At 41.9% G+C, this 72,089-nt stretch overlaps 1 protein-coding gene across 1 annotated transcript; it reads left to right on the top strand.

Annotated features, from left to right (window-relative positions):
• Window positions 1–21,437: 21,437 nt before the first annotated feature.
• LOC126249620 (uncharacterized) lies at window positions 21,438–59,473 on the top strand. Its single transcript, XM_049951290.1, has 4 exons — window positions 21,438–21,519; window positions 32,145–32,205; window positions 44,470–44,616; window positions 58,548–59,473. Exons 1-4 carry the CDS (start codon window positions 21,514–21,516, stop codon window positions 58,694–58,696), a joined length of 363 nt encoding a protein of 120 aa, XP_049807247.1. The 5' UTR covers window positions 21,438–21,513; the 3' UTR covers window positions 58,697–59,473.
• Window positions 59,474–72,089: the final 12,616 nt, after the last annotated feature.

The raw sequence follows: 72,089 nt of genomic DNA, 5'->3' as shown, positions 1-72,089 counted from the left end.
TAGACATTGCCTTACCTCGAGTCAGTTCCAGTGAGACGATGAACTTTATGAGCAAGTTGATGGTGTAACGATGAGTAACCCATTAGGTCCTGTGATCGCTAATTTCTATGTGGGGAAATTCGAACAATCGGCTCTGGGAAAAGCAAATAAAAAACCATCTCGGTGGTATCGGTTTGTAGATGACACATTTGTGGTTTATTCCCATGGTAGAAAGGCTTTGGACGAAACTTTGATCATCTAAATAAAATTAATAAAAAAATCCAGTTCATCATGGAAATGGAAAATGATAACAGAATATCTTTCTTGGATGTTTTAGTTATGAGACAGTCCGATGGAAGTTTGAAACATAAAGTTTTTCGGAAAGTAACACATACCGACAGATATTTGCATTAAAACTCCAGTCACCATCCACAACAAAAGAGAGGTGTTATTAAAAGTCTTGTCGATAGAGCCGAATGGATATGCACATCGGAACACCTGGATGCCGAAATAAAACATCTGAAGCAGGCCTTCGAGAAACATGGCTACTCTGGGAAAGATGTAAAGAGAATTTTGCGACCAAGGAACAGAAGACCGAAGGACAAGGATCAACCACAATGTCGAAAAAATACAATTTCTCTCTCTTTTATTAAAAAAGTAACGGATCAGGACAGTAAGACTTTACACAAACATGACATCTGACCGGTCTTTAGTCCAACAGAGAAAGTAAGTGAAGTACTCTGATTTGTGAAGGATAAACGCCCTCCTCTGTCAACTTGTGGTGCATACAAAATTCCGTGTACGTGTGGTAAATTTTATATTGGAACTACCAAGAAGAGCGTAAATACACGGCTAAAAGAGCACGAAAGTCTGTGCCCACTAGAAAAATAGAGAAATCAGCTGTAGCACAGCGTGCTCTTCAGTCAGGAAACCGTGAAGTGAAGTTTTCTGAAACAAAAATTTTATCTACAACGTCAAATTATTATCCACGACTATGTAGAGAAGCCATTGAAATTTATAAGCGTCAGGATAATTTTAATAGGACAGAGGAGACAATGAAACTTAGCGACATATGGACAGTAGCTCTGCAGAATCGCTAGATAATTTTATCTTTGACAAGACGACAATCGATAGTTAAGTTTTATCTTTGACAAGGATTATCTCTTCTCATCACGTGTTACCTTGACCACGCCCCCTTTCCTACAGTATATTTGTCGCTCTTGGACGTCCGAGCGGTCAGTCGTCAAGACCCAGCGGAGGAGCGCCTCTGATAATATCCAGCGCAGTCCTGGACGAAACGTCAGGAACAGAAGAGTTTCTTGGACCATGACCTCACGTCCTGAAAGGTTTACCAGCAGCTCTGCTAGACGGTACTTCTCCAAATGCAGCATCTCCACAATAGAGGGGACAACAGACTTTAGTGGCTGGTGTCACGACTGGGTGGCTATGACTTCATTTGTTCTGATTTTCTTGTTTAGTCGGATAATGCAGGAGCCTAGCCGGATTTACTATATTGCCCAGCTTCACCTTTCAGGTGCGTCCACTTCGTCAGCGTCCTGAATAAGCACTCTTCCGTTCTGATTGTACCTTCCTGTGAACTGGTGTTTGGACATCAGGCTGCCGGTCACTTCCCTCTGTATCAGAAAATTTTGCTGAGTGTTGCAGGAACGGTTCATTGCTTTCGAGTGAGTTGTGGTACAATATAATATTAAACATTTAGATGTGACCACACCATTACTTTTGTCACCCACTCACTATAATCTCCCATCCCTCCCCCTCCCCCCCCCCCCGCCCCCCCAATACAGTCAATTCGCTTTACCGACTACCGCCTTCTCCCAATTGTTCTCCGATAATCAGTGTTTTTTGTCCTTCCTGATCCCCCTCAACCCCCAATTCTAATCAGCCCTCTATTGTCCCTTGCCCCACTCCACTCACATGTCAGCTGAACATCTATGAACATCTAGCGCATCTTCCTTAATCCACACACATACACACACACACACACACACACACACACACACTTTAAAAAGTGAAATGGAAAAATTAATATCAGTGCGTTCATGAAGTTGGCTATACTCGCCCTTCACAGAAAACAACTGATAAAAATAAACACTGTGCTTAATGCAGGACACATGAAACATGTAGTACTGCTTCTTTTGCGAAGTTTTCCAAATTTATGTGAAGTGAAATAATTACAAATACAGTGTAAGAAGAAGCGGGTTCATGAAAGGCGAAACTTTGTGGACGTGAATGTGCAGTCAAGTTTCTTTTCCGCTTGCAACTTCCGCTAGCAGTGAGACTTCAGAACGTGTAACCAGAGGTAAAAACACTGTAAGTAAATTGTGCGCCAATTTTGCACAGAAATACTTTTAGTAATCCATAAATATCAAAATTTGAAGACAAGTTATGTACACAGCGCCATATTTTCAGAATTACCACAGGAGATGCCTTATTAATGAAATCGTAATGCATGTGGTGAAAAATACTCTTTAACTGCTGTAAGCTTGAGACAGAAAAACCAATTATAATTATTATATTATTCTTTCTATTTATGTGCGGTTTCTCCAGGTCGAGTGCAGAAGGTATATACATTATGTGATCAAAAGTATCCGGAAATCTGGCTGAAGACGAATTACAAGTTCTTGGCGCCCTCCACCGGTACTGCTGGAATTCAATCAGGTGCTGGAAGGTTTAAGGTTTCATAGGGAATGGCAGCCTATTCTTCACGGAGTGCTGCCCTGAGGAGAGGTATCGAAGTCGGTCGGTGAGGCCTGGCACGAAGTCGGCGTTCGTAAACATCCCAAAGGTGTTCTATAGGAATCAGGTCAGGACTCTGTGCAGGCCAGTCCATTACAGGGATGTTATTGGCTTGTAACCACTCCACAACAGACCGTGCATTATGAACAGGTGCTCGATCGTGTTGAAAGATTCAGTTGCCATCCTCGAATTGCTGTTCAACAGGGGGAAGAAAGAAGATGCTTAAAACATCAGCGTAGGCCTGTGATGTGATAGTGCCACGCAAAACGACAAGGGGTGCAAGCCCCCTCCATGAAAAACACTACCACACCATAACGCCACTGCCTCCAAATTTTACTGTTGGCACTACACATGCTGGCAGATGATGTTCACCGGGCATTCGCCATACCCACACTCTGCCATCGGATCGCCACATTGTGTACCGTGATTCGCCGCTCCACACAACGTTTTTCTACCGTTCAGTCGTCCAATATTTACGCTTCTTACACCAAGCGAGAGGTCGTTTGGCATTTACGGGCGTGATGTGTGACTTATGAGCAGCCGCTAGACCATGAAATCCAAGTTTTCTCACCTCCCGCCTAGCTGCCATAGTACTTGCAGTGGATGCTGATGCAGTTTGGAATTCCTATGTGATGGTCTGGATAGATGTGTGCACATCACGACCCTCTTCAACTGTCAGCGGTCTCTGTCATTCAATAGACGTGGTCGGCCTGTACGCTTTTGTGCTGTACGTGTCCCTTCACGTTTCCAGTTACTATCACATCGGAAACAGTGGACCTAGGGATGTTTGGGAGTGTGGAAATCTCGCGTACAGACGTATGACACAAGTGACCACTTTCGAAGTGTGTGAGTTCCGCGGAGCGCTCCATTCTGTTCTCTCACGATGTCTAAATTCTACTGAGGTCGCTGATATGGAGTACCTGGCAGTAGGTGGCATCAAAATGCACCTAATATGAAAAACGTATGCTTTAGGGGGTGTCCGGATACGTTTGATCGTATATTGTAGCTTATCTGGCTGTACTTGGATGCCTAAGCTTGCATCTCGTCAGGAGTCTCAACGGTTTATTGCTGTCAAGACGCTGAACGGTATGGTGGCCTGACAAATAACCCTCTGACTTCCGGAAATCGATCAGTATGGTGAGAGCTTCTTCTTCAGCAACGAAATAGTTTCTCTCTCGAGTGGTGAGAGATTGGCTAGTGGAAAATCTCAACTCTGTTACCTTGACCGCTAGCATTAGTAAACATGAAGAATGGTTTAGAAAATTTGGTATGGTTTGCAATTCAGCCTTCTGCATCTGTAAAACTGTTTTGCACTCCTCTGTACATTTCTGCATTACACTTTTCTTCGATAACTGCTTCAAGCAAGAAACATGAACGCCTGGGAAGATGCAAGGCTCAGGTAAAAACTGAAATGCTGGAACGTGGCCGTAGACTGCTTTTTCGTCGTGATATCAAGGAAGTTCTTTATCACATTTAAGATTCTACACACTTCAATTATTCTTGTCTCACTGATCACATGAATGAGGAATGTCAACTCCTTCCTGCAAAACCCTCTCTTATTAAGTTTCAACTTCATTCCTCCATTGTGTGTCACTATAACACTCGATCTTGCAGCTGACAATTTTCATCCCAGCTGGGCATAGCTATAAGAACATAATCAATATACACAATCAAATTTTCCATACGTTCTGGCCTCATGCATAGGCCGTATAAAAGCACATACTGCGATATTTAACCCACTGGATACTACAAAAAATCGGTAACACAGCGCATGATGCGGGAAAGTCGTATAATTCTCTGTTTTGGGAGTTAACTATAGGATCCCGTAAGTATACGTTAAGTCCAGTGATGTCAGATATTCAGTACCATGGAATTTATGAAGAAGTTCATAAATGTTACTAGGACAAGTGCTTTCTTTTTATTACCTCATTTAACTTCTTTGCATCTAACACTAAACGAATGTTCCCATCGTCTCACGTACAGCAACCAAACGGTTAACATACTCACTCCTGACGTTCGCAATTGTACACAATTGTACCATTTCTGTATTTCTTTTCTTAAAGTTTCCTCTCTTGAAAAAGGTGAAAGGTTAAAATTTCGCCAAAACTTTTTTTTCGAGCTTAATTATCAAGGCACTGGAAATACATAACTGCTTTGTAATCTTTAAATCTTCCTCCATTTGCACTGATAAAAGGTCGATTGATTTTACTTGGTTGAATATTTCTTCCTTTATGTGGCCCTGCACAGCACCAGGACCCTTTCTGTTCTGGGTTTGGTCATCCTTTTATGGTCTGTATATTATAGTCTATAAACACCTGATGTAAAAACCCATCTTTCATTTTTTTATTTCTCTTCAGTTGTCTGAAACTCTGTCCTCTGAGAATATCAGAACGTCATGTGCTTTTGAAAGAAAAGGTACTGTCAACTAAATCTCTTTTATCCTATTTTTAGTCTGTGCATTACAAAATTCAGCTCACATTTGCATTTTTTCAAAAAATGAGAATCATCATGTTCACACTGAGGTTAGGAAGGATGAGGAACTCGCAGTCTGTTTCAATGGTTTCGATCATAATAGAGAGCATAAGTTTGTACTTTAGTGTTTTAAATAACTTTCTCTTTGTGTGAATATGTTTAAACCAGGCACTGGCATTGTTATCACGTTCTCTTTACTTGGAAATGATTGGTAGTAGCTTTGGTTTATAGTGGGAATTGTGAAACACTATCAGTTAATAACTCAGCTTTAATACTTTCTACACATACATTCATCACAGGTTTGAAGGACTCTGAGATGGAAATACTGCTGTTCTGACTTAGTGCCTTAAACTGTCATTACAGGGGGCACCTACATTTTTGACTTCACTGGAGTTACGCATTGGTATTCATGCCATAATACGTCGTGAAGTGACAAGTCACATCTTAGTAGCTGGTGCCACTCCCTGCGTGTGCTTCGCTGTTCTTTCCTGAGACAACCTCCACGGCTGTATGCATTTAGATTTACCTTCAAGTAAGTACCTAAAATCGATGTCCTCTATTTTACTGGACATTTCTACCTCACAGAACTCTTACATATTAATTTCCAAACTGTTTTATTCTCTGGAGTGAGCTCGATCAGACCCAGATGACTACTGTTATTTTCTGATGATCGTAATTGCCAAACGCACCACCACAGATTTGTCCAGTATTTCCCCGCTTTTTATTCTCCTGAATTTTATTGCCAAAATTAAATAAACTACCAGAATAAGTTCAGTATTCAAAACGTGGTACAAATATTTCACTGTACCCTTCCGTGGAGACATCATGAACTTCAACGGCCTTGCCATCTTGGCCTCATTCACTTACTTTATCTTCAAATACACACTAAGACAAAAAATGAATTTATCTGAATGTGACGGAAATCAGTAGATCTGATATAGATGTACAGAAACAAAAATGATTACAATTTCAGATAAACTGGATGCTTTATTCAAGAGAGAGAGAGCTTCACAAATTGAGCAAATCAGTAATGTGTTGGTCCACCTCTGGCCCATATGAAAGCAGTTATTCGGTTTGGCATTGATTTTTAGACTTGTCGCATGTCCTCCTGAGGGATATCATGCCAAATGTTGCCCAACTGGCGCGTCAGATCGTCAGAATTCTGAGATGGTTCGAGGGCCTTGCCCATAATGCTCCATGGGTTCTCAATATGGGAGAGATCCAGCGACCTTGCTCGCCAAAGCACGGTCTGGAAAGCACGGAGACAAGGAGTAAAATCTCTCGCCGGATGCATGTGGGCATTATCTTGCTGAAATTTAAGCCCAGAATGGCTTGCCATGAAGGGCAACAAAATTCGGAGCTGAATGTTTTCCATGTGCTTACCAATCCCTACCTTGGCTAGCAATGTCATCATATCTCCCCAACTGACAATTTTGGAACAGGACCCTCCAACCAACCTGGGACTATCCAATGGGCCAATTGGACATAATTTGGCATGATGTTTCTCAGGAGGACATTCAACAAATCTGACAAACAGTTTCAAGCCAAATAATTGCTTGTATAAGGGCCAGAGGTTGACCAAGGCGTTATTGACTTGCTCAATTTTTGAAGCTCTCTCTCATTTAGTTTTTGTGAAACAGTAATCATTTTTTCTGCAAATCACATCTACCGATATTTCTTAGTGGTGCATACAGCTTTTCTTTTTTTTGTGTATTGAATTTCGATTAACCTTTGCTATAGAGTTGGGCTTCTGAAGATTCCGTATCTGTAGCCGATACCTAATTAAGGCATTTCTTAGTTCAATGGCCGAGCGGTTCTAGGCGCTATAGTCTGGAACCGCGCGACCGCTACGGTCGCAGGTCCGAATCCTGCCTCGGGCATGGGTGTGTGTGATGTCCTTAGGTTAGTTAGGTTTAAGTAGTTCTAAGTTCTATGGGATTGATGACCTCAGAAGTTAACTCCCATAGTGCTCAGAGCCATTTGAACCAGACCAATGACATCTATTAGTTTATTTTGCTACATGGACTAGTCTTTATATCTGTAATTCTGGTTAGCAACATGTCCACTATGTTCACGACCTTGACCTTGACGCACACCCACTCCACATTCTCTATCTGCACATTAAGTTAATGAGGCATGTCTCATCTTGCAGAAGCTTACTTTCCCGTCTGACGCCGTCTTCGCTCTACAAGTTTTTGATATGCTCTAGAAATTTTATGTGGTGGCCGTTATTAATCCTGGGGTGCGACGTGTCTGTAGTTGCAATATTTGTTCTGCGCTGGATGAAAATTTCCGTGTCCGTACTTGCGTTTAAATACTTGATACACATCTAGTAATATTCATCAAAGCTATTCATGGAACTGCAATCTCATTGATACTTATCCCCCCTCCTGAAATCAGCTAATAAAAATAGCTGAATTTATTTTGACCAATAATTGGCCAAGAAAAACCTTTTATGTTAAATCCGGCATAGTTGTCGAATATGGGGTGTCTAGAAAACCTGCTTTCTCGGATCGCTAGACAACATTCATACAAATCGTATTAATGAGTTTTATTACAAAAGAAAAGGATTACAGTACTTAACTTTGTCAATTACACAGACGTGTTGCGACATGGAAAAAAAGCAATGTTCTTCAGTATTAACAATTCTTAGTCGCTGCTATACAAATCACCAGTATTGAAGCTACTATTTAACTGGGTCGCAACCAGTCGGGCGCGGCGCTTATGTCCTCTTCGTATAGGGGCCACTACTGCTGTCGCGTTGTCATCCTGAAGAGGGATCGGTCAGCGTGCGATTGGCTGACGTCTTCTCACCGCCATCTCTTCTCTATAGTCCCCGACTGGCGTGCAGGCGCTTGACTTAACGCCGTAACATTTTAAATTCGTTGTTTCACACAAATTTCCACAATCATCAATACAGTAAGTGGCAAACAGTTAATGAGACCGGGTTTAACCAATCCCTGATGTTATTCACTCTGTACAGTGAGCAAGCAGTAAAGAAAGCCAAAGAAAATTTGGGAGAAGGGCTTGATGTTCACAGAGAATAAATAAAAAGTTTGAAGTTAGGCGATGACAGTCCGCTCGTAAGTCTGTCAGAGACAGCAAAGGACTTGGAAGAGGAGTTGTTTGGGATGGACAATATCTTGAGAGAAGGAGACAACATTAGTATCAACAAAAGCGAAACAAGGGTAATAGAAAGTAGTCGAATTAAATCAGGCGATGCTGAGGGAATTACATTATAAAATGAGACATTAAAAGGGAAAACATGAGTTTTGCTGTTTGGGCAGCAAAATAATTGATGATGGCTGTAGTAGAGATGATATAAAACGTACATTGGCAGTGGCAAGAAAAGTGTTTCTGAAGACGAGAAATTTGTTAACACTGAATATAGATTTAAATGTTAGAAAGTATTTTCTGAAGGTATTTGTCTGGAGTGTAGCCTTGTGTGGAACTGAAATGTGTACGACAAACAGTTCAGACAAGAAGAGAATAGAAGCTTTTAAAAACGTGGTGCTACAGAAGAATACCGACGATTACATGGGTGGATCGTGTAACTAATGAGGGGATACTGAATAGAATTGGGTAGAAAACAAATTTGTGGCACAACTGAAGAATCAAGGAATAACAAATTTAATATTGGAGGTAAGTGTTGGGTTTAAAAATTGTAGATAGAGGCCAAGAGATGAATACAGTAAGGTGGCTCAAGTGGATGTCGGTAGTAGTAGCTATTCGGAGATGAAGAGGCTTGCACAGGAACGAGTAGCGTCGAGAACTGTATGAAACCCGTCTTCAGACTGAAGACCATAACAACAACAACAACAACAGCATCGTAAACCCTGCTTCACCTGTGACAACATACAGCTACTGAGAAACATTTCTTGAGGGCTCAGTTGAGGACTACTGATAGTAGACAAATTACTCATGAGTGTGTCTACGTTATTATTAAAGCCACAACAAACCACGCACTTGTCTTTCTGCATCAAGCGTTCTATTTTCAGATAGATAGATTTTCATACTACCAATCAATGAAAATCTCAAAGCATTTTACCCATCACTGTCTTTTTTAATGGAGAAAATTTTTCCCTTTCTCGCTTCAGACGTGACGAGAGTATCATCAAAAGTTACAAAACACTTAATCACTCACTTCAATTTCTACATGCCGAGGTAGCATATGTTCTACTATTCAACACTATGCACTAAATTTGATTCCATCCCGTCGCTCATAGCCGGCCGCGGTGGTCTAGCGGTTCTAGGCGCTCAGTCCGGAGCCGCGCGACCGCTACGGTCGCAGGTTTGAAACCTGCCTCGGGCATGGATGTGTGTGATGTCCTTAGGTTAGTTAGGTTTAAGTAGTTCTAAGTTCTAGGGGACTAATGACCACAGATGTTAAGTCCCATAGTGCTCAGAGCCATTTGAACCATTTTGAACCGTCGCTCATTATGCTACTCGGAGCCAAGTGACGAGTGAATTCTTCAGATCTAAAAACATCAACATGAGGTACAGAAGTTTCTGTACATAAATGACCTGAAATGTACCTGACATATGGTGTCAAGAGATTAGCATGTCCGCTCTTACCGTCTATAGTGCTCTGGAATTTCGCAATTGCGCCTAGTAGCCGCAATAATATATACTGACCAATCACTCCTAGAACTGCACGACGCGCTGAGCTGCGATGCGTCGCGGGCTGTGTTTAAGCCCGCATCTCGTGGTCGTGCGGTAGCGCTCTCGCTTCCCACGCCCGGGTTCCCGGGTTCGATTCCCGGCGGGGTCAGGGATTTTCTCTGCCTCGTGATGGCTGGGTGTTGTGTGCTGTCCTTAGGTTAGTTAGGTTTAAGTAGTTCTAAGTTCTAGGGAACTTATGACCACAGCAGTTGAGTCACATAGTGCTCAGAGCCATTTGAACCATTTTGCTGTGTTTAAAAGGCGTGATATATCGTCGTGTCGAATTCTGAGATACTCACCTGCATCCAAAGTTTCTCCCAAACCGGTAAAGGAATGCGGATGCACTCTGCAAGCTGTAAAATCTTGTTTGCGTGGCCTTCAACTGTCTGCGTTTTCTGGCTGCCTTTTTTTTTCCTGTCATGATAGGCGGTTTTCAGTTTTTGCTGCTCCTAACTTTTATACCCTGCAAACAGACCTATTGCCCAACTGACGAAGCGTTTCCCAAAAACAAATTACTGTCCTTGAAATGCACATTAATTCCTGTTGCAGTTACATTAACACTATGGGAGGTATTTTAGCGTGTGCGACTCAACTCTCAACACAAGTTTTTACGCTTGTAAACAGAGTGTGGTATTCCAACCATTCGAAATGGTTATGACTACATTATTCAACCGTTTCCCAGTCGATGCATCATTTTCCACCTTCTCTCGACACTTAACTGTGATAATGAATACTAAATACAGTCTATCTGGTAGCCTGAGGTCGCGTTGGCGCTTGAGATTAGGTTCAGGAACGAAATAAGCTTGCTTAGGCGTCCGCAAAGGTGGGCAATAAAGCGCATTTGCACCCCCTCTCCCGTCCTCCGGGAATCTGGAGTACCGAGTTTTTATTCATTAACGAAATGAATGTTGTAGATTTTATTAAAACTTTTATTTGTCCAAGATCGCAATGTAGAAAACAGTGATAACTGGTTCAAACGGTCATCCTCAGATCAGGATACAAACATGCGATGTCCAAGTAAAGAGAATAAAGTATAAGACACTTAGCCATTACTGTGTTAATGTTGCGATCTTGCCAAATTAAGTTTTTGATGAAATCCACAACTTTTGACTTAAAGATCGCTGTTTCCACGTTCACTACGTCACGTAATTACACACCGACGGAAAAAATCGCAACAGCAAGGAGTTGTGCGACATAAACGAAAGCTGATAGGTGAGTTTCTACATCTGAAAGATGGTGTCTATTAAAAATTCATTCCAGTCACATAAGAGTGGCGCTAGTTGCGCCACTATGAGGATACAAATCAGGTTTGCTTTAAATACACACTGTAACGGTCGTGAGCGTTAGTTATCTTTGAGACTGGACGTGGTGAGTTGACGTTAGTGAAGAATGCCTATAAGGCGATAAAGATGCCATTATCAACACATCACTGCGTTTGAACGAGATCGTGTTATAAGGACTACGAGAAGCTGAATGCTCTTCCTGCAATATTGCAGAAAGACTTGGCACGAATGTAGCCACTGTACGTGATTGCAGGCTGCGGCGGTCACTAGAATGCGCAGTCGCAAGAATAAAGGGTATCGGCGACCACATGGCTGTACCGAGAGGGAAGACCATCGTGTTAGGTACATGGATCTGGCGCATCGTACTGCATCTGCAGCTGCAATCTGAGCGGCAGTTGGCACCAACGTGACACAACGAACTGCTATAAATCGGTTACTTCAAGGACAGATCTGAGCCAGACGCCTTGTAGCGTGCATTTCACTGAGCTCAAACCACCGTCATCTGCGACTTCATTGGCATCAAGTGAGACCTTATTAGAGGGCATGGTGGAGGTTTGTTGTGTTTCCTGATGAAACATGGTCCTGCCTCGGTGCCATTGAAGGCCGTGTGTTCGTTAGAAGGACTGCAGATTTGAAAATCAATCGGTGATTCGACCTGCTGTGCAGCCATTCATGAACAGCAGTCCCAGGGGTGTTTACCAACAGGTTACCGCTCACCCATATACCGCTGCAGCAACCCAAGAAGCGCGACGGAGGGTCGGCGTGTTGCCTTGGCCTGCTCGATCACAAGATCTGTCTCCAATCGAGCACATATGGGACATCATCGGACAACAACTCCAGGATCTTCCAGAAACAGCGTTATCTGTCCCAATATCAACTTAGCAAGTGCAACAGGCGTGGGACGCCAGCCCACAAACTGACATCCAGCCCCTGTACAACACAATTCATGCACGTTTTCATACTTGCATTCAACATTCTGGCAGCTACAGTGGTTATAAATGTGCCAGCATTTCACATTGAGAGTGGCTTATCTCTCTCTTACATAAGCCTGTGATCTTCAAATGTTAATCACTTAAATATGGTACCTAGACAAATGTATCCCCGAAATTTCATTAACCTACATTAATTATTTTTTGGTGTTGCGATTTTTTTCGTCATTGTATTACAGAATTCTCGTACTCTTCTAGAAGTGATTTCACTAAACATCACGTTTAGCGGATTGTGCATGAAGCATAGCATTTAGTTTTTCTGGCACGTCTCGTCCTGAAACCACCAACTCGTTTATATTAAAAAATTACAATTTTAGAGTTTTCTGCGGACGCCGATGTCCCATTTTACAGTAACTCGAGTTAATATTACAGCTGGTGGTCATAGTTCTGCAGTCAGATTGCCTACAAACCTACATGCTTACGTTATTAGAGGAACATTCCAAGGCAATCCACTCTCTGCTTGACAGAATAGCATTACGTCGAAGTGTTAAAGAAAACTTGATCCCGGGAAGGTGGTTGTTCAGCCAACCAGCAAGAACACCACCAAATATGGCTTAAGACGATGTACTACGGAGACTCAGTGTCCTCCAAAATTTGTGTTTGACAAATGATATTACCACGTCGACGTAACCTTTGCCTGGCACCATGGCGCACAGAATCAAACACGGAAAACCGCACAATCAGAACATACATTTAGTTCGTATTCGACAATAAATTATGGACCCACGGAAACTTTATTTTTAGAGAAAAGGATAGCTTGAACTTACTTCTAATGGTAACACCGTGTAAATATATTTTCTCTGCCACGCGAGTCTTGAAATGTATTCATCTGAACACCTCACCTACCACTAACGTGTTCTATGCGCAACTTCACAGTATGTGAATAGTATTACGCTTTCACAGGTCGCACCGTACCGTCATGCTTCTAACATCTTCCTGAGACGTCAGACATTCCTATAAACATTCATATAAAGTTATCACAAGGTTTATTCTGATTTCAGCTATCGATAAAGCTATAATTTTCTTCTGCACTTTTTTCCTTCCACACCGTCCCATGTCGCACTTGAAAAAAGGGATCTTTTTTTAAAAAAACATTTAATCAGTTAATTGATTGTTCAAAAAATGGTTCAAATGGCTCTGAGCACTATGGGACTTATCATCTGTGGTCATCAGTCCCCGAGAACTTAGAACTACTTAAACCTAAGTAACCTAAGGACATCACACACATCCATCCCCGAGGCAGGATTCGAATCTGCGACCGTAGTGGTCACGCGGTTCCAGACTGAAGCGCCTAGAACCGCACGGCCACACCGGCCGGCTAATTGCTTGTTCCATGGGTCATGTCCCCGATAAACATTTCGATGGCACTGTGTCAGCAGAATAAATACTGAATATACAGGATGCTGATAACTAAACTTTCGCTACTTGAGAGGGTCCCAGTCAAAAACGAGTGACTGTAGAACAATGAAACTTTGTTGAAACATTTGTAAGGAAATATGGTGGAGAAATGTCGAATAAATCACTGAAAGAAACACGTTCTGATTTCCACACGAGAGCGTAAAATTTGTGAATTGTGTAACATGTTTACGTTAAACGTTGCAAACTTTGCTCATTCTGACGACCATTTACATCCACGACAGTCTGGATACCATTTCACAATTGTTCGCAACACTTTTCGATCGGTGGACCGTGCAATGTTCAGCTGTCGTGATACAGCTCGTGTATTGCTTCAAGATCGCACACTGCGTCCAGCATTCTCAGCCATGGAACAGTAACTTCTTTAACAATTTGGGGTGCAATTGGCCGTTGGTCTCTCCCAGGAGCAATTACCAAATCGCCAGTTAATTCAAACTTCCGAATAATGTTTTTGAGCCCTTGTGCGAAAAGAAGACCTCTTCGTATTTCTTTAATGCTTCGATATTCGCAGAGCAGCAGCACTACTGCTGTTGTTTTGATAAAACAGCTTTACGAGTAAGGCTCTGCTCTGACGATATGTTTGAAACCTACGTCCTCATACCAATACCGGCTCATAACGGCTAGTCATGACAATAACACTACTAACAACACAAATCGAAACATAATTTCTATAAAGTCGAGTAGCCACACAGTAAATAGTATTCCGTCTACACTGGTTCAAGTAGCGAAAGTTTAATTATAACCACCCTATACAAATACTGAATTCTATGTCCCCAATGTTAACAGATTCTTATGGCAATAGTAGCTGAACCTAAATGTTGTCAACACGCACGCTATATCGTTTTACCTGTTTAAGTTTTCATCAATATGACCACCTAAGAACTGAATTTTCTGCACTGTTCATTATTTCTTGTTGGTATACTAGGTTAATAAGATGTAGGTTATTTTTGACAGTGCAGAACTGAATGAACTGCTTTTTTATGAGTTTAAGCCTAGTACATTTGTACAAAACTAGTCAGAAACTTGCACTTTAACATCCTTTACTCTTATCTCTGTTAATGCTTCTTCGCTTGGTTTCACAAGAATGGTTGTACCGTCTGCAAACCGGACTAATGCTGCTTCCTGTCTCAAACAAATGACAGATCATTAACGTAGAGCAAGACTAGGAGAGGGCCAGTGATCGAAACCTGTGGGGCTTGCATTATAATTTCTCCACATACAGATAATGAAAAAAAAAATGGTTCAAATGGGTCTAAGCACTATGGGACTTAACATCTGAGGTCATCAGTCCCTTAGACTTAGAACTACTTAAACCTAACTAACCTAAGGACATCACACACATCCATGCCCGAGGCAGGATTCGGACCTGTGACCGTAGCAGCAGCGCGGTTCTGGACTGAAGCGCCTAGAATCGCTCGGCCATAGCGGCTGACGTTCAGATAACGTGACATCCCTCTTTGTAATAGTCAAACAGTCTAGAGTAACTTTCTACATACTCTTTCTTGAATAAGAACTACATCAGGGACGTACTGAACTACGCATTCCATGAGAACTTAACTTCTGTAATGAAATATTATGAATAACACGATATCTTACCATTTACAGATTTTGTTATGTGGACAGTAAATACGTAAACAACTGGCTAAGTAGAGTGGTTCTTTTGAAATTGAAACGGTGAACGGCTAAATATCCCATTACTAAACAGGTGGTTGACAACCCTTTTTTTCTACAGTACATTTTGAAGAATCTTAAAAACTTATGCAAAGCGTGACACTTGGCGGCAGTTGTTGACATCTGCAGCGTCACCTCCCTTGTAGAGAGATCTAACATTGGCATAGTCTAGTCTGTCTGGGAAACAACACGAATTAGTGGTCGATCACATAAGTGACTAAGAACATTACATATCATGAAGCCACACTATTTAGCGTCTTGTTGGAAATATTACTCACCCCGCATAAACCTTTACTTTTGAAGTCGTGATGATCTTCCTGATTTCGGGTGATAAAATAAGATCAATTTTTATTCCACTGCGTGCCCTCTTAATTACTTCCAGAGAGTAGTGTTTTGCTTTCTAGTAAATTTTTAAAAGTAATTATTTAAAATATCTGCTACACATGAACATTTATTTAACTGAAATAATATAGTCTTCCGTGGTTTCTTTTCATGTATCTCTTTCAACAATATTCCATATTGATTTGATTTTTAGGGTTCCGTACCACATTCGGTAAAAACGAAACCCATTGCATCACTTTGTTGTCCGTCTATCTGTTGTCTGTCTGTCTGACTGACTTTTAAGACCTCTTTTTCTCAGAAAGAGGTAGCCGCATCAAGTTGAAATTTATGTCACACACTAAGTTCTGTGACCCCTTCCCGATGTAAAACATTTAAACTTCTTAGCCAATGCAATAAAAAGGCACGGCTATTTAAGTCACACACTCTGATACTCGCAAACTCTCACATCAAAACCTGTAGTATACATCCCGTTGACGTAGAATCTTGAGATTTGGCAAGAAGAAAGGTTTCACAGTAAAAATAAAGGTAAAAATCGGAAAACTGTTAATGTGTCTTTATATTACACGAAAAAAAATTGTTTTGGTCATTTGTTATCCGTCTGTCTTCCTGTCTTTCCGTCTGTTAAGACCCCTTTTTCTCAGGAACAGGTAGACTTATAAAGTTCAGATCTATTTCACGTAGTAGGGTCTATAGTCCATTGGCGGTGCATAAATTAAGCTTCTAAGTGTCGGCAAACAAAAAACGACCATTTATGTCACATATTTTGATATTTGCCAACTCACTCATCAAAGACTATAGGGTACTTTCCGTTAATGTAGAATCTTGAAATTTGGCAGGAAGCAGGGTTTCACAGTAAAACTAAAGGAAAACATCCGAAAATTGTTAATTTGTCATTGTATCACATGAAAAATATTGTGTTGGTCATTTGTTACCCGTCTGTCTGTCCGACTGTTAAGACCCTTGTTTCTCAGGAACAGGTAGACGTATCAAGTTCAAATCTGTGTCACGTGTTAAGGTTACAGTCGCTTGGCGGAGTATAAACTTTAAGCTTCTAAATCAATACAAACAAAAGATACGGCCATTTATGTCACATGTGTTGATACTCGCAAAGTCACTCGTCAGAACCTATAGGGTACTTCGCGTTGACCTAGAATCATGGAATTCGGCAACATGGGAGGTTTCACAGAAGAAGCAAGAGAAAAATCGTAAAATTTTTAATTTATTATTATATCACACGAAAAAGTATTTTTTGGTCATTTGTTGTCCGTTTGTTAAGACCCCTTTTTCTCAGGAATTACAACAGAAAAAGCGAAATTAACACAAAAATTTAAACTTAAAATTAAAATATTCTCGAAAGTCTTAGAATTGCTGGAACTGATATCTTGCCGGTATAGATATTGATAACAGGCAAAAATCGTCGAGATTCTCTATTCCCGTGATGGATGAACTATTTATATACATAACTAAGTTTGTACAGAACTCTCTGAGAGCGAACTCTACTGGCACTTGTCATTTTATAGTCCGATCTGTCAGTGTCAAACATAATGTACACATTCCCGGATATTTTGCAACTTTTCTTAGTATGTTACAGTAATGAAACGAAGCTAAATGATTTTTTTGTTTATTTATTTTCAATATGCTCCACTACAGTATTTGTAATACTACATGTGTGTGTGTGTGTGTGTGTGTGTGTGTGTGTGTGTGTGTGTCTATGTCGAGTGTAATGTAATATTTGTGTTACATGATAATAAAAATGATGATGATGATGAGAGAAGGGAGAGGGTGAAACCCGGCGCCGGCACATAGCCTACCCTTCACGAATAGGACCAAGGCCGCCAAGCTCAACGTCCCCCCATCCGACGGACGGATCACCATCACGAGACACTGCGGAAAGGTTTGATTTTTAAATCACGACATTGGCGCAAAGTCTGGTGATCAGGAACTCTACACCACCACTGTTCCGTCCCTTGCCTGCCAAATACTGGCACTAAAACATTTTTGCCACCAGGATTCGGATCGGCTTACCCCCTATCTAGCCCGACTGCACAAGCGTGCGTTGAAGCTAAATGGTTATCAGCTCCACAATATATGCTTCAAGAAGGACAATAGCAAGGAACCTTCCAAGGTTCCCTGAGCCCATAGAAAGATTTCCATCAGAAATTTGTTTAAAAAACTAATTCAGTTTCATAGAATGAAGGCTTTGATGACCGGATGACATAGCTGCTGGTAAACCTTTCGGGGTATGAGCTCGCGGTCGAAGACCAACAAAGAAAATAAGTCAAGTACTCCTATAAGTGAAGGATAAACGCCCTCCTCTGTCGGTATGTGGTGTACACAAAATTCCATTTAAGTATGGTAAAGTTTATATTGGGTCTACCAAGAGGAGCGTAAAAACACGGCTAAAACAGCACAAATGTCTTTGCCCACTAGCAAAAACAGAGAAATCAGCTGTAGCTGAGCATGCTTTTCAGTCAGGAAACCACGAAGTGAAGTTTTCTGAAACAGAAATGTTATCTACAACGTCAAATTATTATCCACGACTATGTAGAGAAGCCATTGAAATTTATAAGCCTCAGGATAATTTTAACAGGAAAGAGGAGGCAATGAAACTTAGCGACATATGGACAGCAGCTCTGCAGAATTACTAGACAGTTTTATCTTTGGCTAGACAACAATCGATAGTTAAGTATTATTTTTGATAAGGATTATCTCTGCTCATCAAGTGTTACCTTGACCTAGAGTATTCATGTCGCTCCCGGACGTCCGACCGGTCAGTTGGCAAGACTCAGCGGAGGAGCGCCTATGGGGATGTCCAGCGCAGACCTGGACGAAATGTCAGGAACAGAAAAGTTTCTTGGACCGCGACCTCACATCCCGAAAGGTTTACCAACAGCTGATTCAGTTTCTTCAGCACCAAATGAATACAAAATTGCTATGCAAATTAAAAGGTTAAAAAATAATAAAGCTTGTGGTGAAAGTGGAATTGTTGGATAACACTTGAAAAGAGTTGGTCCAAAAGCCGTAAAATAAATTATGTTGATAATGCAAAATATGGCAATCTGATTGCTTTTCCGGATAAGTGGAAAACTGCATTGATACATCCACTGTATGAACGGGAGGCAGAACTGATGTTAATAAATATAGAGGAATTTCCGTTTTCCCAGTCCTATACAAAGTTCTGTCCACACAACTGGGATCCACCAAAAGAATAATTTAAATTTGCTAACAGAATCAAAATACAACCAGACTCAAAACCACCAACACTAGAATAAAACAGAGAAATTATGAAACAACTTTAAACTAACAGAGCACCTGGAGAAGACAATTAGTTGCTGAATTATGGAAATATTCTACTTACTATATTATTCTATGTTTAACAGTAACAATTAAACAAAACTGGAGAACAAATATCTAATCAGCAGAGTGGACATTGCCATTAATATATCCACTATATTAAATCCTAACCATAACAGAGAAATTTCACTGCTGACGGTGACGTATAAGACGTCCGTAGCATTTTTGAAGTGCGCTGAAAGAGCAGTCATCCACAACTAGGAAAAAATCAAGCAGATGGTCTTGTGCAGAACAAGTATTAAATTTAGGTAACACAATGCAAATCAAGAAAATCACAAAATTGAAACATGTGATAGTATTTGTATATTTTAAAAACGCGAGTGACTCAGTCGGCAGAAATCCATTAGTCGACATTATAAAACAATTCGGACTCAGTAATAAAATAACAGAAATAATTAAAGGAGCTTTAATAAACACAACGTTGAAAGAAACAAATGCGAAGGAACTCATAAAATCTTTCGTCAGGTGTCAAATGGTTTGTCACCTCTTGTCCTCTACCGTGTGTTAGAGAAGATAGTTAGAGAATGGAGGAAGTGTATCAGTACTAAGAGTGTTGAATTAGGAAGAAATACGGGTAAATTATGAGTAGATTGGCTCAATCGTGAGGAGGACATGGCTTTAATTAATGGCTCACTGGATAGCGCCAAAGAATCAGTCACAGAACTCCAGAAACAAGCATCCAAAACAGGACTAGGAACATCGTTTGAAAAACATTAAAATAAGAATGAAAGTAATATGGGCACTAATAAAAGCTAAAAAAAAACTCTGAAAGTGTCCTTTGTTGTACATCTCGTGGTCCAGTAGGGCCTAAATGTCTATAATAATAACGTATAATGTTTTCATTAATTAACAAAAGATACAGGGTAAGTGATCTGAACCGTTAAATTTAAATATTTCCAAACTCGTTGACGGCATTGAAACCTGCTCGTATAGCGAAACGAGCAAGGCGCTAACTAGGGAGTAGCCAGGTGATCTAAACCAAGATCGAGTCCTCGTGGCGGAATAACGACCGTGGCTGTTGCACTGACCAGCGTGTGCTGGCTGTTTAGGCGGTTTCCTACGCCCGTTTAGGCGAATGCTGAGCTGGATCACAATTTACGCCTCGGAAAATACTACACACAGACAGTTAAAATACGATGCCACACAGAACAAAGTTTACACGATTCACAGAAGGATAGTGGACACGACTTTCATCCTTTGCGTACGTGACGACTACAGCGAAGGGAGGAGCCTCTGGTCGCAAGGTTAAATAAAATAAAATTTGAGTGCAGCGGGGACCCCGTAATAGACACCATGCATGCTAAGTACAACAAGAAGAAGCTGCAGACGTGAAAAGAAAATTTTGACAAGTAATAATAGACAAATGTTGGAGCGATCTGCCTTATGACCAACGCGCCTAACTTCATTATATACTAATATATTCTAGCAGTTATGGTTTTTTTATTACACTACTCTCAAGAACGCAGTTAGAATTTACAGCGTAACTTTTCGGAAAAGAGAGAGAAACATAGAGAGAGAGAGACAGAGAGAGAGACAGAGGGGGTGGTGGAGTGAGGGATGGGGGAGGAAGATAGATAGGTAGTTAGATAGATAGAGAGAGGGGGGAGAGGGAGAGAGAGAGAGAGAGAGAGAGAGAGAGAGAGAGAGAGAGAGAGAGAGCGTATCAAATATGGAGGCGAAGGCTGCTGGCACAATGCAGATTTCAAGTTTAGCACGTTCTCAACCTCTTTACTCATAACACTGTGTATAACAAGTGTCATGCCCATGTACTTCTCTTTACGCAGCCTTTCTAAGACCGCTACCAAGCGCATAAGACACTAGGGTTGGTTCAAATGGCTCTGAGCACTATGCGGCTTAACTTCTGAGGTCACTAGTCGCCTAGAACTTAGAACTAATTAAAAATAACTAACCTAAGGTCATCACACACATCCATGCCCGAGGCAGGATTCGAACCTGCGACCGTAGCGGTCGCTCGGTTCCAGACAGTAGCGCGTAGAACCGCACGGTCACTCCGGCCGGCGTAAGACACTAGGGGAACAGGGTTTAGATCCCTGCACAGCCATCCAGATTCAGGTTTGTTGTGAATTCACTATACTGCTTACTTAAAGTTACATGACGAATCCTTTGACAAGCATACGTCCGAATTCCTTCTCCATCCTTACCGCATACGGCCTTGTGCCAACTCTTTATCGAGTTGGCGTTGACGCGACGTTAAACTTTGTTTTCCTTCCATCTTTCAGATGCTTAGGTGGTATACATGAGCGTATCGAGGGTCTGAACTGTAAGAGGGGAATAGGGGGAGACGGGCAACTCCTATTAGTTTCGAGTTAAGAGATGAAATAATTTCGACATTTCATGAAAAATAGCTATGAGTACACGTGATACTTGTAGTCACCAAAGTATTACAGATACCGTGTAAATTTGAATGATGTTTCCAAGTCACAGATCGCAACTGAAGAGAGAGCGCGTAGCTCTGAAGTGAGATGTTGCAACAGCTTTGACGTCATCAAGCGGTGTTTGCTGCCTGCGACTGGCAGTATATAAAGCGACAGGCAAGCTGCGGCAGCGAACAGTTTGGTGAGAGCACCATGGCGGTGAGTACCACCTAACCAAGATACTAGACGCACTTCTATCGTACGTTACCCAGCTTCTTTACGCCTTCTCGCCACTCTTATTTTGCGCCTTTATGAGAGATATGTAACATACCACATGGGTAATTCCGTTTCTCGCGTGTGTTGACACACAGTGTCGCACAGCGTCCACTATGGTGGACAGCTGTTAGTAGTCGCTTCTTTGGCGTATTCAAACAATCCGGAGACTTAAATTTTGATGGCCGGACTATAAATCGAAGCCTGGTTCTCTAGAATGCACCGAGCGAGGTGGCGCAGTGGTTAGCACATTGGACTCGCACTCTGGAGGACGACGGTTCAATCCCGTCTCCAGCCATCCTGATTTAGGTTTTCCGTGATTTCCCTAAATCGTTTCAGGCAAATGCCGGGATGGTTCCTTTGAAAGGGCACGGCCGATTTTCTTCCCCATCCTTCCCTAACCCGAGCTTGCGCTCCGTCTCTAATGACCTCGTTGTCGACGGGACGTTAAACAACACTAACCCAACCCTAACCTAGAATGCAGACTGTGCCATTTCGCTATGTCGAAGTTTTGTGGGCCTTTAATGTCGTTCTTTAGTTACCAGTAAAGACTAAGAAGAATGAAGTATTTTCTTGTTGTCCTACAACAGTTTCCACTTCTTTAGTAACCAATCATTTAAACTTAATTGTTAAGTCACCATTAAGTGACAATTTAATGTCAACACCACAAATAAAAGAAAAAGTTAAAATATCGCAAATACAGACCCATGTTTTATAATAGCAATAACGTAACTGCGATATCACTCAACAGCAAATATTCTGTCGAATATCTGGCACTAAGTGACGTGTCCTGGAGCATCTGGCAGTGAGACAGAGCTATGGCAGTTAAGTTGCCTGCAGATGAGAGAAGCCAGAGACAGTTAGAAAAATGGCGCTACTGGAAATACTAGAAATACCCACAGGCTGTTGGCGCGTTTTAAATCAATAAGCGCAGTTTATTTCTCCCCCAGCAAACTAAAGAGATTTCATTTATGCATATGAATACCTTGGTTGTAAACAACGCTAAGTGACAACTTGGCAGTTTTGAGGAATTCTGCAGTAAAGTTTCAATAAAATCTATAAGGAAGATATTTCAAGTAAATCCACTGTGATTTTTTTAAATTCAGGTACGCCATTGTTTTAAAATATTTCTGGAGAGACAACTTTTTTAAACATTGTAAATTGTGTATAAAATTCTATTCTTAAAAATATCAATCGGTTCTTAACGTTTTTTAATTGCGAACTGAATACACTTAACATGGGTTAGCATTGAATTACCATCGTTTACTTGCTGGGGCGATAACGAAGCATTACTGTGAAATTTCACAAAAATACAAATATAAAAGGTACAAATTATTTCAGTTTATGGTTGATTTGGCCGTGTGGACCAAACAGCGAGGTCATCGGTCCCATCGGATTAGGGAAGGATGGAGAAGGAAGTGGGCCGTACCCTTTCAAAGGAACCATCCCGGCAGTTGCCTGGAGCGATTTAGGGAAATCACGGAAAAGCTAAATCAGGATGGCCGGGCGCGGGTTTGAGCCGTCGTCCAACCGAATGAGAGACTGCGTCACCTCCCTCGGTCAGTTTATGTTTCTAAGATTTGCAGTACCAATTTTGGAATAACAAAGCATAACGCCGTCAGAAATTAATCTATGACTCAGCACAATATAAAATCAGTTTTATTGTCGTCTTACTACAGCACGTAAATAATGTTAGGGATAGTATTTAATATTTCTGCCATCGCGTTTTCACATAAATTCACGTAAATGATGGTACGGAACACAAACTAATATTGTTTACTTGCTTAAAAATTATTGAAATTTACCTCATTACCAATACCACTGAAGCGCATTTGCGTCGACGAACAAATTCAGGATTTTTGTCTGAGTTGTAGTTATCCATATCATCTTCCAATTTGTACAAACCGTCCCTGAAAAGCATTTTATTGGCACGAACACTGCACACTTTACTACTACTACTGGCAGCAGTGTTTTTGACACTTACACTGTATACATGCACACATCCTGACAAAGTCGCTATTAGTGAGAATCTGAAATTCGAGTCAGAGCTGCCATTTCCGTTTTTATCCTGGAACTATCAACTAGTATGAATAAAGTATATCAGTTAATATGTTATTCACGCAATATCTGGGTTTCTCAGCGACTGTCCCTTACCACTATTTACAGCCAAAGCCCTCATATATGCAATAATTTTAAAAAAATCGCAACAATAAAATCATTTTTTAAAATATAATCAGTGTTTAAGATCAACTTTACAATTCTAAATTTCGTTTCGTGTGTGACCAAGCCTCATTGCCACTACTATGTTATTGTTTCCTCTTTGGCATTGTTGTAACGTTCTGTCAAGACAGATAGTTCGCTACTACTGGAAGATTTTCAGCTGGGGATACAGAATTTTGACAAATGTTACAAATACATGTTCAGTGGTTCTCAGACTGTAGTTTCATAATGGCATGAACTCCGGGATAAGTTTTTAGACTGACAGTGGCAAAGCAACTCCACCAGATCATCACTTAGTTAAAAGAACAATCGTTACAGTCCTCATCAACACATAAAGTATTTGAAAAAACGCTCAAAATATGGTTGTACTCAATCATCTCAATCTTCACAGAAGTCATTTTCGTGTTACAAGAGCAAAGTAAGGCCAGAGTGCAACACACGTGTCATAAGCGTGTCTTCGACGCAGCATTATAATCTGTTCATCATAAGAATAAACCTGATGTAAGAATACACAAACGCGATGTTTGGTCAAAAGCCGTAGCAAACATACACTGGTGTTGTTACGCTCTTGAAATTAGGTCATACTTATGTATTAGATATCGTATTACTAAGTTACGTTAAATGAAACTTTAGGATATTCAAATGTATTAACAGCCATTAACGTTTCGCTTAATAAAGCTTTAGTTTTTATTTCAAAAATCGTGTACAGTCACAGCCTCTGCAGAGTTGTGCACTGTTTGTCGCGCTGTTAAGGCGCAGTATGAAAACGGCTCAGGCTGCCTTTTGTTCCGTAGTGAAACACGCGAGTGGAACACGATTAAGAAGTGCCGAGAAATAGCTGTTCTTACTGTTTTTCATAAATTTACGGACATAACGGTTTTGAAGTTTACCCAACACTGTATATACTGGACTTGTTCAACGCGACTACATTGAACATGTAGCGTAGTCGGTAGCGTAATAGAACATGAACCCCCGGCGTAGGTTGGTACGTTGTTTCAAATCTCCCCAATACGATTTTATTTCCTCGTTCAATTTGAAATACCTACATCTCGTAACTATAAAACTCATCATCATTTTTTATGAATAATGCACGTCTTCTTGTTTCTAATTACATATTGGACGCGAAATTCCTGTTTCCATTTCAAATACAAATTCTAAATTAGCGATGTTTTATGGAAGACGGTTCACAAAACCTGTTTAAATTAAGAAAATATAACAATTTAATTTTTAAGGAAACAATGAAAAACTAAATCCTCTTTATTTGGACTATGTCCATCGTTTTATACCACAGAGGTAGATAAGTATCGTAGAAACATGAAAAACAACTATTTTCGCAGAATCGAGCACATCATAAAAATGCTGCATTTTTTACATTTGCTACTGTACCATTACGATATGGACCCAACAGAACAGATCTGGATCCAAGCTGCGGGATTTGGCCCGAGAAGTAACGAGACTGTTAAACTGCCAGACGTACTGGAACTAACGCACGCCGCTGTGCCACACGTCTCGTCATAAAAGATGAAGAGAAAATGCTGCGCCTGGTTGGCTTCGTGGATTCTGTTGTTGATAGGCTCGTTATCAACGTAGCAGGTGACACTTCCAGAACTTAAATGTATTTCTCGGATTCGCATATGGGAGGAGCTAGGAGATTGCCAGACGACTGACTGTAAATAATACCTTCAGTGGCTTCAATATTTAACTATACAGTGAAATCCTTCAATACTCTCTTACGGTACACGCAGCTTATGCAGAAAATTACCCTGTGGTTAAGTCAGAAATTTTCATCATTCTTGTTTCTAATTACAACAGTACGCTAGTTAAAAACGAAAACGTGTTGCGGTTTTCGTCTAGTCGTCAAAGTAGCGTATTGTGGCAGATTTGCAGTGTATCACTTGATTCTGGTTAAAAATTAAATGACATTCGAAGCTGTATTGCTCGTCTGCTCGCCTCTATTACGGTACGTCTTAACAGCAGCAGCTCACATCACAGCAGGCTAGCTGTACCAGCTGACCGGCCAGTGCTGTCAAAGTTAATGGCGCCGGTAAAGCTTTTGTCCCGTATTATCACTAAGGCCGTGTCCTGCGTGAGCGACATAGCGAACGACAGCGCGCGACAGCTTCAGGCGACAGAACACAACCGCAGGTATAGTTACGGAAGTGTCCTACGTGAGCGACATCTGTGTCGCTGCCTGTTTACTTAAGAAAATAAAGCGAAAAGGAATGCTGTGCATGAAATTTACAAAGGGAGGAATCTCCATGGAGAATATCATAAATGTCATCAGCTACGAAGATCACCAAACAATGTCTTCGAATACACGTGAATGAGCAGAGGAGCATTTGACTATTTCATCAATAAATTAAATACGAATGTTTTTTTTTTACATGATCAAGAACTTTTAACAGCCAATAAATGCGGAGGAATGACTACTACATGACTAACGACGTTAAATACAAACATAAGTACACAGTCTTAACGAAAGCTAACTGTGGTGTAGGGTTAGTGTATACAGTTGGGGATTACGTGTTAGGAAAAGGTCTTGGGGTCGATTCCGGGTCGTTATTATATTTTTACTGACTCAGTTACAATTCTGTATGCTACGTTTTATGTATACGTTTTACACTGCATTGCTAAGGATATTTTTATGGTCTTGCACATAACAACAGTCTTCATTGCGGATATGTATGTGGCCCGAATCATCGTACTGTAACACATCTACAAATGCAGACTAACTCTGACTGCTGACCTGAGGAGTGGTTGTCTGTGAGAATTCAAACGCTTTTCTGCAACTGGAGGAACCCGGCAACATAAAATATTCTATAGTAACCGATTCTCTCGTTCAAATTAATGGTTTGCTGATGTCCACCTAACATGACAATAACGATTTAACTCTGAAATTGATGACTGGGTGTTGTGTGATGTCCTTAGGTTAGTTAGGTTTAAGTAGTTCTAAGTTCTAGGGGACTGATGACCATAGATGTTAAGTCCCATAGTGCTCAGAGCCATTTGAACCATTAACACTGAAATTACTGTGTACACATTTTGTTTCAATTTGCTTAGCCGGCCGGTGTGGCCGGGCGGTTCTCAGCACTTCAGTGTGGAACCGCGCGACCGATACGGTCACAGGTTCGAATCCTTCCTCGGGCATGGATGTGTGTGATGTCCTCAGGTTAGTTCGGTTTAAGTAGTTCTAAGTTCTAGGGGACTGATGACCTCAGATATTAAGTCTCATAGTGCTCAGAGCCATTTGAACCATTTTTTTCAATTTGCTTACGTTACTTCCACCTTCCTTGTCAGTCAAGAATAATACATAGTGCATACATAACCGAAAGGCTTTTACATTATTTATAAGGAATGGTAAATTTGAACAGTTCGGAAATTTTACTATCTTTTCTCATTCAATATCATTAAACAACCTTTAGATTTGTACTTCGAGGGAGAAAAGTACTGTGTTGCAGTTTTTATTTGCAGTGCAATATCAAATGTAGTTGTTACGTGGCAGCCAGGAAACGACAGCCATGAACTTAGCTACACATTGTCTAATTCCAGTCTGTCATATCGTCGATGAAGAAACAATACCGCGTAACTGACAAATTGCCGATTTTTCGTTTTTCAGTCAGATGATGTCGTTGACCGTACGCACATCTGCTCTTAACGCCATAATGACGAATTTTTAATTATTTACCATGGAAAAATTATCTAAAACAATACCGCGTATGTGATACAGCTAATAAACAGATGGCAATACCGCGGAACTGTAGAGAATTAAATGCCGCGTATCTACAATCTATGGATACTGTGCCGGCCGCGGTGGTCTCGCGGTTCTAGGCGCTCAGTCCGGAACCGCGCGACTGCTACGGTCGCAGGTTCGAATCCTGCCTCGGGCATGGATGTGTGTGATGTCCTTAGGTTAGTTAGGTTTAAGTAGTTCTAAGTTCTAGGGGACTGATGACCATAGATGTTAAGTCCTATAGTGCTCAGAGCCATTTGAACCATTTTATGGATACTGTAAACAATACCGCGTAAATACAAAAGTGCGCGCAGCCACAGCACATTGTTACTGCCTTATTACGCCTTTAACAGTGCTCCAAAGTGGTTCCATGCTTGTAGCTTCATTCGTGATAATGGACAGCGATATAGATGATCTTTTTACTGAAGAAGAAATTGTTTCTCAGCTGAAATAAGCTTATGAAAGCGGAGAATTGTTCCTGAGAGTGACTGATAGCGGTAAGAAAATTGTTTTATTATTCACCCTTTGAATGTTAGTAGCACCGCAAGTGTCTTATTGTGATATAAAGCAGAACGCCCCCACTTCATTCGTTCTGTGCTTTATTCATTTCTGCCAAAGATTTCTAGACTGTCCACTTTCATGTAGGATCTCCCGTAAATGCAGGACAAACAACAGGCGAGAAAAGTCGTAACGCTGAAGTTATATTTACCGAAGAAGAATTAATTTCGTATATGGGGTTCTCGGTTACTGTTCCAGCAACATCTAATGACGCAGGTAAATTTTATTGGAATTGTTGTTAATAGTATTACTGATGCCGTCTTTCTCATAAATACATGAATTTGAGTTTCATCTTTGTGTGCTTAAATTAATATATATATAGTTTTACATCTAGAAACTTCAGTGGCTGTATCCAACAATGCTCAAAATGAAACCACAGCCACTGTTTCCACTAGAGACGACAGTACTTCACACTCACTGCTATGCGATGTTGCTCATTGTTTGCCAAACACTCTGGATAAATTATCGGAAGATCACGGGAGCAATAATGATGCTGACAGTGGAGGCCAAGAATTTCATGGTGACGTAAGCAGTGACAGGAAAAGGAAGTCTAAACCGCATCCTGAAGATTGGAAGAAAAATGCCAATAAAATTCTGCGAATGCGTGGAAAGGCGTATATTGGATACAAAAGAAGTCGAATTGGTAAAATTACTCATGATACTCCAAGAGAGGCACGAAAATTAGGTCCAACATGTACTTCGAAGATGTGCCAGAAATCCGTTCAAAGAAGATGTCATCAGTTTTCTGCTGCTGATAGGCAGGCTGTATTTAACACATTTTGGGAAACGATGCCATGGGATGAGAGAAAGGTTTACGTTATCAACCTTGTGGACGCAATTCCAAGCAAACGTCCAGGGAAGAACACAGGTGAATCTAGGAGAAAAGGGACGCGCATTTATCATTTGAAAAATGAGCTGGGGAAGCATAAAGTATGCAAAAAGATGTTTCTCAATACTCTTGGGAGTAAAGAATGGACAGTCCGATATTGGCTGGGTAATTCCACACATGGGATGAGTTCTGATACAGAATCGTCTCGACCTCGAATCAAACAGACGAAGAAGAAAGATGAGAGAACTTACATGAAAGAATTCCTGGACTTTCTTCCGAAACTTCCCTCGCATTACTGCAGGAAATCCTCCTCGAAGTTGTACCTTGAGCCTATTCTACAATCCAAACAACAGCTGTATGGACTCTATGTGGAAAAATGTCATGCGGAGAAGGTTTCACCATTAAGTCGGGCTGCCTTTAACTTGATTTTAGAAGATGGTAATATTAGCTTATTTTCCCCCAAGAAAGACCAGTGCGACTTGTGTTGTAGTTACAGGCTTGGTATCTTGAGTGAAGACGTGTGGAAGCAACACACAGAACGGAAAGAGTAGGCAAGGACGCAAAAATATGCTGACAAGAAAGAAGCCCAGCAGAAGCTCTGCTCAGTGTGCATCATGGACTTACAGGCCGTGAAAGTAGCTCCATTTTTAAGTGCAAGTGCAGTTTATTATAAAACAAAGTTGGCTGTTCATAACTTTACAATGTATAATTTAGAAAGTTGTGATGCAGTATGTTACTGGTTCGATGAAACGCAAGGTGATTTGGTTGCATCATGTTTTGCCTCATGCATTGTGGACACCCTATCCAGAATGATTAAGGAAAATCCCGTTCTAGTCATTCTGTATTCTGACGGCTGCACATATCAGAACAGAAATGTGATATTATCAAACGCTCTTTCAAGATTAGCAATTGATTACACAAAAGTTTTTGGAGAAAGACCATACTCAGATGGAATGTGACTCAGTTCGCCCGCATCTCGTGGTCGTGCGGTAGCGTTCTCGCTTCCCACGCCCGGGTTCCCGGGTTCGATTCCCGGCGGGGTCAGGGATTTTCTCTGCCTCGTGATGGCTGGGTGTTGTGTGATGTCCTTAGGTTAGTTAGGTTTAAGTAGTTCTAAGTTCTAGGGGACTGATGACCATAGCTGTTAAGTCCCATAGTGCTCAGAGCCATTTTGACTCAGTTCACAGTTCCATTGAGTGCAAGCTTAAAGGACGTGAAGTTACACTTCCTAGCCAATACACTATAATATCTAAAGAAGCGAGAAAAAAGCCACAGCCATACGAAGTCCATTACATAGATTATTCATTTTTCATCAACTACGCAGAGAAAAGTTTGTGGCTGTACGACTCAATTAGGCCTGGTTCAAAATGGTTCAAATGGATCTGAGCACTATGGGACTGAGGTCATCAGTCCCCTAGAACTTAGAACTACTTAAACCTAACTAACCTAAGGACAGCACACACATTCATGCCCGTGGCAGGATTCGAACCTGCGACCGTAGCGGTCAGCGCGGTTCCAGACTGTAGTGCCTAGAACCGCTCGGCCACCCCGGCCGGCAATTAGGCCTGGAAGGGCTGTAAAAAATGAGCCTACAGTTACCGATCTGAGGGCGCTGCAGTACCGCCCAAATCGCCAAATTGTATTATTTACTACAAGTGCTCTTTGAACGAGGTGTGGCAAGAATTACCGAGGCGTCCGAGGAAAATTCTTGGAGATGTTTGTTTCCCGAAACTATACAAGGAAAGACGGAAAATCAAGAAATCCAAATGGGATCATTTACAACAACTTAAATCTGTTCTGCTTAAAGATTGTCATAGTTATTATGATAAGATTCCTTGTGAATGAAAATTATCGCGGAGGTAACTGTGTGACGAGTATCAGTGCTGTGTAATTCTCTGTTGCTGCTTTGAGTGACGTTTAGGATTTTTCTTGAAGAAATGTGCAGACATTATCGCAGCTATGTAAACAGTATATTTATTTAAAATGATTCTATGAAATCTTTCAATAAAAATGATTAATGCTCCAAAACGTGTTCTCACTAGCTTTCTCAGCACCAAATACCAACGTAAATGTGTCAAGTCGTGCCAGGAGACTGACAAACAAACACCGCGTAAGTTACATATCATCGCATAAATACCGAGACAATTCCGCGTATGTGCCGTAATTAAGTTTTCTAAAGCGTATTTTCTTTTGTTTCACATTTTTATTTGATTCAATATTTCCTTGTAGTGCTACGATGCAAATTTAGCGCCGCTGTGAACTGTGTTAGGCAGTTTAGACAGTTTTTTGTCTCTCGTGTAAAATTCTTATTTTGCTACTTACGCGGTATTGTTTCTTCACCGACGATATGTAATTTTCGCACACGCCTAGGTGAATTTAGAACTGGTAAAACTGAAATTCATTTATGAGCTTTTAGAGATAATCTGGTGAGTTATTTCAGTGTTATCATGTAAGCGCCATCATCTCTGTAAAGTTTGTAGGGATTTACAAATTGTTGGTGGTGAACAGCAGCAACCAGCCATAGATTGGTCATTGATAAAGTACCGTTACAGGTTTCAAAATGATAAAATTCATCTTTAGGCGGCTTTCATGCTTTCACCAGAACACATGTTACGTTTAGTGTACTGGTGGTTTGCCAAAACCAAGAATGGTACTTTTTCAGTAAAGTTGTCTGAAAGCAGTTTGTGGCTGGTTGCTGCTGTTCACTATTAATAATTTGTATCACACAACAGCCACGGTCTCCAGCCATGTCTTTATTTGACAAAGTTGCATTTTACGTAGTTATTTAAAGTCGATACGTTAGATATGTAGTATGTCTCTTCGACTGTTGGAAAAGAAGAAAAATTTCTCAATTAATTATTATCTTTTAATATCCGTACTGTAGATTAGTGAATAACAAATGAATATTGAAAAAAGTTTGAGAAAAGTAGAAAGAATTGCGTGAGTAACGAAACAGCTCTAGGGGCAACTGCCCTGTCGAACATGTACGAATTTTTAAGGTCACTATCAAGGTGACTAACCCATGCTGGCATTAGCCCAAACGACATATGTTAACGAAAAGGAATAAGGAAAAGTAGCCAAAATGGATTTCAAGAAATGGGCCTTCAGAGTAACAGACCTGAGTTGTGCTAGTAACATCTGAAGCATCTCGTATCTAATGTTTTAGTGGATAACTTGTCTGACCAAATCTCCGCTCTTTGACACCACATAAATTAAAGCGATTTTATTTTTCAGATAAATGCAGAACTCCGCTCTCTTCTGGTGCTGCTAGTGGTCTGCATCGCGCTAAACCATGGTAAGCTGCAAGGTGGTAATGCGAGTGGCAACACCTGCTGACAACACGTAGACTGCTCAGCATTCATTTCTACTGCTCATTGATAAGGTCACATGCTAGCCAGTTCTGTCTGTAGATGCTCTGAAAAAAATATCAGTATCTACATACCGTTTATATAGCAGGATTATGGAACAGCTTCCTCAACAATTTGTATTTTTTCTTGACACCCAAAAAGGGACTAGATGAAAACTGTAACGATATTCATCATTCAGCACTGCCTTCAAACGTGCATGCCACTTGGTACGAAATAGTCACAGACACAACCGAAAGCAGAGAATAATACTATTGGATACAGATGACCCAGTGATCTCTTTGTGATAAATGCCACGGATTTGGAACAGTCGCTCATATGTTCACTCGCACCGAACAATCCAGACATGGACGTGGATACTCAAATGCCGGTGCACACAGTTAAGTTTACAAGAAATAATCTTCTATTGGTCTCTTGTTCCTTCATCGAAGATTAATGGTTATTTGTGGATGATAAGACACACAGTTCACTATATCGTAACAGATGAAGCAGATGTGTTCCCTGTATTTAGCACGTCGGTTCAGTTTTTCCCCCATTAAGAAGTCACAACACGCTGTAAAGAACGTTGTGCATGACAGAGTTTGATTGTACTCTAATTGTCGTTTGTATTGTGGGCCAATCTACACTACTGGCCATTAAAATTGCTACACCACGAAGATGACGTGCTACAGACGCGAAATTTAACCGACAGTGAGAAGACGCTGTGATATGCTAATGATTAGCTTTTCAAAGCATTCACACAAGGTTGGAGCCGGTGGCGACACCTACAACGTGCTGACATGAGGAAAGTTTCCAACCGATTTCTCATACACAGACAGCAGTTGACTGGCGTTGCTTGGTGAAACGTTGTTGTGATGCCTCGCGTAAGGAGGGGAAATGCGTACCATCACGTTTCCGACTTTGATAAAGGTCGGATTTTAGCCTATCGCGATTGCGGTTTATCGTATCGCGATACTGCTGCTCGCGTTGGTCGAGATCCAATGACTGTTAGCAGAATATGGAATCGATGGGTTCAGGGGGGTAATACGGAACGCCGTGCTGGATCCCAACGGCCTCGTATCACTAGCAGTCGAGAGGACAGGCATCTTATCCACATGGCTGTAACGGATCGTGCAGCCACGTCTCGATCCCTGAGTCAACAGATGGGGACGTTTGCAAGACAACAACCATCTGCACGAACAATTCGATGCCGTTTGCAGCAGCATGGACTATCAGCTCGTAGACCATGGCTGCGGTTACCCTTGACGCTGCATCACAGACAGGAGCGCCCGCGATGGTGTACTCAACGACGAACCTGGGAGCACGAATGGCAAAACGTCATTTTTTCGGATGAATCCAGGTTCTGTTTACAGCATCATGATGGTCGCATCCGTGATTGGCGACATCGCGGTGAACGCACATTGTAAGCGTGTATTCGTCATCGCCATACTGGCATATCACCCGGCGTGACGGTATGGAGTGCCGTTGGTTACACGTTTCGGTCACCTCTTGTTCGCATTGACGGCACTTTGAACAGTGGACGTTACATTTCAGATGTGTTACGACCTGTGGCTCTACCCTTCGTTCGATCCCTGAGAAACCCTACATTTCAGCAGGACAATGCACGACCGCATGTTGCAGGTCCTGTACGGGCCTTTCTGGATACAGAAAATATTCGACTGCTGCCCTGGCCAGCACATTCTCCAAGTCTCTCACCAATTGAAAACGTATGGTCAATGGTGGCCGAGCAACTGGCTCGTCACAATACGCCAGTTACTACTCTTGATGAGCTGTGGTATCGTGTTGAAGCTGCATGGGCAGCTGTACCTGTACCCGCCATCCAAGCTCTGTTTGACTCAATGCCCAGGCGTATCAAGACCGTTATTAGGGCCAGAGGTGGTTGTTCTGCGTACTGATTTATCAGGGTCTATGCACCCAAATTGCGTGAAAATGTATTCACATGTCAGCTCTAGTATAATATATTTGTCCAATGAATACCCGTTTATCATCTGCATTTCTTCTTGGTGTAACAACTTTAATGGCCAGTAGTGTAGAACATAATTTACTGATCGTGGAAAAGGCGTTTCTTATGTACGGAGGGACCAAAATAAAACTGAAATGATAATTAAATCAAGACCCTAAGCTACCGACAGGCGTTGATATACATCAACGGGGACAGTTGAAAATGTGTGCCCCGACCAGGACTCGAACCCGGGATCTCCTGCTTACATGGCAGACGCTCTATCCATCTTTTTATTTTTTATTTTTAATCTCATATTTTTCTACATTGTTCACTGAATTTGTTCGGGGCGAACTCTGTTTTTTATTTTTTATTTTTTTATTACAGAGGATAGCTAACCCTCTGACCGAACACGCTGAGCTACCGTGCTGGGAAATGGTGATGATTAGGACAGCACAACACCCAGTCCCTGAGCGGAGAAAATCTCCGACTCAGCCGGGAATCGAACCCGGGATCCATCTGAGCCCCCGAGGGCACAGAGGATAGTGCGACTGCGGGGATTTATCCCTTGCACGCTCCCTGTGAGACCCACATTCCCAACTTAATGTCCACACACTTCATCTGTAGTGCTCCTGCCCATTACACTCATTACTCCCGGCAGACAATCTTACCGAGTCCCGTAAGAGTTCGGGCCATGCGTGTGCATCCGCACGGAAGGAGGTCAATGGCCGGTTGGCCTTAAGTATATGAAAATGGTATCTGTTCTTTCGGAACAGATACCATCTTCATATCACACAAAATAAAAGTGGCTGTAGAAGTATTACTGGGATTTCGTTAAAATGACGTACAAACAGTAAATAATTCTTTAGATGGCTGTCCACAACGAGTCCAACCACCGCAAAACATTGCTCAAGTGGAAGGTAGTCTCCAGAAGTGTTCGACAAAATCGCGTATCGGTTAGCTGTATACGTTCGAATTAGAAGATTGTCATGTCACAACAATATTAAAAAGGACCAACATTTTTATCGTTACTGTTTTCTGTCGTATGTGAGCTAAAGCTTTCAGACGAACTTGCAGGTGTTCAGTTCTTCCAGTTGTTCCTGATTAAAGTGACATCGGGACATTTCGATCATCATATTTTTTTTCATTTCTCCATATGATTCCTGTACGAGTATGCGAACTCACGGAACACGAGCTACTTTCTGAAAATTATCTTCGGTATTTGAAAAGGCATCGCATAATGTTGGGACTGGTCTTTTCTGAGTAACTTCCGGTCCAGTTTCCTACTGGCCGCTCTGTTCTATTTTACAGGGAGCTCTACGTAGGTACAACATATTGTAACGTGGTCTCCCCGATGCAACGCTGGGTTACTGCGAGCGATATAGCTTCTTCCTCCTGACAGTCCAAAGTACAGTTGAGTGGTAGACCCCTTTCTGTCCACTATCACTTTATTTAGTGTCATAAGGTCGGCAGCCTTGTTGTTATGAGACTCGATTAACAGTTTTTTTCATCTGCATTTAGCCCAGATATCACTCCAGCAGCGAACACTCGATCCGTACACTGAATCGAATTTTCCTAACCCCTTGCAGATTCCCTACTCTGTATCAGGTAGTAGCAAACTGTTATATTGTAACAATGAAATAATATTAATGAAACTAATTAGTTACCAGTATTTGGAAACCATTTGACCACGGTTTAATATTGAATGAAATACAAGAAGTAGAAAGTGTTAAGTTTTAGGACTACAGGAAGATCACAACTTTAATTTGAAAACTCACAGCCTAAAATTAATGAAGAGTCTTACTTCGGTTACGTTGATTTTCAGTATGCCTGGCTACTGCAATAGGTGATTTAAAATGAAGAAATTAGTATATTCCACAAATTTCCCTCCACTAATGAGATATGCAATCGTTTTTTGGGAAATTAAACTGATAATGATAGAGTTTTTGTGAAACCAGAAGCGAATTAAAAGAATTAATTTGGTGTTAGTTCTAAAACATGCCTGCAGACGCCTCTAAAAATTACTTTTTGTTTTATATTCACTTTGTGATAAATGCCGCGGATTTGGAACAGTCACTCATATGTTCACTTGCGCCGAACAATACATTAAACAGTGTTTCTATTTCTCGGAAAATAGTGCAAAGCACTAATATAACACTAGGAACAAAAGCAACTTCTATAAAGACTTCAAGGTGTTAAAATTAACACAGAAAGGAGTCAGATACATGGATACACATGTATTCAACAACCTGCCACAGCATGTTGAAAAATATCTACACACAAACCATTAAATTTTTTTTCGTTATTTCGTAATTAACATTAACACTACCATACAATAACATTTCATAGTGTTAAGTCATTTCAGTTATTGCACTTAAATAACATATTCATATTTGCCTTCGTTTCGCATACCAGAGAAGCGGCAGTTTCTTTTCTGGCAGTACCACAGGGTAGTACAGCGTTAGTTTGTGGAGTGTTTTATGAACCTCAGTATAGCTGCAGCCGCGGAGCCGAGATGACCCCTTTAGCTCTACCAGTTTGTCTGATACACAGTAATTTACTTTAGTTTCTATTTCTCGCTTACTTTTGCAAATAAATTAATTATTCCTGTAGGTTTTACTCTGTAGACTAGTGTCGCAACTTTACGTTTTTTGCGTAAATTTTTGTGCGTATCTTTATGTGAGGCAACTTTCTCTAATAGCTTCCAGACACCAGAAGCGCCAAGTCACGTGACTTCGTTTTTATCTCGTGTAAGTGTAGCGTATGGTATAGATCAGTCGTTTAGAGTTTGCGTGTTTGTTTCCTTGTAGTAGCTTTTGTGTAAGCATAGTTTCTAGTAAAATGTAACTGTGGATACATTTAATTTTTAGTGGAGAAACTTGAAGAGCTTGCAGATCTTGCGATCTTAGGCTACAGTGAGAGCTCTGCAGAGCAGATTGTAATGTTTATTTACCCTCCTCATTCATATTTTACGTACATTCCAACCTCAGTAGCGCCACAGTTGCATAATTTTCTGGTTTTACTTTCTCAGTTACTCCTGATTACTTTGTGTTGTTTTCGAGATCTTATTCAGGTTTTTACGCAGCACAATGTGGCTAGAGATTGTACTTGTTGTGAACGGGCACTAGAAGAATTGGCTGCTCTCCGTAAACAGCTGGAAACTGCGTTGGCCACATCGACAGGCTTCTGGTTACTGCTCAAAGCTGCGGCGACATCGGGGCGCCACTGACGAGACCTGAGACATCTTTGGTTCCATTGGATCCCTGGTGACCTGGTGGTCGCTAAGTCTTTTGATGTGAAATATCTGACCGGTACGTCTTTACTCAAGAGTGAGTGGCGAACACTTGTGGTTTCGCGTGTCACTGGGCAGAAAGTGAAAGAGAGAACAGGCCACACGGCTGACTCAATACGCCTTAGCAACACAGAGTGCTGTCCAGTGCTGATAATACTTCTGAGCCAGCATGGGTTGTCTCTCCTGTTGGGCCAGTGCCTGATTTTTCTGCCCAGTCCGAAGAAGCGCAGAGGGCGGGTATGCTAGTCATTGGGAGCTCCGGCTTAAGGCGGGTAATGGAGCATCGCAGGAAAATAGCAGGCAGAGCGGGAAGGAATGCCGGTGTGCCCCCGGTATCTTTGCCCGAGGGGAGCGGGGGTGGGGGGCGGGGTCTCGCCCAAGACGCAGAGGATGCTCTGCTGGCTGGTATCGGGCACACTGGGTGCAACCTGCTGCAAATAGTGGCAAGACGGCTTGTAGACACCTGCCGCTTGGGTTCTGAGGCCATCCTCGACCCTTTCGCCGGATGGCTGCACGTAGTATGCAGGCTAACCTCACTATTTGTAGCAGGATCGAACGCTGTCCTCTGGTTAAGGTAAAGTGGAAGGTCTAAGCAGAGGCTCAGACGATTCTGTGACGATATCGGATGTGAATTTCTCGACCTCCATCATCGGGTGGAGAATTGTAGTCCGCAACTCGTGGTCGTGCGGTAGCGTTCTCGCTTCCCGCGCCCGGGTTCCCGGGTTCGATTCCCGGCGGGGTCAGGGATTTTCTCTGCGTCGTGATGACTGGGTGTTGTGTGATGTCCTTAGGTTAGTTAGGTTTAAGTAGTTCTAAGTTCTAGGGGACTGATGACCATAGATGTTAAGTCCCATAGTGCTCAGAGCCATTTGAACCATTTGAGAATTGTAGGGTTCCCCTTAATGGATCTAGCATGCACTACACTACTAGGGTAGCGGAGTAAGTGTGGCGTGCACATGAGGGTTTCATAGGTTAGTGGAACACCCCCGCCTCCGCCGTTCATGTGATCAGAGACGAGGTGCCTGCGAAACAACAAACACATCAGCCACAATGTTCTCAGGGGATGCTCGTCTTCGCAGATCGGATGTAGAAATGATTAAAGTGATACGATATTAATAAACTGCAGGAGCATCCAAGGAAAGGTTCCAATGTTAGTACCGCTTACTGAAGGCTATAATTGCCAGACAGAATTGCGAGAAGAAAGTTGGTTGAAGCCGGTAGTGAATAGCAACGAAATCCTAAGTTCAGGTTGGAACATTTATCATGAGGATAGGATACTTGCCAGTTGTGGCGGCTTATTCATTGCAGTAAGGGATTAGATATCTAACTTTGTTATCATGGACTGCGAATGTGAATTAATCTGGATGAAGTTAAGCATCAAAAGCCGCTCAAAAATGGTAATCGGGTGCTTTTATAGACCGACTGTGTCAGGAGCTGTAGTGGTAGAGCGCTTCAGAGAGTGCTTGCGTAATGTCATTAATGTCGACACCTGAGCAGAATATCTTGTCCAAAAATTACTTCGAGCAGACAACTAGAAGACCAACTCATTAATGTATCATCTTAGACCTCCTAGCAACAAACAAACACGAACTTGTCGAATCAGTTAAAGTAGAAGAAGGGATCAGTGATCATAAGGCTGTGATTGCAACTATGATTACGGGTATTACAAGGAAAGTTAAAAAAAGGTAGGAAAATATTTTTGCTTAGCAAGAGTGACAGGATAGAAATTTCAGAGTATCTGAGTAGTCAACATCAAATATTCAGTGCTGAGAACGAACATGTACAAAAAATTCAAATGGATCGCTCAGTACTCCTTAGGCGAGTATGTTCCGAGCAGCATCTTGAGGGATGGGAAGACCTACCGTGGTTTAATATCCGTCCTAGGAAAGTGGTGCGCAAACAGAGAGATTTCATCACAGATTGAATAAAAGTCATAAACTTACTTTACAAACAAAAGCTGAACGAAGCGAAAAAGAGCGTAAGGAGAGGAATGAGAGAAGCGTTCAATGACTTCGACAGTAAAATTTTCTCAACTGATCTTAATAAGTATCCAAAGAGGTTTGGTTTTACGTAAAATCAATAAGCCATTCCAAACTCTCTATTCATTCACTCAGTGACCATAGTGGTGCCGAAACCGAAGATAACTGGGAGAAGGCCGAAATACTGAATATTGCCTTACAAAATTGTTTCAACACGGAAGATCATAATATAGTCTCCTCTTTCAATCATTGTACGAACTTCGAAATGGTAGATATTGAGATAACCCATCGTGGAGTACCAAAGCAACTACAATCGTTTAGTAGTGGAAAGCCATTAGGACCAGACGAGATACCTGTAAGATTATACAAAGATTATGCGAAAATACTTGTTCCCCTTCTAGCAGCAGTTTATCGTAGTTCGCTGAAGCAACGAAGTGTACCCTGGTGACTCGAAAAAAGGGCGGAATATTACCGTTTTGAAGAAGGGTCGTAGGACATATGCACATGATTACGGGTCTATAATGCTGACGTCACTCTGTTACAGAATTATGGACTATGTTTTTATGCTCAAGAATTATGACGTTTTTGGAGAACGAAAATCTCCTCCATAAAAATCAACTTGGATCCCACAAACGGAGATCTTGCGAAACTCAGCTCGCTCTGTTCCTCCGTGAGATCCATAGCGCTGTTGACAACGGCGGCCAGGTTGATGTCGAGTTCGTTGATTTCAGGAAGGCATTTAACACTGCCCTGCGCTGCCGTGTAGTGAGAAAAAGGTGAGCTTACCGTATCGGACCAGATTTACAAATGGATTCAAAACCTTCTTGCAGATAGAACTCAACACGTCGCTCTTAACGGAACAGAAACGATAGATATAAAGGTAATTTCTGGAGTACCCCAATGAAGTGTGATAGGACCGTTAACGTTTGTAATGTATGTAAATGGTTTTGCAGGAAGAGTCGGAAGCTCTTTAAGACTGTTCGCAGACGATGGGTTGTCTATACGAAAGTAGCAACGCCAGAAGGTAGTATCGGTTTGTAGAGTGACCTGCAGAGGATTGATGAATCGTGCAGGCTCTGGCAGTTAACCCTGAGCGTAAATAAATGTAAAGTATTGCGCATGCATAGGAAATGAAATCCATTACTCTATAACTGCACTGTTGATAAATTTCTGGACACAGTATCTACCGTAAAATATCTAGGAGCAACTATTCAGAGCGACCTTACGTGGAATGATCACACAGATCAAATAGTACGAAAACGAGATGCCAGACTGAGATTCATAGGAAGAATCTGAAGGAAATACAACCTATTCACGAAGGAAGTGGCTTACAACGCGCGTGTTCGACAGATTCTTGAGCGTTGTTCGTTAATCTGGGATTCTTACCCAACGAACTCCAATGGCAGGCGGTACGAGAGAGGCGTTGTGCATCACGAAGTGGGTTACTACTAAAATACTGACAAAGTTACGTTCTCGGAAGAGTCGCACTACATATTATATCCACCCACATACATCTAGCGAAATGTTCACGATGAGAAAATTCGAGAAATTAGAACTAATACAGAGACTTACCGACAAGCATCCTACCCACGCGTCATTCGCTAGTGGAATAGGGAAGGGGGCCTGCGTTAGTGGTACCAGAAGTACCCTCCACCACGCACCATCAGGGGGTTTACAGAGTATTGATGTACTTGTAGGTGTAGAAGCTGCTCTGTGCAAGATCTATAGAATATGGGTAATATAATGTCAATAGCCTCGTGCTAAATATGCTAATTTCTTCCTGACTTACAGTTTTTTCACACCGAATACAACTTAACTCTAGCTGTAACTAATATCTAGGAATTAAAATTACAAACAGCTTAAAATGGAGTGAACGCATATATAATGTTGTGAGGAAAGCAAATCAAGGACTGCGTTTTATTGACAGAACGCTTAAAAGATTCGACAGGTCTATTAAAGAGGCTGCGTACACTACTAGCATCTGTGTTCTGCCAGAGTATTGCTGTGCAGTACGGGATCCTTAACAGATAGAATTCACGGAGGACGTCGAAAAAGTTAAGAGAAGGGCAGCTCGTTTTGTATTATCGTGAAATAGGGGAGAGAGAGTGTAACTGATATGATAAACATGTTGGGATGATAATCATTACTGTGCGGCTGGTCCCAGCGGAGGTTCGAGTCCTCCCTCGGGCAAGGGTGTCTGTGTTTGTCCTTAGGATAATTTAGGTTATGCAGTGTGTAAGCTTAGGGACTGATGACCCTAGCAGTTAAGTCCAATAAGATTTCACACACATTTGAACATTTTGATAATCATTAAAACAAATACCCCTTTCGTTGCAGCGAAATCTTTTCACGAAATTTCAGTCTCCACGTTTTCCTCCGAATGTACAAATTTTTGTCAACACTCAACTACATAGGGATACATTATAATTGTAATAAAATGAGAGAAATGAAAGCTCGCACGGAAAGACATAACTGTTCGTTTTTCCCGCGCGCTGTTAGAAATGTTCAAATGTGTGTGAAATCTTATGGGACTGAACTGCTAAGGTCATCAGTCCCTAAGCTTACACACTACTTAACCTAAATTATCCCAAGGACAAACACACACACCCATGCCCAGGGAGCACTCGAACCTCCGCCGGGATCAGCCGCACAGTCCATGACTGCAGCGCCTGAGACCGCTCGGCTAATCCTGCGCGGCGCGCGCTGTTTAGAGAGCGGAACGGTAGAGGAATAGTGTGAAAGTGGTTAAATAAACCCTCTGCCACGCACTAAATTGTTTAATTAATTGGAGGTGGCATACCCTATTCTCCGGCAGCACGTCCCTGCGGAACGTATAACAGCGAGTACTCAGTACTCGATATGCGGCACTCGTTAGACTGGGTCGGTCTCCGTTGACCGCGTTTGGCCTTCTAGTACAGAGACTGCGCGAGTTTCCCTGGATGCCTTGCATAAAAAAACCTGCTTCTTTGGGCCAAACGTTAGACTTCCATTCTTTAGTGACAGGAATCATGTCTGTCAGATCGCCATAATAAAATTCGCACTAGTCACAGTTAGGTTATTTATGGGTCATTAATACTGATTACTAACATACGATTAACCGCAATAACTTAAGAAGTATGTGATTAGTCCGGATACATTTTGATTAAGAGAAAGCATAATATTTTATTGTGCTGTTGCCGGCCGCGGTGGCCGTGCGGTTCTGGCGCTGCAGTCCGGAACCGCGGGACTGCTACGGTCGCAGGTTCGAATCCTGCCTCGGGCATGGGTGTGTGTGATGTCCTTAGGTTAGTTAGGTTTAATTAGTTCTAAGTTCTAGGGGACTTATGACCTAAGATGTTGAGTCCCATAGTGCTCAGAGCCATTTGAACCATTTATTGGGCTGTTAATGTTCAACAGAAGTGAAGGTGACACCAAGTGGGCCCCAAAGGAACGTAATAGAACAACTAAAGTCCTCTGTATTGATACAGTTTACTAGAAGGTGTCGACACCACCAGACCCTGGAGATGCTATTATCTGCAGGAGAATATCGCCGCTGGCTCCTCATAAAGAAATGTGGAACGACATACACAGTGTTTCCAATTCGTGGACAGAACGTTAGATGGCTTCAAATACAGATAAATGCAAGATAATGGATTCATCTGATTATAAGGTCAGCGGTAAACCTATGAAAAAAATGTCAAATGTGAAGAACATGCATAACCAGCAGCAGTGTATTGGAAAGGAAGACTTAGAATCGTTGCAAAGGAATCTCTAAAGAAAACATCTTGCAAGATGCTAGTGAGACCAATCCTACAGCTTTGATACAGCGTTTGGAAGCCGCTTCCAGTGGGCATGACAGCAAAATGGTTCAAATGGCTCTGAGCACTATAGGACTTAACATCTATGGTCATCAGTTCCCTAGAACTTAGGTTAGTTAGGTTTAAGTAGTTCTAAGTTCTATGGGACTGATGACCTCAGATGTTAAGTCCCAAGTGCTCAGAGCCATTTGAATCATTTGATCGCTCTCTCTTTCTCTTTTTGTCTTTCTCTCTCCTGCAATATTTTTTGTAGTACATTGCCAATGGGTAGCGTTTGAAATCTTCAGGTCGGATTCTAACGTACTTAAGTTATCATTCGCGTCACGCGGTACTTTCGTGACTACATCGGCACAAGAGAAAGATTCTGTGATCTAGGAAAAACACGACCACTGACTTTGTGGCAAATTGCAGCATACGGAACACAAAATATCATTGAGTCGAGGTCCAGCAAAATGAACCGCTGTCAGCAAACGTGTTCTCTCTGAGGTTCATAAACGACTGGCGTCACTTTCCTCTGATTTTGTTGATAGAAATGTCCAGAACCAGGATGATTGAAGACTGATGCCGAAAGTCTCGAGCGTAAGTTGGGGTACAGGTTTGTAGGTCTTTAATATTGTTAGAGGTTTACAAAACAGTGTCGATCCTCCACTATAAAGCGCACACATGGAGTTGACAGTTAAATATTGTGATTCATTAACATATTAGCAGCACGTCATACTAAAATAAAACAGCCGAATGCTTAGTACTCGACAATACGATTAATGTAGTACAACTCTACAGATATTTATTTTAATCAAAACTTTATCATTTAATAAACAAATTCCTAGTAGTGGCATGCAGAACTCAAAATCAACCTGCATCTAGAGCCTATAAAATACTTTCCTCTCACAATCGTGCTGCTCCCTGACGTCTTTAAACGATACGCACTGTCCATGGGGTTATCTGTTTCTTAGTGTGTACTTTCTCTTTGTTCGTCATTAGATGTTCTGTACACGAGCATAGACTGGCATCCATCAACTACAAGGATTGTAGTTTCCGTTTTTTGTTATGCTTGTTCCGTGGTGAAATAGGTGTGTTATGCTTCTAATTTATATAAACAAACTAGAATGAGTAAGTTCTGTAAAGTGTTTCCAGGCTAAATGAAGCTCTGTCAACCCCCAGGCAGTAAGTGTGTGTTATGTCAACAGGAGTGAGTGCTGGACAGAGTGGCGTGTGTACCACTCCCTGCGGGGAAAACGCCTTCTGCAAGAAGGGTCTATATCCCAGCTGTGAGTGCAACGAAGGATTCTACGGCAACCCGTACAATGGCTGCACTCCCACCCCAGAATGTACAGGTATGCCGGCACCAGCATCGAGGCAGACCGGAGGCTAAACTGCTGCAAAAGCGCGATTGCAGCGTTCAGTCCCATGTCCAGTGCATAGATTTTATGTATCACTAATGAGTCGATCTATGTATCATCAGAGTAGCGTCACTGCCTCATAAAGTTACGTAATGTACCATAACTATGTATGATATATGGCACGCTAATGAGAAGCTCTTGGTTATTTTAGTCCTCCACAGATAATTTACTTAATGCTGTTTGACATGTAATCTTCATAAAAAGAGATTACAGTTAACAAGTTAATTAATTCATAGGCACAGTCATACTGCCATTGTCAGGTTAACTGACACAGAATTTATTTGTTGTGTACAATGCTTTATTGTATATTCATATTTATAAACAAGCTGACTAATAATCGAAAAATGCTGACAGACTAATTATTCATACTACTCCACTAGTCACTGCTTGCACTACACACACACACACACACACACACACACACACACACACACACACACACACACACTTTTTTTTGACATCAGGAACACGAATATGTTTCTGCCTTTGTATTATATTCTTCGTGTTTACCTATCTGTTTGTCTGATAAACTGAGTCAGCATCCTTCTATTTGAGAACTAGATTCAAAGTATGAGTAGGATTAGGTTGGCACATTACCCATCACACATCTTGAGCATGGTCTATACCTTGACAATAGACTGTAGATTGACAGAACTGTTTATTATCGATTTGTGTAATTTTTCTGCCAAACCTTACACTGTGTTATCTAAACAGTTCTAGCATATGTAATATGCAGTATTTAAGCAGTATCCTTTAACTTAATTTTTAGATACTTAGATTTCAGTTCTCTCTTTTATATTCTTGGGAAATTTATCGTATAATTTTATTACCTGGTAGAAAATGATATTCTGTGTTTTCTTACTTATCTTTTTTCAGTAAATAGAAGTTAACTCTTGCTTTTGTTTAATGATGATGAATGCTGTTGTTAATGTAATAATTACTGATTTTCTTCTTAAAGTACATAACTGACTGGTAGACTTAGTCTTATGGTGCATTTAGAATCCCTGGAGGTTTAAACAGACCTTTACAGTGATCGTAGTTACTGTTTTTGGGACTTTATAATCGATACCTAGCTCGTCGGGTGCAGTTGTCTATTCGCTATGGCAACGGCAGCGACGCGTCATGGCTTGGGCTCCACGAAATACCGAAAGTATTGCCCACCATATTGATCAGTGACGCGGCTCAACCGCCATCCACAGCTCACGTGATTCTTGGGTCTACTTTCAAGGTGCGAACATCTCTCTCGATGGCATCCAAGATGTACTCAAGAGGGGAGGCACACAATTACCGTGATGTACTTGAAGTGTTCCTCATACCTTTCTGAAATACTTCGGGAGTGATGAGGAGTTGCGTTGTCTAGTGGAAGGTACAGGGCATGTAGGTGGACAAAAAAACATGCCTGTATGGTGCGCTCGTGGGAGATGCCGGCACTCGCAATAAGAGCCCATTTCATGCCAAATATTTATACTCCACACGTGATTACCATTACCACCATCCTGAACAGAGTCCTTTTCGTAAATGGGATGTTCGTCCTTTCGTGCCGTGTCATCTGTGAGAAGCAACGTATACCGCGACCCATCACCACAGGCGAGCTTTCTCCATGCTTCCAGCATACAATGGCGATATTCCGGAGTCGATGGTAACCTCCGTACCTTGTGGTGCCCACTGGATAGAGGTACATGCGTGGGTGTACGGCAGTAGATTTTGCAGCCTGTTGCCAGGAGATGGTGGCGTACGGTTGTGCTACGCATCTTTTCAGAACTGATCTACTACACTGCATACTCTGTACCTATTCCGATTGCCAGTGGTTCCCCTGTTATTAACACGGTAGAGCCCGCAGCAGCTGTCTCTGGCGGCTACCACGTTAATATCCTAGATGGGAAAAGCCGAGTGCCCGCCGGCTTCAGAGGTGGATAGCAGCATTGCAAAAATGGTTCAAATGGCTCTGAGCACTATGGGACTCAACTTCTGAGGTCATTAGTCCCCTAGAACTTAGAACTAGTTAAACCTAACTAACCTAAGGACATCACAAACATCCATGCCCGAGGCAGGTTTCGAACCTGCGACCGTAGCAGTCTTGCGGTTCCAGACTGCAGCGCCTTTAACCGAACGGCCACTTCGGCCGGCCGCAGCATTGCAAGTAGCCCGCTAAATAGGTGTACACAATAGCGACGTCATTTGAAAAAATAACCACAACCATGATGTGCTTCCTTACTGTGCTCCCTAAGTTGCTCAGTAATTTGCTTCAACCCAGTTATACAGTGTTATCGATATAGGTTCTTCCTGTCCTGAATGCTGATTATTTTTGTTTTAAGATGACCTCAGAAATTTTCTAATTCTTTTTGTACTAATTTTGGAGTATACCTCGTATGCTGTATTCAGTAAGCTTAGTCTGCGTCAGTTTTTGCAACTAACAGGTCTCCTTTGTTGAATGTAGGAAGCATCACTGAGTATTTCCACAGCTGTGGAATGTGTTTCTTCCTCCAACACATGTTTAAAAATGTAGAACTTATTTCGATCGTTATATCTGCAAGATGTAGAAGTAATTTAGCATCGATATTATGGTAGAATATAAATATTTGTTTTCAGTCTGATTCAGGGCTTATACCGTTTGTTCTAGCTCTGTGTTATTCACTGCAATATCTTCTCCTCTGTCTGCTCTTCTTTCCTCCTCTCCAGCTGTCCACAGACGTTTATAGCGGCTCTTTTCAGAAGGGGGCTAGGCGAGCACCAGCGCTCTCGCTCGCTCGCTCGCTGTGTAGTGAGCGTTCACGGTAAAATGGGCTGTCATACGTCATTATGTAGCGCAGGGGAAGTGCAAACTGCGCGCTTTCTTCGGAGGAAAGGGCATGTATTAAGTTGGCCCTAGCCTTAAACGCGAGCGTATGTACTAAGTGGCTCAGTATTTAAAGTGGAGAGTAGCTCTTTTAAAATTGGTGAAAAGCAGCATCAGACCTTGTCAGGAACTTCAAAGCATACGTCAAACACACCAATATCAATTCATAACACGTCGGTGCAGTATTGCCTAGCTACAGTCAGAAAATTATAGACCCGCAGTGTGTTAAGTTTCATACGTAGTCCATCTTTAAAAATCTCGAATAACCACCTTTTGCAGCGCAGACCGCTTCGAGACGTGCAATAAGAATGTCAATGGGGTTCTGGATGGTACCAACAGGGATGTAGAGCCATACCGACTCAAGTGACGTGGCCAACTACGGTAGGTTTCTCGGTTGAGGATCCATGGCGCGAACAGCCCAGTCGAGGTCGTCAAACATATTCTTGACTGATTTTAAATCCGGGAAGTTTGGTGGCCAGGGTAGTACAGTGAACTCATCCCGTGAGCTGTGTAACACGTTGCATTGTCCTGCTGATAGATGCCATTGTACCGAACAAAAACAGACCGTATGTAGGGGTAGACATGGTGCCAAGAAATAGATGCATACATGTGTTGCCGGCCTTTGTGGCCGAGCGGTTCTAGGCGCTTCAGTCTGGAACCACGAGACCGCTACTGTCGCAGGTTCGAATCCTGCCTCGGGCATGGATGTGTGTGATGTCCTTAGGTTAGTTAGGTTTAAGTAGTTCTAAGTTCTAGGGGACTGATGACCTCAGATGTTAAGTACCATAGTGCTCAGAGCCATTTGAACCGTACATGTGTTGATACATTGTGCCTTCCAGAATGGCGAGATCACGCAGGGAATGCCGCGGAAACATTTCTCAGACCATAATGTTCCCTCCTCCGGCCTGGATTCTTACAACTATTCTTGCAAGGTGTTTGCTTTCTGACGTTTCAAGGCCAGTTGGGCATACACCACGATTCATCTGAAAAGAACAGTTGTGCCACTCAGTGGACATCGAGTTGCGGTACTGGCGTGCAAATTCCAGCCTTCGTTGCCGATGAAGAACAGGTCAGCACAGGTACATAAACCGTGCGCCTGCTGCGGAGGCCCATACACACCAACGTTCACTGAACGGTCGTTGAGGAGACATTGTTGGTAGCTCCTCGGTTCATCTGGGTGGTCAGTTACTCAACAGTTGCTCGTCTAACCGTCCGTATACATCTCCGCAGCCGTCGGTCACTCGTGTCATCCACGGTTCTTGGTGCGCCACAGTTGCCTCGGCGCCGGTTTCTGATAGCGCCATTTTGTCATACACGGGATACTTTAATCGCGGCGGCACGCGAACAGTTTACACACTTAGCAGTTTCGGAAATACTTCTAACCATCATCCAAAAGCCAATGATCATGCCCTTTTGGACGTCAGATAAATCGTCCCGTTTGCGCATTACGACTGTTTTCTGCGTCCCACCGACACGTTTTATATAGCCTCTGCTGCTAGTGCTGCCACCAGCCGTCTGTGGGTGGTTACTGCACGTTGACGCCGAACATAGGCGGTGCCACTGGACCCGTTTTGTTCTTTTTGCATTATCTCGAATGTTGTAGGTGTTGACTGCTGAGATGTTTCAAAGTCTTGCAAGCTGTATCTATTTCAGTGTTGGAAATGCACAGGTGTTGGACAAAAATATGAAAACACAGCGAGAAATGCGTACTTGAACATAAAAGGAGATACTTGGATTTTGACGAAAAATCACAGCAGAAGTTGAATCTCGCACTCGCAATCCCTGTTAGCACCGAAACAAGGCGAAGGAAGCTCCATAAGCAGGATACTGCAGGGCGAGCTGGAATTCCAAAACCACTCATCAGTGATGCACATGCCTACAACTGGAAAACGTTGTGCCAAAGTAACAAAATTTGGAATTTGGAGCAACGGAAGAAAGCCATTTTGTCGAATGAGTCTTGTTGCACACCTTTTGTAACTTCTGGCCGATTTTACGTCCGAAGAGTGATACATAAGGAGGTTCGGTGATGATTTTGGGCAGCCATGTCGTCCTATTCCATTTACTTCAATGGTAATCTGCAAGGTTACATTACTGCCAAGGATTCTGTGACCATTTAGATCATCAGGTCCGTCCCACGGACTATTTTTCAGGAAGAATGGTATAATATTTCCTTGAAAACCATACAGCACCTGTATACACTCCTGGAAATTGAAATAAGAACACCGTGAATTCATTGTCCCAGGAAGGGGAAACTTTATTGACACATTCCTGGGGTCAGATACATCACATGATCACACTGACAGAACCACAGGCACATAGACACAGGCAACAGAGCATGCACAAAGTCGGCACTAGTACAGTGTATATCCACCTTTCGCAGCAATGCAGGCTGCTATTCTCCCATGGAGACGATCGTAGAGATGCTGGATGTAGTCCTGTGGAACGGCTTGCCATGCCATTTCCACCTGGCGCCTCAGTTGGACCAGCGTTCGTGCTGGACGTGCAGACCGCGTGAGACGACGCTTCATCCAGTCCCAAACATGCTCAATGGGGGACAGATCCGGAGATCTTGCTGGCCAGGGTAGTTGACTTACACCTTCTAGAGCACGTTGGGTGGCACGGGATACATGCGGACGTGCATTGTCCTGTTGGAACAGCAAGTTCCCTTGCCGGTCTAGGAATGGTAGAACGATGGGTTCGATGACGGTTTGGATGTACCGTGCACTATTCAGTGTCCCCTCGACGATCACCAGTGGTGTACGGCCAGTGTAGGAGATCGCTCCCCACACCATGATGCCGGGTGTTGGCCCTGTGTGCCTCGGTCGTATGCAGTCCTGATTGTGGCGCTCACCTGCACGGCGCCAAACACGCATACGACCATCATTGGCACCAAGGCAGAAGCGACTCTCATCGCTGAAGACGACACGTCTCCATTCGTCCCTCCATTCACGCCTGTCGCGACACCACTGGAGGCGGGCTGCACGATGTTGGGGCGTGAGCGGAAGACGGCCTAACGGTGTGCGGGACCGTAGCCCAGCTTCATGGAGACGGTTGCGAATGGTCCTCGCCGATACCCCAGGAGCAACAGTGTCCCTAATTTGCTGGGAAGTGGCGGTGCGGTCCCCTACGGCACTGCGTAGGATCCTACGGTCTTGGCGTGCATCCGTGCGTCGCTGCGGTCCGGTCCCAGGTCGACGGGCACGTGCACCTTCCGCCGACCACTGGCGACAACATCGATGTACTGTGGAGACCTCACGCCCCACGTGTTGAGCAATTCGGCGGTACGTCCACCCGGCCTCCCGCATGCCCACTATACGCCCTCGCTCAAAGTCCGTCAACTGCACATACGGTTCACGTCCACGCTGTCGCGGCATGCTACCAGTGTTAAAGACTGCGATGGAGCTCCGTATGCCACGGCAAACTGGCTGCCACTGACGGCGGCGGTGCACAAATGCTGCGCAGCTAGCGCCATTCGACGGCCAACACCGCGGTTCCTGGTGTGTCCGCTGTGCCGTGCGTGTGATCATTGCTTGTACAGCCCTCTCGCAGTGTCTGGAGCAAGTATGGTGGGTCTGACACACCGGTGTCAATGTGTTCTTTTTTCCATTTCCAGGAGTGTATATCCAGTCCGACACGACAGGAAGCTGTTTTGAATACAAACGGGATGCCTTCACCGTATTAGGCATTGTAATTTGCTGTATTTTTTATGTTTCCATGCTTTTGTTCAACCCCTGTATGTGTCTTAGCGTCAGCTGACAGTCTCCTGTATAATTATTTGCTCTGAGATGGTTGTTTTTGTAGTAAATTTCTAAAGGCTTCGTTCCATCTTTCTACATCTTCTTTTATATCTTGATTTCAGAAGTTTACTTTCTGGTGTTTTCTTTTTTTCAAGGAGTCCAAGCGATTCTGTAGCTGATTTTTCAGTTATATTATCAACTTAGAGCTTTGAAATGTGTAGACGGAGTTAGTCCACACAAATACTGCTCAATACGTGTTTTATACGACTCTACAATCAACAGAAAACGTCAGTTGGTTTCCATTTCAAACAAAAGTGAATATTTTTGTATCTATTCGATAGCGGTCCCAAATTACTGTAGTACAATATTTGTTTCGTATTGACACAGACAACAGATCGAAAATAATTACAAATAGATCATCGATGGAGAAGCGCTGCTGCAGACGGATAATGATGACTTTGTCACGGAACGCCTCAAGAGACGGCACGTCAAATATGAAGAGTGCTAGCTACGGCGCGTATCGTTAAATCCAATATTGTAGTAGACTAGTTTCGTAAAATTCAGCTTTAAAAGCACTGTAACAATTCGACAATTGCTGTTAGCACTGGATGTCACACGTAACACGCAGTGGGCAGTATTTATGTTTGGGCTGACTCCGGCTATGTGCTTAAAAAATGTAAACTGAAAATACTTTTACGAGTAACACCTTTGTATTATGATCAGTGATTTTCCATCATTCCATTCAAGATAGTGTTAATAAATTATGGCAACATATGGTCTTGGTAGTATTAACAGGCGTTTCAGGTTAATAGGAGTTGCAACAGAAACCTTAGCTAGGGACACCCGAACTCTCCCCACTATTATGGCTTGCGACGTGGCCAGGCCGCCTCCCCCGTCCCCTCTGTTCTCCCCCCCCCCCTTCCCCTCGACCAACTGCTCTGATAAGTCGACGGCACCACCTGGCTTCCCTCCGCCCATACTTCCTTCCTCCCACAGACCCTTCAAGTCGGCCTTACCAATTCCTTGTCAATGTGCAGCTTATGGAGTTTGCTAAAACCCAGACAATAATCACAGGACAAACCACTTTCCTAGTACGAATTTCTGCCTTCCAGCTGAACCATAAATAACCATCCATTCAGCTTACTAAGACATTAAAATTTCTACGACAAACCTTCGACTGGAGACTAACCTGTAAACCCCACGTACTAGCTGTCGAACAGAAAACGCACAATAGACTACTAAAAATGGTTCAAATGGCTCTGAGCACTATGAGACTTAACATCTATGGTCATCAGTCCCCTAGAACTTAGAACTACTTAAACCTAACTAACCTAAGGACATCACACAACACCCAGTCATCACGAGGCAGAGAAAATCCCTGACCCCGGCGGGAATCGAACCCGGGAACCCGGGCGTGGGAAGCGAGAACGCTACCGCACGACCACGAGCTTCGGACAATAGACTACACCTGCTAACAGCGGGAACACGGTTACTACACCCTTCCACCGTCATTCATACCTATTCCGGATCAGTACTTTCGTATGTTAACGTAGCTTACATTTCCGCTCCTCCCAAATGGTCTCACGCCCTTACAGTCTTACAGGGAACCTCTTGAGTGCCAGCTCAGAGAAGGCCAATGATGTTTACGGCATTCGACGCCCCACTTATTGCCTATCATGTAAGTACAATATTGCCTTCTAATGGCAATAGGGGCGAGACTGGAGATATCCAATGGTGAGTACAGCATGAGGCTACGGAGCGTAGTTGAATTGTTTAGTCGACGAGTAACTCACAACAGTGCTACTGTGCTAGTGGTGTTAATATAAAGCAGAGCAATGGCAACGATAAACAAAGCAACCACTGCGTTGTATCTACAACAACAGTTGCTGAAGTTGACATTTCGTCAGCAAGGAAGCCAAGGAATTTAGCAAAGTGAGAAAGAAATGGCAGATGAAATATTAGCGTTTTTGCAATATGAGTTAGTGGAATGTGTGGTGTCGTATACGCTCGACTACGCAGACAATGTGCATGAGGAGTATAATGATGACTGCACGTACTTCACAAGTGAAAGCGATATCGAAACAGGTGTCGAGCCATGTAGTTTATCATCCTTATCGGACAGGAAGCCAAAAACCCTGTCTTCGGTGAAACGAAGTAAAGGACAACTATTGTCCAAGGAGGGTTACTAAACACAATTACGTACATGGAAGATCAGTCGCAGCATAGTAAAAAAAAAAAGAGAGAGAGAATAACTACGGATATTCAAGAGAGAACAAGGTGTAGTTATTACAGAAACTGGTATTTTCAGGTTTCAAGGACACTCGATACAGGATGTGTATGATAATGACCTACTACGCTATGCACATCAAATTGCGAGCGACATAAATTACAGTGATTTCAAGGGAGGCAGTGGATCGTTGCATAACTTCAAACGGTCCTACAGAATTGGAAGACATAAGACAACGAAATTTCAAACAAAGCGTCATCTTGACGATGCACAGAAAACTATGCAATCGGCCCGACAATTTCTAGATGAGATAAACAAATTTGTGCCATTGTTCAGTAAGGAATTTGTTTTCAACTCTGACCAGTCAGGATTTGAAGAAGAAATGCATATGAAAGGAACCTTGGAAATCAGAGGTACCAAGAGAGTTGTATCAAAATCAACTAACATCAATGCTTTAACAAATATGCCGACTGTTAATCTCGATAGTAAATTGGCTGGAAAGTTATTTATTGTGCTACGAGAAGTTGGAGGTGCTCTGGCCCCTACGATTCTTTCTCGTGTGCATGATCTTACAAGGGCGATAGGGAATATTTACGTCACAGCAAGCAAGAGTGCGAAAATGGGTGTAAGAGAACTGCAACTATTGTACGAGCACTGCTTTTGGCCAACAGCTGGTCAAAATAACTAGCTTTTGCTTGATTCCTGGTCTGCGTACAAAAATCATACTTCTTCAGAGCAAACTATCCCTCCTGGAAAGTGCATGACATTGCAGTTCATACCAACTGGAACAACTGGACAAATTTCAGCCTCTGGATGTTTGTCTTTTCTGTGCCTGCAGAACATATTATTGCACCATCTGCATCTACTCTTAAAGGATAACCAGTTTAACTATAAGCTCCACAACATACTGTTTTGCATTCGATTGCATGCCATCACATTCCACATGTTTTCATCACCCCATTACACCCATATGAATCTAAATGCATTTTTTTTTAAACAATGCTGCTTCTCAGCAACCGCATATTACTTCCAACATAGGAGTCAGATAGCCAGCCGATTGCAAATAACCGTTTGGTACATTGACCTGGGTTTCGACACCTCTAAGGATGTCTTCATCAAATTGAAATTTTGAGAAACCCTATAAAGTAAGCCGGCCGGGACGGCCGAGCGGTTCTAGGCAATACAGTCTGGAGCCGCGCGACCGCTACGGTCGTAGATTCGAATCCTGCCCCGGGCATGGCTGTGTGTGATGTCCTTAGGTTAGTTAGGTTTAAGTAGTTCTAAGTTCTAAAGGACTGATGACCACAGCAGTTAAGTCCCATAGTGCTCAGAGCCAGCCCTACAAAGTAATAAATAGAAAATAGAGTATGACAAATAACGTTAATCTAGATGACAATTATCATGACGTACAAACGCTGCTTACGTTAAATTACATTGCGAGAAAGCAATGATCAGAATTAAGAGCAGATATGCTTAAGTCAAAGAATAAAATAAAATAAGTTCCAGCCTTTGACACGTATGCCTAGCTAGGAACATCTGGCTGATCGCCCCAATGGCTTACATTGCTGCCACGAATACAAGTTGCGCCGCCTGTCGGGAGCGGACAATGACATGTGCCCAATTGTGTATAGGGGTACGTATCACAACTGACTTTATACACTCCTGAATTGTGTATAGGAGCAATTGTGGACTTGAGATTGTGAAAGAGATTTTTTTTTTAAGTTATTGTTAGTGGAAAAGGTAACTTTTCATCCATATTTTTAATTACAATAACTTCCAGAAAAATGTCATTCACAATCTCAAGTCCACAATTGCTCCTACACACAGTCCAGGAGTGTGTAAAATCACTCGTGATACGTGTCCCGTTTATTATACAGCACAAACTGAAAGATCTTTTAGTGTAAGGTACAAGGAACATTTATTGGCAGAAAGAGGCACTAATGGACATAATTCCACTTTTGCTGATCATCTGTTAATTACCGGTCACAAAGCAAAAAGCGTTGAAGAAATTTCCATTTGACATAGAGAAAAGACAGGTCATAGGTTCGACGTACTCGAAGAGCTGGAGATTTTCAAACATACTTCTAAGAACGATGGCCTCATCCTCAATGAACAGTTACAATTACGTAACAAATATTTTTTTAATGGTTTTAATCCACTAATCGTGGAATTTTATTCCACTATTTTCTACTATGTCTTCCTGCCTCTAGTTCCGAAACATCATTTTCTTCGAATCTTAATGATGTATATTACTAAAATTACCTTCATGCAGATATTTTTTAGATTGTACAGCTGTTTGTATAATTTTTTATTTTATTCTGTACTTTACCTAATTGTAATTTCTGTAAAGCCTAATAGATGGCTCTTTGTTATACTTCATCTGCTTGACTAAGGTGTATTTTCAAAGATATATTAACCTCTCTTCCTTTGTTTTTTGTTTTTAAAATTAACTGTAATTTTTTCAGTTATTTCTGTTATAGTGTTTCAAATGGGTACATGTCTGTCCGCGCCCGATAGGCGGCGCAACTTGTATTGTTTTCGTGGCAGATGTTGTTCCTAGCTAGGCATACGTGTCAAAGGCTGGAACGTGTTTTAATTTAATTTTTTACTTGAGCATATCTGCTCTTAATTCTGATAATTGTTTTCTCGCAATGTAATTTTGCGTGAGTAACCTTTGTACATCATTATAATTGTCATCGTGGTTAATGCTATTTGTCATACTTAATTTTCTATGTATTATTTTATAGGGTTTGTAAAATTTCATTCAGATGAAGACATCCTTAGAGGTGTCGAAACCGAGGTGAATGTACAAAACAGTTATTTGCAACCGATTGGCTGTATGATTCTATGGTGAAAAATCTATATGCATTCCTTAAGAATGCACGGATTCTAACTCCCAAGCAATTAACCTTCGATATTGATGATGAAAACCTTTGTCACCACTGTGGTGCGCCATTTATCATTCCGTGTTCGTGGTGCAAGTTAATGGTTTGTTTTGGTAGCCGAGCCCGATAGTGCTTAACTTTGGTGACCTGACAGGAACCAGTGTTACCACTACTGCAAGGCCGTTGGTAGTTAAGCCCTCATACCTCCTTAAATTACTAGAATATGTCTGGGAAACTTTTGGGTCTTGTAGACCTGGCTATCAAAATCCTATCGTGTTCTCACCAGACATGCCCCGCTGCCAGGCACTTAAATGTGACTTGCAGTGTGTCCCTGTAGATGCAGATGTACCTCTACCAATACATACCTCATTTACTTCGCTTCTGCACATTCTATAACCTTTCTCAAGGTAACTTTAACCATCTATCGCTTCCCAATCCAGAAATCTGCACAGGTCTCCAGCCTTCTTACCAACTATGATCCTGCCATTCCTCTTCCTTCAATAAATCAAGGCACTGTTTTACCAATCCTCTCAACTCTCATTTGACATCAAACACCTATATTCAACTCTCTTCCCAGACCTCCCACAATGCTCACACTACGCTCCTGCTACCTATATTACTTTACTTCCCACTTACACTCTCATCTAATAATTTGCAATTACCACGTGCACCTACTGATTGCTCTGCAGTGCATAATTGCCAAATCATGAACTTCTTCTTTTGCTCTTTCCCGTTTCTTCTATGGCGACGTCATTGTTCTCTGGGTTGAGACAGTGTCTGTGGTGGTGAGAGCCGGCCGGAGTGGCCGAGCGGTTAAAGGCGCTACAGTCTGGAACCGCACGACCGCTACGGTCGCAGGTTCGAATCCTGCCTCGGGCATGGATGTGTGTGATGTCCTTAGGTTAGTTAGGTTTAAGTAGTTCTAAGTTCTAGGGGACTTATGACCACAGCAGTTGAGTCCCATAGTGCTCAGAGCCATTTTTTTGTGGTGGTGAGTGGCCGGATGATCTTCCTGACGCCACCACTCCCCCAGGGACAGAATCTGTGTACCCCATCTACTGCCTCTATATACGTTTAAGTGTGAGAATATTTTCTGAATGTTTGCGTAGCGTGTATCTGAGACGGGACATGGCTTACCAGCCCAGCGGGATGTGATGAATCGACTGAAAACCACAGCCGCACTGGTCAATCACCAGCCCTCGTCGTAAATGCGCGAGGCGTATTCGATCAGGTGCACACTCGCCTCCCCATATCTCGGAAGCGACGCTTTAATGTGCTCGGCTATCTGGGCGCGTCGCCACAAAATTTTCGACATCGGTATATTACTCTATATATTTTATATACTTTTAACCCCACTCCGTCCGAACACATCTCGGAAGGCCCATCAGTACCGACCGACCACCGTCTCATCCTCACACGATATCTATCACAGGATGCTTGTATGGATTGTCAGTTTTCGTAACTGGAGCCGCTACTTCTCAGTTAAGTAGCTCCTCAGTTGGCATCACAAGAGCTGAGTGCAAATTGCTTGCCAACAGCACTCAGCAGACCTGGACGGCCACCCATCCAAATGTTAGCCACGTCCAACATCGCTTTATTTCGGTGATCTGACAGGAACCGATGTTACGACTGAGCCGAGGCCGTTGACTTTAATCTCACTCATTATTTGCAAATAGCCCTGTAAGTTTTAAAAACTCATGTGGGATGAAGATCATCACACTGGCAGCTGACAGGCTGCAGTATGTTGGGGGAGTGGAGAGATCATTTAATAGGAAAAGTATTTGCAATGACTTTGCCAGACGGTCTTCTCTGTGGTGCTGTCGTGTTTACCTCCCATGCTTGAGAATCGGAGCTCCAAGCATTCCGTCGGATGCTTCCCCAGATCCAGTCCTCCCCACCTGAGGGGGCGTACCATGTAACGATCGGTAGAGGTACTGCCACACGAAAATGATGGTAACTGTTATGCACATTTATTCAACCACTTGTAGACAAACCTGAATTATAATATATTGTCTGTCATACATTTGTTAGCTTCTATATGTAGATTTGTAAAATGATAATGACTGTGATTGTGAATAATGCACATTAATTAAAACATTATTTGACAAAGTTGTGTTATAATAATCAGTGTATTAAACATTTGTTAGCTTTTACAAACAGGTTTTCTGATTCTGTTTCAGTGAATGAAGACTGCGAAGATCGCCTTGCGTGTTCAGACCACGTGTGCGTTAGCCTTTGCTCTCGCTACTGCCCTCTAGATGCACCTTGCTTCGTAACAAACCACGTCAACGTCGAATGTGAACACAAAATTAATCCCCCGTCTGAGTAATAAGTCCAAGCACTATAGTCTCTGCAAGTGGTGCAGATATTTCTACTTCCAAATAAAGCCACTTAGAGACCAGAATTAAATATTTTAATTTTTTTAGACGTGTCTTGCAGTACAATGACATTTTGACGAAACTAATGAAGTACTAGTTGGTACTAATAATTTCCCTCATCTTTAGTAGTGTTCCGACTCCGATTACATGACGATTAAACGCAGAAAAGCCATACTGTGATTGCAAGCTGAACAAACGTAGACATACCACGGAGTGAATTGTACTTATATTTCTGAAAGCTACATTATTCTGAATTAATCATTAAAACTGTAAAATGTGTGTCTTATGTCAGCAATAATGACTAAAGTTTTAACCACTACTTCAGAATTACCATTACGGAAAAAATACCAGGAGTTCATGGTGCTTTTACAACCTGATGTCACAAACCTCTAAGAAAATCTACAAAGCTAACAAACGTTAGATGTATTCCTGTAATATTATTTTCGATCTAACTCCTCAATTCATTGGTACCTACAAATGATGAATTTCGACAGACCAGTTGCCAAGGAACTGTATCCCAAATCTTTAATTGGATTCAAATGTGGCAAATGGGTAAAGCAGCCAAGAGGCAGTATTTTGTTTCATGTGAATAAGGTAATAATATCGTGACAAAAATATTCTCGTCTGAACCCAGCTTTAAACTTAAAATTATCAAATACTGAAATGGAATTTTTGAGGTTTGTGACAAGCTTATGATTTTTTAAAATAAATCAGTTTTTATATATCAATCACTTCGTTCATATTTATTTCACAAAACTAGACGAGAGACGCATTTTAGCTGCATGCTGTAATCTGCGGGTGACGAGAACTTACTACTACATTAATTTGCCTTTTGTTGTGCACATTATTTCCAGGCGCAATGTTCGTGTTGATGTATCTGTTTTGACTTAACAGCATCTTCGGAAATCTCGGTGTCATCTGGCATTTGATAATTGGTGAGCAATTAAAACTATGGGAAGGATAAAGAAATCCACTCTGAACTTAACCCTATTTCTATGTAGGAATTTGCTAAGTAAAAGCATGTGTTTTTTACAAATGAATATTGAAGCCATGAGCAAAATTTATGAAGACAGGCGGTCAGTCGGCAGCAAACAGAAGGTGCGCCACCAAGATGCCAAAATAGCCAGGTGATGGTGGCGCGAGAGAGGCCCCGGACAACGTCAGCTAGCGGTACGACAGAATAGAGGCGAGAAGAGTGGACGAGAACGTCAGACGTCGGAAGGGTTAGACATGAGAATGAATTCCGCAAAGGATGTGAGAGTCATGTAACATTAATCAGATACTTAACAGTTTTATACAATACTGAGGGCATAAGATAGGAGCACTGAGTGAGTATTAAAATTAATGAACAAGTTTATATGGTGCAGTCTGTGAATATAGTGTATGTTAAAACAGAAACAACAAATGCAACTAGTGACAAGTTACATATCAAAAAGGAAGTACTGAAGGTCTACTGTTTCACTGGATCACTTATATACGAAGTAACTCCAAGAAAAGATCTACGAGTACATACTCAGGCTGAGCTCACATCATCTTAAAGGTAACACAAGGCAGATATTACACATATATAGCAGAGTAATTCTTCTAAGACAAAAGACTCGAGGATTTCAGCGATAAGGATGAAAAGTTTCGTGTAGTAGAATGTTTCGATAACATCTCTATAGCAGTCGGATAACATCGTAGGAAAATATATGGAAAACGCATTGCGCAAATAAACATTACAGAATTAACATTTCAAAGTGCATAAACCGTTCAGTAAAGTAACGTCACATTGTATTTAAGTTCATAGGCCAGAACTGGAGCAGACAGAAACAGTAAATACAGTTTATAACACAAAAAGGGCATGTAATACATGGCTACAACTATTAGGATAATAAGAAACCGACTTCACACCGTTAGCTTAGGTAGTGAAATGTCGCTTGTATTTTGGGAATATTTGGTTCATTCCTGACACGAGCACAAACATAATCCTCTCTTACCAATCACTGGCGTGAAATGACAGTGAAAGACCTTCAGAAATGCTAAACATATTGCGTAATGAATATGCTGTACCGATAGAAGGAACAGATATCACTTCATCGCACTATCATTAATTTATTCCCCATTGACTCCAATAATATATTACAGGGAATTTATTACAGGTGAAATACCGGTATATAAGCGACGGTGCTCCATAAAATACGTTCCCCCTTTGACGCTATTTCAGAATGGAGACCCTCCGGATGTTTGTTCAGAAGTGATAGGAGGTAACTTCGATGACAACAGAAGTCTGTCCGCAGCTCGTGGTCGTGCGGTAGCGTTCTCGCTTCCCGCGCACGGGTTCCCGGGTTAGATTCCCGGCGGGGTCAGGGATTTTCTCTGCCTCGTGATGACTGGGTGTTGTGTGATGTCCTTAGGTTAGTTAGGTTTAAGTAGTTCTAAGTTCTAGGGGACTGACGACCGTAGATGTTAAGTCCCATAGTGCTCAGAGCCATTTGAACCAACAGAAGTTTAAGTAAACCCATGGATGCATACTCAGGAAGCATTACGGATGATGTCGGAACCCTTGCGTCGTAGGTGTCACTCATAGGATATCATGACCTGTAGATTTAATTGCAATGACCACAACGCAAATTTAGTCATACACTAAACAATGTTGACACTGATCGCCAGGTCAACGCCAGCCAGTATTGACGAATACGGCATCCTACATCCGGACTGGCACTATTTCCAGGCGGCTACACAGTACGCATAAACAAGATATGCACATACCTTCATACGTTCGTACGTACATCAGACCTGCTTTATTTTTAAATGTGGCTTCACCAACGCCATTTGGAACATGACAAGAAATTTGGAAATTGTATATATATCAACATACACTGTCCGATAAAAATAGTGAAGGACCCAGAAATAGATGAGGGAACGAAATACTACTTCACGGGTTGAGAGAGTATGTGATGTTATTTCAGTGATTAAAATATCAAGTCAAATTTAGAAAGAACTTGGCAGCATGAGCACACCTATAAATATGACGCTGCATCCCCTCTGGTCTGCATGAATGCACTGATTCGATTGAGAAGGATGTCATAAATCCGTTGCATCCTCTCCTGAGGCAAGCTGGCCCGCAACTGTTGTAACTGGTGCTTCATATCCTGTATTCTGGCACTGGGACAGGAGTGACGTTCGAGCTGGTTCCACACATATGGGGGAAAGATCTGGCGATCTTTCTGGCCACGTCATCATAGTGCAGACAGTTCATAGAGACACGTGCCACGTGTAGACTAGCATTCTCCTGCTGAAAAATGGCACCAATGTATTGCCGCATCAGAGCTGATATATGAGGATATACGATATTTGTAACGTACAGTTGTGCCGTCAGAGGTCCCTCAATCACTTCCAGCCGTGACCTGAGTCACACCTCGACGGTTCCCCACACCATGAAGGAAGGAGTAAGGCCGCTCTGCTTCTCCAGAGCATTGGAAGAATGGGTCATCTCCCACACCGCCGCCAATTCGCCAGCGATGGTCATCCGGGGTAGTGCAGAACTGAGAATCATCGCTGAATGCAGCGCGAAGCCATTCCTGCATTCCAATAACTGCATCACTAATCACAGCCGTTTGAGATATGTTAGTAACGGCAGCCAACGCAGGGCTAGTCCGGCTGTTGCAACTGTCTGAACCATGGTGCTGGATGACGCTGAATGTTGCAGTGTGTCCATTACTTGTTCTCAGATGGCAGGCATAGATGTGAAAGATTTACGATGTGCTAGGGTGACACTCCATTGTGGTGGTCAGAAGTGGTTGACTGGAACCTAGACGACGTGTATGCCCTCCTTCACGTTCTCCAATATCGGCCCAATGTCACATCTACATGCCCTACGATTCTGTATATTGCACGATTCGAATCCTTTGAAAATCTGTCAGATGCTCTTAACGCTGTCGCACACTAGTACGCGGCATCTTCGTGTCCTTCGAAGAGATCACCCAACGCCTGACGCTGTTCAAAGTGCGCCGCTTATATATCCCTCCAGGATTGGTATCAACGCGAAAACCAAACAACGCTAATGCGCTCTGTTAGCTGTTCTACCTCACAGAGAATTGCAGCTGTAAGCATTTACGAGGGCGTGCTAAAAGGAATGCCTACGAATTTATTATGTGTGGACGCTTAAGACTTTTTAAATAAAACAAACGTTATTAACATTCTATATCTTTAGTCTTCATATCTGCATATTTATTTCCCAATATAGTCGTCCTAGAGATGAACACATTTCTCCCAATGAGAGACTAGTTTGTTGATACCGTCACTGTAGACTGTTTAACTTTCTTGATGGAGTCACAACCCCATCTCTGCTTGCACCGCTTCATCATGATCAAAGTGAAGAGCTCGAAAGTTTTTTAAGTTTTGGAAACATGAAAATCTGGGGCCAGGTCGGGACTGTATGGAGGATGATTGATGAGAGTGAACGCAAGGCGTCCGATTGTTGCAGACGTCGCAGCACTTGTGTGTGGTCTGGCATTGCCATGATGAAGGAGAGGGTGCCCCATGTGCGGACGAATGCGTCGAATTCGAAACTCTATCACAGCACGCTGTTTCTCGTGCACTGACATAGTAACGTTACACACCATAACATTACAGGCTACAGTTCAGAGCCCACTAGCGACAGAGGTCTGCAAATATGTAGACATGGAGAATAAGGATGTTGAATATTAATCACGTTTGTTTTATTTTCAAAAAAATCATTAAGATTTTTCGTATAAAACATTCGGAGGTATTACTTTTCAGCACGGCCTTGTACATACCCACCAATGGTGTGTCCCCCGTCGGAGGTTAGAGTCCTCCCTCGGGCATGGGTGTGAGTGTTGTGTTTAGCGTAAGTTAGTTTAAGTTAGATTAAGTAGTGTGTAAGCCTAGGGACCGATGACCTCAGCAGTTTCATCCCATAGGAATTTACCGCTTCTACTACTACCAATGGTGTGTCCGTCTACGAAGCTACACTGAAAACCTGCCATGTCTTCTGGCTTCTACAATTTCTTTATCGGGCAGCGTATTTCAATTTGATTGCGAGTTGGCAAAACGGTATCGAATGCTTCATTTAATCCCAGCACTGCTGCCAGCCACAGAGGCTAGAAACCACAGTTATAGTACCCAGAGGACAGTCAGAAGAGAAGACCACAACGGCACTAAAGAAGAATGGAAGGCAAAATACCACTGTGTTAACATTCCACGACAACTAGGGAAGCCGCAGCCATACGTAGAAACCCTCAACCGGTACCAACAAATTAAAAAACTTCGGTTTGTGCCACAACGCCACAAAACCGTGGAGAATTCAGCGTACCACACATTACCACCGAGCGCCGCCATTCACAGGCTCTCTCTGACTCACTGACTGAGTGTCTCTCTGTTATCGCCAGCGCATAGTAACATTATAGATGTTTGCTGTATGTACTACATTAGCACAGCTCTCTCATATGTTCATATGAATCCAACAAATTGCTTTTGTATTCACACTAATCTTTCTACTATTCACATTACAATCAAACATTAAATAAAACGAGTATTTTCATCACCACATGCTACTGAAAAAAGGTGGAAATTATTATTTGTATAGATTACACATGAATTTTGTTACCTTTACACGTCAATAACAGGTGGTACATGATTTCTTACTTGACTGTGCATCGACATATATACTATGATGACTTAACTTAAAGTTTACAATAGACTACAAAAGAAAATAATTTATGTACGGTACCAGTTACTGAGAGTTTACTAAGTCGTTAAACCGTGACATAAAAAAGCGTCACACTATTATTAATATTCTATCTGAAAATTACAGAAGTGTATCTGCTACACACCCGCATTAACTTACAATTCACAGTTAAGGCAAGCTGAAGTTCATCACACAAAATGTATCTTTTGTCTAAGTCATCCTAAAAAACCTAAAATCACTCAAGTACGACACTTTCTCGCACACAAGTGCATCATCTGCAAGCACTCTCAGATCGCTGCTCCCTCTGTCTGACAAGTCCCTTACGTAGGTTATACACACATAAAAAAAACCAAAAAAAAGTTTTGCATCACCCCAGTTCCCAGAACTCCTGAAGAAAGACGTTCACTATGGATATTGTATCACAGACACAGTCCTTTTGGCTGTTCAGAGATGTCACTAAACCCGCCCAAATATGTAAACAATCATGCATGAGCAACGCCTATGAGACAGGGGGGGGGGGGGGAGGCCTCTCAACAAGGAAAGTGTCCAGGCGTCTCGGAGTGAACCAAAGCGATGTTGTTCGTACCCTGACAGCAACACCACCATGTAGAATAATGCTTTTCGTGCAGCCACAGGACGTCGTGTTACGACTCAAACTGTGCGCAATAGGCTGCATAATGCGCAGCTTCACTCCCGACGTCCATGGTGAGGTCCATCTTTGCAGTCACGACACCATGCAGCGCGGTACATAGTGGCCCAACAACATGCCGAATGGACTGCTCAAGATTGGCATCACGTCCTTTTCACCGATGAGTGTCGCATATGCCTTCAACCAGACAATCGTCGGAGATGTGTTTGTAGGCAACCTGGTCAGGCTGAACGCCTTAGACACACTGTCCAGCGAGGGCAGCGGGGTGGAAGTTCCCTGATGTTTTGGGCTGACATTATGTGGAGTCGACGTACGCCGCTGGTGGTTATGAAAGGCGCTGTAATGGCTGTACGATACCTGAATGCCATCCTCCGACCGATAGTGTAACCATATCAGCAGCATATTGGCAAGGCATTCGTCTTCGTGGACGACAATGCGCGCCCCCATCGTGCACATCTCGTGAATGACTTCCTTCAGGATAACGACATCGCTCGACTAGAGTGGCCATCATGTTCTCCAGACATGAACCCTATCGAACATGCCTGGGATAGATTGAAAAAGGCTGTTTATGGACGACGTGAACCACCAACCACTCTGAGGGATCTACGCCAAATCGCCGTTGAGGAGTGGGACAATATGAAACAACAGTGCCTTGATGAACTTGTGGATAATATGCCATGACGAATACAGGCATGCATCAATGAAGAGGACGTGCTACTGGGTATTTGAGGTACCGGTGTGTTCAGCAATCTGGACCACCACCTCTGAAGGTCTCGCTGTACGGTGGTACAACATGCAATGTGTGGGTTTCGTGAGCAATAAAAAGGGCGTAAATGATGTTTATGTTGATCTCTATTCCAATTTTCTGTACAGGTTTCGGATCCCTCGTAACCGAGGTGATGCGTGTATTTCCCTGGCCACATCTTTATCTCTAATGTATCTTTCCCATTCAAGGGGTCAATTTCTCAAAAATATATTTTACGGCAATGTTGTGGATCGAACCTCAAGCGTCTCCGCAGTGCATCATGGAGTGAAGGATTGGGAAAATGTAAGTGATAAGGCGCCTGAAGGAAGTGAACGTTAAGCTCGGCAGCTCCAATGGTGCAACCAGACAAGAGAAAGCAGTGTTAAACTCACCCTACCACTTCCATCCTTCTCTCCATCCTCTCTCTCTCTCTCTCTCTCTCTCTCTCTCTCTCTCTCTCCCTCTCTTCCTCTCTCCCATTTTCACCAACAAAACAGGTACTGTCATGTGTTCTACATAGTCTCATCATAATCCTTGCTTCAAGCAATTAGACTTATTATCCACCATTCACATTTCACAAAAAAAAGAAGACCATTCGCTATGAATGAAACAAACTTTCAAATTTAGATGGCTGAACCCTCACAGGACCACCAGCTTACAAGATCGGTATTCTCCAAAAATGTTACAAAAATTTTTTTAAAAGTTTCTAGACTGGATTAATAAGGAATTGAGAAAAGTTAAGATGATGGTTTAAATGCTGCTAGTGTTCTACATAGTCTGTCCCTCCTTCCCCCACCACACCCTCTTGAGTATAACGCACAGACGTTTCGCCGTAGGTAGGTCCGTATTGACGACGCCGACTGTCGTCACCCGTGAAGATTTTTTCCAGAAAATAGACGCCCGCTTTTTAATTTTGAATCAAGTCACGGTAAGTGTCCGCGCGTCGTTGTTTTTGTTTGGGTGTCAAGGTGTGCGAGACAAATTTTGCACACGCTTTTTTCTTCTTCAAAACATTATGGACAGTGTCTTGAACATTTGTCTTAGAGATGTTGCTCCATTGCGATTTGTGATAATACGACGTTGACACACTATGCCCACAAGTTCACTACTTAATACTGCCTGATCACAACTAGCTGGTCGAGTGCACATCTGTTGTTTACAGATGTTGGTTCAAGCAGCCATCGTAGTTACTGCACTGACGTTGCTTATACGCCGGGAAAAAAATCACTCTCGCAACTTTTTGGGTACATATACTCACATTTTGTAAACACACCAGGTAGAAATTGCAGGTTAAACTTTGCATACAGCAAGTGTTTTCAAAGTTTAATGACAGTTAATTGACCAGAAATCGTTTATTTATGTACACGATATCTTCATTAACAATTATTTCTAAAACTATACTCTATTTCTTAATTACTCAAGTATTGAAATTATCTATGAACAGAAGACATTTAGTATTTGGAAATATTACTGACGAAAAATCATTAACAGGCACATAAAAAAGTTAGGGCTCCTAGGTGGAACGTTGTAGTTCCTAACATACCTGTAGCAGGTCTGCCGTTTCGCAGCAGTGCGTCTACAAAGCTTCTCGTGTAGGGACCTGCTGTACATATTGTTAGCGCTGGAACGTGATATCCCGATGCTGCTGTCGCTATTGTCAGTTGGTGACATTTACATCTTGCTGATAGTGTCAGATGTTGGTCCTCCTCGCCGGTCGTAGACGACGCCTTACGTCTTCGGTAGTTTTAACTCGTGAGGAGACATTTTGCTGCACATGTAGCACTTTTTTAGCGCTTGGTGCAATTACATATTTGTGGTAAGATTTTAGGGGACCAAACTGTTTAGGTCATCGGTCCCTAAGCTTACACACTACTCAGTGTAACTTAAACTAACTTACCCTATGGGCAACACACACACCCATGCCCGACGAAGGACTCAAACCTCCGACGGGGGGAGCCGCGCGGATCGTGACAAGACGCCCTAAACCGTGCGGCTACCCCGCGCAGCTGCAATTACGAGAACATCTCCATAATCTGTGCAGTAATATACAACGTGCCAACAAAGGCACACAGTTCGTAACTCAAGAATGTAATTCTAACCAGAAGGCCTTAAAATACACACAACCAAATAGAGATTAGGGAACGTCAACGCGAAGAAAATAGCGTTCATGTAACCACTGATAATAAACAACGTTTTATTTTTATGTATAAAATCAAAACGAACTTTATGTATTTGAATGCTTTTGTTGTTATCGTCTTCAGTCTGATGACACGTTTTATGCAGCTCTCCACGATAGTCTTCATCTCTGTATAATGACTGTAAACAACATCCATTTTAATCTGATTGCTGTAGCCAAGCCTTAGTCTCCCTCAACAATTCCATCTCCCCTCCTGTCCCCCACTTCCATCTACTACCAAACTGACAATTCCTTGATACCTCATGACGTGTTCTATCAACCGATCCCTTCCTTCATTCAAGTCGTGCAATAAGTTTCTTTCCTGCCCAGTTTTCCAGTTATATTCAGTTCCTCTTAATTATCTGATATATCAATCTAATTTTCAGCGTGTATCTAGACAGTTTTTGTCTGAACTGGGAATGAAAAATTGTTTCAAGTCGCTTCCTGGCCAATGCCAAGCCAAGCCAAGGCAGGCTTGTGTGTAACATCTGCGTCAGAATGTCAAGCAGGCACAAAAACCGATACCGCAAATAGCGTGACACGAAACTGAGGTCATTACTACGTATCACTCGAGCAACATGTCTGAATCGACAATTAGAGTATGACTTCACTGTGAACGGAGCATAACGTGGTTCTGCCAATCATGCACAGCAGAGTAACAACAAGTAACTCATACGCAAGAACGACGATCATTCCACTGAAACTGCAGCAAGTAACTAACTGAAGCCTAAAACGAAAGTATGGGATTCTTAGATGTAACAGAACTTTCCGTAGATACGCTGCCCCATCTTGTTCGAACCAGCCTGTAGAAGCTTCTATGCACCACACAAAGGATGCCTTGTGAATGGAGTATTCTGATTGGTTCTTACTGAATTTATCCACCAAACTGCTGCTGTCGCCGGCATGGGAGCACTGTCCGCACTTTCTGCAGATGAGACCTTTAGTGGAGAAACTATTTTGTATATATCAAAAAGAAAACACATGCAGCTGTCATAGTGCACTGACTGTTAAACCCTGCAAAAGTGCTCTACATATCATAAAATACTGAAATTATCGCCAAAGACACTTCATCAATTACACTCTTCTTCTATTGTGAAGGAAAGCTTGAATTTTTTAGTGTGAAACCTGCCAAACTGCTGCTGCTACTGATGGCGTGGGAGCAGTGTCCGCCATTTTTTTCTGCTTATGGACCAATTATGAGACTTTCAGTGACAAAACTATTTTGTACAGATAAAAAAAACAGTCATATTACACTGACAGTTAAACACTGCAGAAATGGTCTACAGACCATGAAATATGGAAAGACAGTTATTTAAGCAGCGACTAGTTTCGGGCGAAGCCCATTTTCAAACCACCATGTAAAACAAACACTGTGACAACCACATTATAGCTGTTAATAAACCCATAACAAATGGATCGCTATCGATATTCTATGGTTTTATTAACAGCTATAATGTGTTTGTCACATTCCTTTTAGACGTGGTTGCTTGGAAATGGGCTTTGCCCGAAACTAGTCACTCCTTAAATAAATATCTTTTACCGCAACCCATGCTACAATTTTCTACTAATATTCAGTAACGGATTGCTGTCCTATCTTTTCCAGGACACTGGATTTGTGAAAAAATTCTAGGCCTACAGTTGGAAACGGCGTCTCGGCAGACGTTGGTCAGTTGCACACACTCGCCCGTTTCTGAAGCACAAAAGGTCATTAGAAATTAAAGGTGACATTTAGTTAGGTTGTTTAGAAATTTGAGTATTTCCTTATCTTATTCTTAAACAAAAGTTATAAATCATTGTTTATTTCTACTGTACAATAACAATTGCGTCCCATATAAAAGGAATTCAGAAATGTTGAATTTTATATTTTGAAGTTTCCTTGGGATAATTTATAGAGTTAATGCTCTCAAAATATAGCGATCAGCTTCAAAAGTGTGTCTCGGCATGTTGTTTGCGGGCGAATTATTGTGCTAGTACAGAAGAATGTCAATGTTTGGTCGTTACGGATTCTACAGCGTTTACATCGTAAGTTGCGTACAAAAATCTGATATTTAAGTATCAGTATGCCAAATAAAACACAGATGCATGCTGAGACCTTATGACGACTCTCAAGAATTAATTGCAAATGAAAGAAAGCCTTTGATGAGGAGTTACATGTTAGCAGTGTAAGCAGTTTCAGTGTACATTAGGTCTATAGAGCAATTCGTCTCCAGATTCAAAGCTATGGAATAAGTATCCAGATATCTTGCATTTATTTTTAACGTCAGCGATCACACTAACTGTGAGTCTGTCATGATTGCTGTGGTTCCAGAAATACTCAGGCCAGAGCGAGGACGGCTGAGTGGAGAGCTCAGGCACACAAAATAGTCTGTGGAAGTGGCTAAGAGTGCAGGTACATGGATTAGGCAGCCCCAAGGGCAGGCTTGACATGGGCAGCCGCACACGCTGGTGCAGCACTCAAAGGGTTAAGGAGCCTATTGAGTTGACAAATAGGAAACTGGTGGAAATTTGCTTATAACGTTAGGTTCGCTTGCTATGAAAAAAAATATTGAATATTTAACGCAAAACAAAGAACAAGAAAGATTAAGAAACATAATCGAGATTTTTTACCTACTTTATTTGCAATGTTAAGAGCTATTGGTACCTTATCTAGCAGAGCGCTAAATCAGTTCACAGTTAACAAAAAAGATGAAGAATTACCACAAGAAAAAGAAATAATCTACTATTAGGAAAAAAGGTTCGAATTTAGCAAAACATTCAAAAATAATTAATATACAACCTAACACGTGAGACGTAAACACTTCGTGGTGTTTTTATAATTGAAGCAATTGCCATATATACCAAAAATGTTTTACTCTGGTACAGGTAATTTAGATTCCTCAAAACATATTGGTACTCATTTCATTTGTTGGCACAAGACGAATCATACAGAATTTGTATTTCATTCATTCGAGCACAATATACCAAAACGACAGGTTAAATATTTGTCAAAACAAACTGTATTACAACTATGGAAGAACATAAGATTATGATGAATTTATGTGTGGTCACTGTCACTGTAACAAATCTCAATGAAAAATTAATGAGTTTCATAATGATAAATAAGCACTGCAACTAATTGTAATCAAAATATAAACAGGAAAGCAGAACCTTGTGCAAAAGATTTCGTTGATGTACTAAAAATAGAGATACATGATATAAAGATAATTGAATTTCTATTTTTGAAAGAAAATGAGTAACAAATATGTAATTTTGTGTAGGATTTTAAACTGAAAACAATTATTGTCATTAATAAAAACACAAAGAAAGATTTAATATTCAATAATTTTGATATTATATTAAGTGTGTATGATAATCTATATGACATCAACAGTAGCAATCATTAAATCATAGTGTGTAAAACAATATTACTAACTGTAAAATTAGAATATGCAGTTAAATATGTACTAGTATATGAAAAATAATTTTGATTGGTGAAATTTAAACTATGTAAATGGACCATCGTATCAGCTGTTGTAAGTGAAAAAATTTACAGAAAGTCATTAACTCCAAAGAACATTTATGAAAAATGGACAACAGAGAAATGAAGGGATTTATAGAGTAGCAGAACTAAAAAAATTAAATTTACAAAAAAATTGTAATTTTTGTTACTGTTAATATTTGTGAAGAAATTATAAATTAATTACATAAGCTATTATGAAAAACTTTTAAAAGCAAAACTGTTGTTTCATTACCTTTTGGTGATTTGTGGCATACAGGTAAGTAGAAATGAATTCTGGAAAATTAAAAGGAATTTCAAAATTAAATAAGGATGTAAATATTTATTAATGGCAGCATAAGTTTCTCAAAAATCTGCTTGGACTATTCTAGTTAAAAATAACACAGATAGATACATTTCAAGTGGTTTAGAAACAAATATATGGTTTTAAGAATGCTGAAAAATCATCAAGTAGATAGTGAAAGAGAATTATTCAACAAAGATTTTCAAGAACTCATAAAAAATGTGATACTAACCATTACTCCAAACTTCTCAGAATTAAAAGCATCTATTAATGAAAATTTTAATAGACCAGTGAAGGAAAAAT

This window comes from Schistocerca nitens, chromosome 3 (assembly GCF_023898315.1).
Source record: "Schistocerca nitens isolate TAMUIC-IGC-003100 chromosome 3, iqSchNite1.1, whole genome shotgun sequence".
Classification (NCBI taxonomy): Eukaryota; Metazoa; Arthropoda; class Insecta; order Orthoptera; family Acrididae; genus Schistocerca; species Schistocerca nitens.
This window is presented reverse-complemented; position numbering and strand designations above follow the sequence as displayed.

Coding starts and splice junctions, on each gene's coding strand:
- LOC126249620 (XM_049951290.1), top strand. Junction 32,206..44,469: donor CTGCATCGCGCTAAACCATG/GTAAGCTGCAAG, acceptor TTATGTCAACAG/GAGTGAGTGCTGGACAGAGT. Junction 44,617..58,547: donor TCCCACCCCAGAATGTACAG/GTATGCCGGCAC, acceptor ATTCTGTTTCAG/TGAATGAAGACTGCGAAGAT.